The following is a 72,089-nucleotide window of genomic DNA, read 5'->3' as shown; positions in this document are numbered from 1 at the left end:
ATTATAGCGCCACCTAGTGGTCCACATGTGTAATTTTTGGTAGGTGTGGTCCATTACCCAGAGTTTGAACAAATTTGTTCGTGCGTAATATGTGCAATTTTTATCCTATAACAATTCTTTTTATTAACTTTTTATCAGGTCGGTCTGGAGATGCTACGGTCCAAGTTTCATGCAGATCGGTCGCACGGTCTAGGAGGAGATCGAAAAAGTAGGTTTTTGATAAATCGCGATTTTTCACGAAAAAAACCTAGGCGGAAATGGGCGTGGCCTATATCACTTGATTCAGTTGGATCCAGGGAAAATGTGGATGTATGGTTTTTAAATGTGCGGTGTGAGTTATAGGGCCAAACGTGTTTTTTCTGCTATAGCGCCACCTAGTGGTGGAAGTGGGTGAATTTTTGCGCCTGAGGTCCTTGCGGAGTTTGGGACCAGTCCTGGAAACAGCAACCCCCCACCATGTACGGTTTAGGCTGTAGTCGGAGTTTTAGGCGGAGAAGAATAATGGAAAACCAGTAGAAAAACAATAGGGTTCCCCAGCTCCGCTGGAGATGTGAACCGCGTTGCCTTGCATACGCGGTTCCCATGCCCCCTCGGCCTTGGACCCCTAAATAATGAAAAATCAGTAGAAAAACAATAGGGTTCCACAGCCCTGCTGTGCGAACGGCGTTGCTGTGCGAACGGCATAGCTTTGCTACCGCCGTTTCTTCCAGACTCGGGCTTGGACCCCTAATTATAAGCACTTTTATTTGAAGAAGTAGGTCCATCCCTAGTTTTCTGTTAACATGCAGCGGCTTTTGGGGGCTTTTATTTGGAAAAAAATGGTCATTCTGAGCTTGCTGTAAGGATACAGTTACTTTCTAGGGCTTCTAAATTTCTAAATTAAGTGCAGACCTTGTCATGTGTCAAACATCTATGAGGTAATATATTCCTAAATAAATACATAAAGAATGCTACTACTGCATACATATTAATGCTAAAAACACATAGGAGACACCCATACAGGCATCCACATTTAAAAATTGCACATAGCACTATTGACATAGATCAGTGGTGGGAACTATACTTTAGCAGCATTATTCAATGCACTTATGGCTTTTGGATAAAAGCAGTTTGTTCTCGATTTCATGGACCTGTATCTCCTGCCTGACGGCAGTAGTTTGAACAGTGTGTGACCGCGGTGTGATGAGTCCTGTAGGATGGATTTGGCCTTTTTAAGGCAACGGGAGCTGTGAAGTTCTTCCAGGGGCCAGCCACCTTCCGCGGGTTGACTGTACGCCTCACCTCATGCTCCTCTACCATGAGGATGGTGTCGCTGTGGGCTGCTGGATGTGGTGTGGCTGCCTCTGGTGGCTTAACCTCCAAGCGGGCGAAGAAGTGGTTCAGCTCCTCTGCCAGTGAGGCACCCCCCTCCGCAGCCCCGGGGTTGGTCCTGTAATTGGTGATGTGCTGGATTCCCTGCCATATAGTTACTGTTGAGGCTTTAATTGTTTTAAATCCTGGCTCATCCTGGCTTTCCTGTTATGAAGTTACCAGCTTGGATCTTTATTTTGAAAATCATAAATTACACTGTGTGTGTGTCTGTCTGTCTGTCTGTCTCTCTGTCTGTCTGTGTGATGGGAGTGTCTGTTTGACAGGCGTGTCTGTTTGACATGTCTGTCTGACGTCCGACGTAGTCAACATAATCGATTACGTAAATGCGTTGACACAAATAATTTTGACGCGTCACGCGTAGAAATCTAAAAATAACACGGCTGCCTGCAGCAACAGCGCAAGGATGGATTCCTCGCAAGTTCAACAATACGTTGAGAAAAAGGCTCGCACACGGTCTTCCAAAGTGTACTCTTAATGCAGTTACAGGATAACAGCAGCAAAACACCATAAGTTCTGCTCACCTTTTTGTCCCTTTCCCTCCCAAGTAGAGTTTAGATTCTCTGCCCGAGCCCAAACTTGACCCACAGGCCGGGTCGGGCCGATATGTCCCGCCACTATCCTTGGGCCGGGCCGGACCCTTGATCAAGCATTTGTGTTTTTTTTAATCATTACTTTATTAGCCTAATTGGGTGGGGAGAAAGCTATGCCTCTCCAGCTTCTCCCGTAACTCTGGGTATATGTCCTGCACTGACTTGAGTGTGAGGTAAACTGTGCTAAAATCGTATCTCCCCCATCTGTAGCACTGTCTTCGATAATTGCGCAACCGGGCCAGATTGTTTCAGATATCTCACGAGTCATTTATAACGTCAGTTATAACGGGCCACGTATTAAAAAATTATTGGGTTTAAATCGGGTTCAGGCTCATAATTCCAGTTAATGTGTCGGGCCGGGCTTGGACACAACATGCACGGGCTCGGGTAGGGTCGGGCTTGATTTTTTGGGCCCGATCTAAGCTTTACTCCCAAACGTGCGATTATCATCATAGTCACACGGAATGTGTTCCCAGTAGTCGCCCAACGGTACGTTAGTCTTATGACTTAACATTAAGCATCATCAAACGCTGTCAGTCTGCAGTGTTATTTTTTTTGGTTTACCATCATCATGAGTGACCCAGTCGATTACACACTGTTATATTAGACACTCTGCAACTTGCCTTATGTTGGATTTATTTGATACATCTGATTTCATATGTTGCTAAAACTGCACTTTTTTACTGTAACATGAAAGGGAGATGAGCTTGGATGTTAAACAAGAGCTTATTCATTATTTTACCTACTACTGTTAAAAAAAGCAAATACAGGCTACTCTTTTTGCACTTGCTCTGTTTACTTTAAGTTTTTATTTTTGTATTCCTCCTGAATGTGACTTTATTTTGTTATTGGATTGACATCTGGCTTCAGGTTGCACTACAAATTCATTTTACTTTAACAGTGTAGTGTTAAACAATTTTAATAAATAGAGATTTGAACCTAATTGAAATGTGTTTTGTGTAAATTGTTAATGATTGAGCAATGGGAAAATAATTGCTAATTGAAAAATGAATCGTTAGATTAATCGAAAAATGAATCGTTAGATTAATCGCTTAAAAAATAATCGTTTGCGACAGCCCTAGATTAAAACACTACATACGGTACACATGTGACCTCCTGGTCATTGCCCAGGTTACTTTCTTATTTGTTGCAAGAAATAAATATGCAAGACTCTATCAGAATCAAAATCAGATTTATTACCAAGCAAGTTTACAATTTTGGAATTTGCCTTTGTGTTTTAAGTGCATACAGTAAACAATAAACATTAGAAAAGGGAATAAACAATAAATCAAAGTACTGCTACAGTCAACAAAATAAATACAGAATAGGTATATTACAATAAACATATGCTTTAGAAAGGAGGGCTGTATTGTTCTGTTCTGCTTGTGCCGAAAAAAACTTCAAATAAAGGGGGGAAAAGCCTTAATGAAACTTCAGTCTGAATGGATGCCGAGTGCCCCTCTCATTCAGTCTCAGTCTGCTGTATGGGAGCAATACGGATTTAGTGTTACCTGCCAATGACAGTTGAAAGCTGAGGTGGATAAAGTGGGGACTTTGTACTAGCACTGTGCAACACATGTGGCTTATGCTAGTATGCTAGCATACTTCCAATATGATGGAGCATTTACGGAGACATGACAGCACAAGAAGGAAATGTTGGGTGGGGAAGTGCAACTCCTTGCAGCGTTTAAACACCCTCTCCATGTATATTCAGACAGGGTGATCCAATTCAAAACTAAAGCATTGGTAGGGTTTATTGTAAAAGATATGCTGTCGTGGAGGTGTTAAAGATATTTTCTGGCACACAGACAACACAAAGAAAACACAGAGAATGGTTAAAGTGATATATTGCAAGAGTTTTATGTAATTAATGTGTAATTAATTACAGGGGAGTTACAAAGCAAAAGTGTCATTCAGTTTTACTCCGCAGCTCCCAAAGCTCACATAGGAACATAGTGTGAATATATACATGTCACAAGAAGAATAAGTCCAAGCGTATTGGAGAGCAGCCAAATTAATATTTTTACAAACCAACCAAAAGGTTGTTCAACAATTTCCAGTAGCCAATGGCAAGCTTTTAAATGTCTCCGTATATTTAGCTTGTCCTTCAATAGCCATTCAGACATATTGTGTCCTCTTTCAAAGACAAGCTGTCATAACTTCACTCAGTTTAACATACAGGTTTTATAAATAGTCTCAAGCCTCTCTACAGCTCATAAATCAGTGAGACTGTTTTGAACAGATGCATTCAAAGAAATGTTGAAATGATTAACAAAAACTCAAAGGAACATAATTTCTTTAACATTCCACCCTTTTATCATTTTAACATTTCGACCCACCAGTGTAAACATCTTGAACTGTGAAAATTGTCTTAAATTCTTCAAATTTTAACATCTTTTACAGTTTTCCTTCTGAACACAAGACAGACCTCTAGTTTACATTGTTTCTATAATCAATGAGCCAAAATTGTAATCACTATTAAAACTCAATGAATTGCACAGCTACACTCTGTAGTCAGTGTAAGTTGTTTTACCTTCTACCTTCTTACAGTTACAGTAACACCACTCTTGCTTATGCAGAATAGTGAAATTCAAATCAGATTTCTAAACCTCTATGTATGTTACAAAAGATGCTGATCCATCATTGGGCTGTAATTAGCTGATTTCCGTTGGCAAATCTGGGTAGCACTTCAAATTACGGCTCGGTAATAAGATGGTAATAGTGGGGTAACAGTGTGATAATAAAGATGTAATATATAGGTAATAAAATGTAATTACCAAAGTAATAACTGGGGGGACCACAGTAAGGAAGAATTAAACTGGATATTAAACAATAAGGCCCTAGATTAAATCAACCTCTGAGAGACAAAGAGATCTGTGCCTACATGGAAAATTCCAATCCTGATCTACCTCTGAGACAAAAGAAAGCACATGTCTTCTCCGTCAAAAGGGTGAAGCCCCCATTTTACAGCAGGAGACTGCAAGTCGCACCTAGGTGTCACCGCACAAAATGGCCGAAAAACCAGGAGGTCCTGGATTCCCATTGGACCAGTGGACTCCAAACACAGCATGGGGCCTGAGACTATAAAACTTTCTGATACACACAAACCTGCGTCTTTCCACTAGTGATTCGTTACTGAAAGGATGACACGTCGCAGCACTGCCGAAAAGTCAACAGCATCATCTCGCAGGCCGAGGTGAGCTGCGTAGTATCTGGGTGATACTACAAAAGGGGGTCCCGGTGAAGAAGATTGTTTCTTTCACCAAATCTGCAGAGGGTAAAATTATCCTGTTTCTCCAAGTCGACTCAGACAGAGCTCAGAACCCAACTGCCGGAGGGAGCTTTTCTGTTTCGTTCAAACACGGGCGCGTGTTTTAACTCGCTTTCTGTTCATTGCGGAGGATCGCCGAACAAAATAACTACACATCCAAAGTAGAGGCTTCATAGTGTTCTGGGCAGATTAGAACAGGGTGTGTTTTATTAATGAGTAATTTGCTACTGTTGCTATTTGTGTTACCATTAATGTGATCCGATTAATACAGTGCTATCGCTGCACGCGTTGATTATTAATCTGTTTGGCTGTGAATGTATCTTTGATCAGGGTACTTGTTGATGATGTGTTGAATAATGTAGCTTAGGTAAGCTGTAAATGCTACATTGCTAGCTCCTTCCACGGAGTTTAGGTACTGTCCAGCGAGATAATAATCTCCGTCGGTCCGTCTGTTCACAGCCGCGGGGTGGCGTTCTCGTCACCTCGCGGCTGTGAACAGACCGCTGTGTAGACCGGCGGAGCCGTTTTATCTCTGCGGAGAATCAGCTGTTTAGCACACCGGAGTAGTTATAATGAACGTCCCCTCAGTCAGACGAAATTCTCAGAGTCTGCCCTAATTTCACGTTGGTCCAGACCTGAGTGACTGAGAGGACTGATCATTATCGATAACCAATGTTCCCTCTAATTTTTCATGTGTCTGGGCATACACACAAGCTCCCTGAACACAGTGAGGATCACTGTGAGCAACATCAGTTGTGCACGCTGTGGCCACACACCAGTATCACACCTGTTCAACACCTGGGATCATAGCAAGTTACATGGCTTATTAAAAGAATCAAATTACAGCAGCAATTTCCATTAGTTTACTTTTAATATTTTCGAAGGTTTACCACTCAACTGAGCTACCGGCTCTGGCCCACTTAAAATGAAAAAGACAAAAATCTTGTTGTTCATGAGATGTGTAGTATGTTATATGTGAGAGTCCTGCTTTGGCCATGGGAAGAGTCCTGCTTTGTCCTGGGTGAGGGTCCAGTTGTGGCCTGGGTGAGGGTTCAGTTGTGGTTTGGCTGAGGGTCCACTTGTGGCCTGGGTGAGGGTCCAGTTGTGGCCTGGGTGAGGGTCCTGCTCTGGAAGAAATGAGACATGTACACCTTTCAGACATAACATTTTGTTCACATTAAAACATTCACATTTTGCACAATGACGTGTGCTGTAGCTTGTGATACAGTGTAAATTCCTGTAACTCTCTGTAAAATATGTAATTACACTGTTTTTATTAGCATTTCTACTACCCATAAATTATCTAGTAGTAACAGCATTTAATGATTAATATCCATAAATAAAAAATCTTAATAAATGGCACTAGAAAATGCACAAATCTGACTTAAATTTTACCTTATTTTTCACGTCTGTCTTTCTCACTTCTCCAGTGGTTGTACACTTTGTCCAGGTTGATGGCTCCGTCTGCTTCTTGCTTTGACTATGCGCATCAGCTGGTCCAAATGTGCCACGATTTCTGGATGCTGTTTTGATATGATTCATTAAACTAAATCCTCTTTCACAATCTGCACTGGAAGCTTGAAATGTAGCACAAATATTCACAAGCTGCGAGATCATCTTTAGCTCCTCACATCTAAGTGCTGCAGCCACCATATCTGAGAATGTGCTGATTGACCCCTGTTTAAGTTTTTGCTTCATTATGTACTTGAATGGCCTCCATAGACTGTGGGTGGTGGAGAATGGCCTCATACTTTTTTTGCCAGTGTGGCAATGTCTGCTGATCCATAGTCAAAACTGATGTCTGAGCTCAATGCTTCAATGTCAAATGCAGACCACTCCTTTAATCCATCCTCTGGAAAACGAGCATCCATGTGATCACAGAGCTTACTAATAAAAAGAGTAATCTCACCAATATTTCTGCCATCAGCTGATGAGGTCCCCATTGCCTCTTTGACACGGTCACTCCAATGTACATCCTTCTCCTTCAAGTATTGGGAACGCAACTTCTCAATCTTTACTCGAGCAAAGCAGTGCCCTTCCATCACAGTCAGGTTGCGTTTTTGTAAAGAGAGGCAGAGTTGTGCTAGCTCACCCAAAAAAAAGAATAAAGAGAAAAAAGAGAAAAAGTGGAATATACAGTTCTAAGAAGAGTTTCCACATCTCGCATCAAAGGCACATCTTTCCAGGCATCATCAATGCCCAAGTTCTCTTTATGGGCCACACAATGTTGTTCAGTTAGGTGTGGTATTTGGCGCTTTAACAAAGCCGCAACTCCGTTGTGTCTTCCTAGCATTACTGCGGCACCATCGGAGGTCAGCATCACCATTCTCTGCATGTCCAGTCCATGTTTGGAGTAAAACTGAGTTATTGCCTGCACAATATCCTTAGCAGTGCATGCTATCAGCTGGATGATGCCACCAAACACAGTTTTATAGATGACATCATTTTCCTCCCTGTATTTAATATATATGACTAGCATTTTGTGTACTGTTATGTCTGTGCTCTCATCAGCATTTTTAACACTGCTCATTCTGCTCTCATTGATTGAGTTCACAAATTCAAAGGCATAGTTTTTGCTTTGCCAGCTTGCCATGTGATCGTGGATTTGTTGAACTGACAGCATTGATGCATTAATTTTGATGGCCAGTAAAATATTGTCAATGAGAACTTTAACTTGCTCGGGGTCAGATTTTTTTCTGATTGTTCCTTTTCTCCCGGTCTTGCGCTCTCCCGCAATAATGTACCAATCCCCTGTCCCATCTTGAGTCTTCGTACAATTCCAACAGCTTTCAAATGAGTTTTCTGCTGAATGTGACGCTTGAGGTAGTCCAACTTCCATTCAGTCCACATTTTTCCATCCGAAAACTCATTTATTACTTTGGCTTCGCCGCATGTTTTGCAGAGCAGACCTGTCTCACTCGAAAGAAGAAAAAATCTCACCCAGTTTCACCACTTGTTCTCCTGTTTCCACATACTCCGACAGCCATTCCATCTTAAAAGAACCGCATTTCTTTTTTACTTTGGCTTGGTGGGTGGATGTGTCACTGCCCGTTCGTTTCGCCATGATAAGGGGTTTGCATTTGCGTCGCCATCTCTTATCTCTGCCGCACTGTTGTTAGCTAGCTAACCTGCACGGTGCCACGGCGCGTATGGGCAGGGCACATACACAAGCACTGTCAATGCTATGATTGGCTGCGTAGCATAAGTGAACCGTATCGTATCATTGGCTGGACACCTGTCACTCACTGAGTCTATGCGCTGCATAGATTTTCTTGTGCGCTGAGAATGTGCGAGCGGTGCGCGATTGCGCAAGTGCGCAGCTTAGAGGGAACGTTGTCGATAACTAAGATCTAAGTGTGTCTCTTTCTTTCCCCTTTCTTCTTTCACTAACCTCACGCACACAAACACACACACACACACACACACACACACGCACAAAAACATATGCGTGAATAGCTAAACCACTAGCCCATAGCAAAGTAGCTAGTCTGTTCTTTGGTCTGTAAGACGTTAGGCTGAAAGCTAACCGGCTTGCTCCACCCTTTATGTTCCAAACATTTTGCTTTTGTTTCAAGGTAATACTTATACACAAATTATATGTTTAATCTTGTGACTTCTTACCTGGAAACACATCTGGTAGTTTCTGTGTAACAACCATGAATCAGTGGTGCAACATGCAAAACTGCCTGTTTCTATTTTATTACATGTAATTAGGGCTGTCAAAATAACGCGTTCATTTTGAGTAATTAATCTCATATGGTCATAATGACACTTATGATACACATTGTCCTTCGTTTGTCTTAAAGAATAAAAAGGTGCATTTACAAACTTCATTCAAGAATAGTTTACTGATGTTAATGGCAGGCTATTTCCACTGATAGTCACTCACAGTTCTCAGACTTTAGCACTCAATCTGATTGTTTGTATCAACTTTACATCAATCCAATTAAAATTTGTACATGAGATCACTTCCCAATAAATTATCTGGGCAGCACTGAATCATAAAAACATGTTCAAAAGTTGCCTATGTTGTTGGTGCATAAAAATAGAACCATGAAATGTACTTTAAACATGTTAACACACCAACCAAATTAACATTGTTGCCACTAATCTTGGTAGAAGCTGTCACAGGAATTCAATACAACTTTTACAGAATGTATACAGTTAGACAAAATTTAATTTTTCCCATACCAAGTTACTTGATATAGAGACATCTCTTAACCCTTCATATAGGTATGTTCTAGTCCTACTAGATCTCAGTGCAGCGTTCGATACTGTTGATCATTGCACTCTGATAGATAGAAAACAACTGTGGGCATTACTGGATCAGCTCTGGACTGGTTTTCTTCCTATCTTTCAGAGTAGTTTTTCTGTGTCAGACTCTGCTCCTCTGTCTTGTGGTGTGCCCCAAGGTTCTGTGCTTGGCCCCTTGCTATTCAGTCTGTATATGCTTCCTCTTGGTAAGATTATTGGTAGTTTTGAAAATATATCTTACCATTGTTATGCTGATGATATCCAATTATATTTATCTTTTAGCCCTGATAGGCTAGACAAACTGTCCTTGTTGCACAATTGTTTAGCCTCCATTAACAAATGGATGGCTGACAATTTCTTGCAATTAAATTCTGACAAAACTGAGGTGATGATCTTTGCCCCAGACAACATTACCCCTAGGATTAGGCAGGCCATTGGGACTCTATCATTCTCTGACTGTAATGCTGTGCGAAATCTGGGTGTCATTTTTGACAAATCTATGTGTTTTAACAGTCGTGAAGTCTGTGGTTCGTTCCTGTTTTTTCCATCTCAGGAACATTGCTAAGATTAGATCTGTGGTTTCTAAAAAAGAGATGGAGATGCTTTTTCATGCTTTTATTTCTTCACGTTTGGATTATTGCAATGTACTGTACACTTGCTTAAACAAATCTTCCTGGGACAAACTGCAAGTTGTACAGAATGCAGCAGCAAGACTTTTATCTAAGACCAGCAGGAGGTCGCACATTACTCCTGTGCTTAAGGCTCTTCATTGGCTACCGATTGGTTTTAGAGTGCATTTTAAAATTTTAACAATTACCTATAGAGCCTTACATGGCCAAGCTCCCTCGTACATCCAGGAACTACTGCACGCGCACACTCCTGGTCGCTCTCTGAGGTCTTCAAGCCAAGACCTTTTAACTGTTTCCAGAATACGTTTTAAAACAAGAGGTGATCGTGCATTTTCTGTGGTGGCCCCAGGGCTCTGGAACTCTCTCCCTTTAGCCTTGAGAGCTTTGGATTCTGTGGAAACCTTTAGAAAACACCTGAAGACTCATCTTTTTAGACAAGCATTTAATTAGCCATATAGCTTTGTATGTGTTGTTGTTTTGTTTTTTTTGTTTCACTGTAAAGCACTTTGTGACCCCTCTTGTCTGTGAAAGATGCTATATGAATAAAGTTTACTTACTTACTTACTTCACATGGGAGTAACCCTATTTTTATTTTTAAAAGTAAAAAATAGGTATTTCTAGTTAGCTTCTCCTTATAGTGTTTTCAGAATGTGTGTGCTGTTAGGTGCACTACCTTTCTTTCTCACGCGTTGATGGGTCAGAGCAAATCCGCTCTCTCACTCCCCCCTTCCTTCTCTGGTCCGTCTGCTGACCGTTTATCAACTGTCCCTTCAGACAGAGTCTATTGATAGGTGAAGGAGACCTCAGGGTCCTCTGGTTGACCCCTCTGAAGCCTTCACCCCCACCCTGGCTTCTTGCATGGTCACAGCCTCGCTTTGGTATGTGATCAGCACTGAACTGTGGAGATCTCTTTCAGCATCATGCATCTTCTTTTGAGGTCAGGAAAAGTCAGGCTGAACTACTCAAACTTCAGTTCATCTGTGAATGTTTCACCAAAGTACTTTGTGGACATGAGGGACACTACTTCCTTAATGTCAGTCTCTGATCATGCCCCGAAAACCATCTGGGTGTCCATTTCAACCATGAGCAGTTGACAATCTGCAGCCCCTTTCTCTCAGCCTGTTCTGCAGCACCAGGTGTTTGTCCCGTGCGGGTGTGTGATGGAGCCCATGTTGCCCACAGAATGGAATTGAATACTGAGCCCAGGATTCGTAGTTCTGGTTCAACTTGTCACCAGTCCTGCAGCTTGTCGGGCGAGTGAGACAGCTTCTGACACATCGAGGCACTGAATAAACACAAAACACCACTCCTCCCGAGAAGCATTATCCACACTTCAATCATACTCATTTTAGTTACGAGATAGCTACCTCAATAGCATCTGTATTAGCACATGGATTTTTTTTAAATTTTTTTTAGAGAGTAGTTTGAAAATGCATATGCTGTGAACACCCATTTATTATTGCTTAATATTCCACTTTCAACCAGGTCAGTCTGATGTTCCATCAGAATTGGATTAATTCGCTCTGTTTCTTCACAGGAATCAGATTTATTTGTTCTGTTTCCCACCTTCACAATGTCATTCACAATCATCATCATCTTTGGCACAACGACGTGACCACATGTGACGGTGGGGAACCTTAGCAAAATTCAGAACCCTATACAATTATCAATTTTTGAATTATTTTATTCAACGTAAAATCATTTTAGATTCTTCACCACTCAAAACAAGTGGTCCAACTTTTTTAGGATGGCAAAGGTGATGCCCTGAAGCCCAACCATCAGTCCCCTCTTTCTCTAACTTTCAATGGAGGTAGGGGCTGGAAATGTTCTTCCAGGATGATCAGTCTCTGTGTCTGGGCTACAGACACAAATCACTCATGCCAGCTGTTAATCATTCCCATTTTTTTTTCTTCAATTTTTTTTCAAGCATGCAAGCATAGTGAACATTTCCAAATTGAAGGGAAATTTAAATTCTTATGTCATTTCTCTAGGTGTTTTATGTCATTTTTACCAAGTTTTCATACATGATTATTCTCGCCCTTGAGATTTCTCTGGGCTGCTGTCCCTTCCACATGCAGAGAAGCATTTCTAAAAATATCCTCTCACAGACACACTATTCTTAACTGCCTGTGGTACACATACACTCACACGCACACATGGCCGGCCACATCACAAAGGTACAATCTATGCTGACTATTTAGAGTCAGCACCAAATGTTATTTCATTCAAAAATTCACTCTTATCCTGATGCATCAATCACACCTTTAACAGAGAGAAAAAAGAAAAGAGCAGGCCTTTCTAACCCTGTGATCCAATAGATCAGAGCCAATCAAAAAAAAAAAAAAAGCCAAAACTTTCTTCAACAAGGACACAAAGTGCCCAACTCAGCTCATTCAAGAGAAACAACCACGAACAAACAGCGCTCCACTACACTTATGTGAGTCAGATTTTACCATTTTCCTGCTCATTCAGTCAGAGGGGTACCACCCTCTTTTAAAGAACCACCTGTGAGACAGAAGTTTTACTGCTATTCTGCCTAACAAAACAAGGGGATTACCATCCCCTAATAGTCACCAGGTGTATTCAACAGCAGATATGTCACGTCAACCAATCTCAGTGCACCATAAATCGTTTTATTTTTATATTGCCAATTTCAATTAAAAAATGAGTTCAAAAACTTACTGATGTCAGCTCTTCTGAGCGAAGGCCTCCTGGGCATCTCAGAAAAAACCCTTTTGATCAAACGAGGAGTCAGAGGTTTCCCAGAGCCTGGAATTTGCCAGGCTAGTCTCGTCGTACAAAGGTCAACGCATGCGTTTGTGTCTGAACTACCAGCTTACTGAACCAATCAATGTCCAGTGAAGAGCTTCTGGTGTGGTTTAGGTGTGTGTGTGACAGCAGTGACTGTTAGTTTTGAACAACAATGGCGAGCATGTTAGGAAGGTGGTTCGTCCAGTCACTTCCCATGTATTTTTTGAAAGTGCCTGCCCTTTTTTAAACGGTTTCCAATGACAGCATTTCAGATGGTTCTTTAATAAACCATCTAAACAAACGTACCAAACTGAATCAAACAACTTGACCCCCAAACGGTGACATGAATCGAGCCGTGTAGTTTGTGAACCGTTCCAGCCCTAATTTATTTACAATAAATGCTCTCAGATGGAAGGTGGCTCCCATCGTTCACTTAAAGAATATAGAGCTGAGTAGTTCCCGACCGACACATCACTATTTTATAATGCCTGACAGCCCACAGGCAGAGAATAACAAGAGGTTAGGTTGGAACTCATTCAACTCTATTCTTGTTAGCTCACATGCTGTATGTGAAGTGTTTTGCTTCATTCTTAAAGTTTGCAGAAATTAAACTTGAAAATATATTGAAAAGAGTGGTAAGTTGATTATTATTGTTATACAAGGATTTTTTGCCTCCTTTTTCGAGGCGTAGAATGATCTTACTGTATTGCGGCAGCCTTTAAGTTTACGCAAGCCTAGACTTGTGCTGTGTCAGAAATGTTCGGTCAGACGCACATGCTGGAAAGTAATAAAATTAAGTATCATCCTTTTTGCTCTTATGACCTCGGCACTGTGCAAATTGTCTGAGGTCATTAGTCTCCCTTAGTTATTTTCTAGCAAAACGAGCCGTAGAACAGCTATGAGTGAACATTCAAGCTCAGCTAAGCTTAGAGTAGAAACATACCAATTAGATAATGTATGAGGTCTCAGTCCCTGAATCATTTGCTTGTGTGTACTCTCTCTTCTGCTGACGTTTTTCTTCAGAAGTATGCCCTGTTAGGAAAAATCCATATCCTGTCTGTAGTGTAGAAACACAATTGTTCTCCCTACTTCCTGTTTCCTTAGCCCAGTCTTTTTTTGCAACAGAAATGGAATTTTGTAAAGCAGAAGGAGAGACAGATGAAAGAGTTGAACTCACAGTCGTGCATTTACAAGCTGCACTCTGAGCATATATCGTGGTCTAGTTATGTTTTACCCATTTGTGTTTGCTAGCATTTGCTTGTTTATTTCTGCACTGAGGTGAATCAGTCATGGAAACTTTCCATGGGAATTAATGGGAATATATGGGAATTAACGGGAATAAACGGAAATGAATGGGAATAAACTGGATATTTTAAATATTGCTTGTTATAATACTTTTAGTCTATAACAGGGAACTTAAATGTAGTTGGAAAAAAAAACCATCTTGCAGCATAATGTTGGTTAAACCAACCTGATTTAATGCAACTTCAGTTGAATGTCTTCCCTATATTCGTCAATAACATGCATGCGTGCAGTAATCAGCATAGGCTACTACATACTTGCCAACATTTCTTTTCTTTCTTTTCTGAGGGTAATACATAACCCATTGCTGTTAACCTACAGTATGTGTGTTAATTGTATAGCCCACTTGTTCTTGATAGGCTGGAAACAATAGACAGCGCTGATGGTTAGCTTAGCACGCATATAACCATAACCATATAAATCAAAGGCAGCATGCTAGCTACCTTCATATGTTAAGCTAAAGGTCAATGGTTTGGGCTACTACTTTGTCTACTGCAGAGCTATTGAGGCAACACCCACTGCACAGATCAATTCTAGAATCCAACGTTCTACAGCAGATTGAAGCTGATTGAAGACAGATTGAAGACAGTACTGCATTTGAGCCCAAGGACTACATCCAGTCAAGTAAGGTTTGATTATATTACTGAGGTAAATGATCTATGGTTTTAATTGAACTAGCAAATATTAATTCAAAATGCTACCTAAATAATAAATACTACCAAAAAAGCTACCTAGCCAGTACATCAGATATGCTAGCTGAACTGAAGTAACATCAAGTTTTTTTCTTTTTTAAGATCAATTTTTATATATATTTATTTATTTATTTATTTATATATATATATATATATATATATATATATATATATATATATATATATATATATATATATATATATATATATATATATATATAATATTTTGAACATATAGAACAGACAAACACAATTGAACAAGAACAACAACCCTCTCCCACCCCCCTCCCTCTGCGGTCTCGAGGAAAGAAAAACAAACATAAACAAAAACTGGAAACAGGAATCACACCACTGTTTTATACAAAGCGAGTGGGGGGGAGCCAGCGCTGAGCTATCATTTTCTTGGTCGTGTTTAATCCAGCTAGCCAAATTTTCTTCTGTCTCCCAAGCAGTGTTGGAGAAGTTACTTTTAAAAAGTAGTGTTTGCTCGTCACTCGTTACTTCTTAAAAAAGTAATCCGTTATTTTACTTAGTTACTCCCTATGGAAAGTAACTTTTTACTTTGACGTTACTTTTAAAAGCAGGCATCTCTGGCAGAGACTGAAGTTTATTATACAAAAACTATCTTTGACCATAAAGACAATCTCTGGTTTATCAGTGAAGTGTCTGAACTACACTGCAGACTGGATTCTCTACTCACAGAGTGACGGCTGATTCATTATGAACGAGTCCAGCGTGGGTTGAATGAACATCAGCAGGTCATCGGTGTTACACGGTGTTAGTGTGTGTAATGGTCCGTGCATTGTCGTAGACACATGCAGCCTCTTTTCTGGAAATCCTTGTGTGTCCGTGCAACCGACACAAGTCAATAGCAGTCCGCTGCGTGTATGTACCGCATCCATCTGTGAGGTTGTCAGCTTTGTGTCTGCCTGGCTCAGAGCGCCGTCCAGCAAAAAGCCACGAAGCTTAAAACGCTCTCAAAAGTTGGCTTTGGCTGCTTCTCGCTTGCCATGATTACTCTGCTACCAGCCTCTGTCACGTCCCGTGTGGAGCTTGTGAGCGCGTTGCTGAGAAGGCAGTGTCGCTGTCAAATGTCCCTGGTAAAAGTAACGTTGCGCCAAATTGAAAAAGGAACTATGTTTCGTTACCAAATTTTCAGTAGTAGCGCGTTACACTACTTTTTACCTGAAAAAGTAGTTACGTTACACCCAATACTGCTCCCAAGTAGGTGTAATTTAGAGTCATTTAGTAACAAAACAATCAGGTCAGTAGGAATACGACATCCTATCACATCAGATATTATTGATGTTGTTTTATTCCAAAACTCATGTACCTGTTCACACTCCTAGACCATGTGCAAGAAAGTTCCAGTTTGTTCAGTTTGGCAGAACGTGCAATAGGGAGTAGGAATGGCTTTAGAGACGTATCTCTTCTGAGGAGTCCAATATGTCCTATGTCATATGTTGAAGTGGATCGGCTGGTGATTTGGGTTCTTGGAACAGTGGGAAATGTTGTCCCAAACTGTCTCCCAATTAATTACGTTCCCCTCCGGCCTCAGCTCTCGCTCCCATTTCTTTAATGTTGGGAGTTCTCATACAGATACTTGCATCAGTTTAGCATAAATCCTGGACACTAATCCTCTCACCAGAGAATCAACAAGCCATTTAATGATTGGTTGCATCTCAAGACTGCTTCCCCATGGTACTCCATAACATTTTAGGGCTAATCTTAAGCGAAGATAAAGGAAGAAGGATGTCCTAGGGACCTCAAAGCTAGCTATCAGGTCTTCAAAACTTAACATACCTTCATCATTGAATACCTGGTCTAGAGTATAAATACCTCTGTCACGCCACTGGTTATAAACAAAGGGTTTGTTACCAGACATTAAGTGTATGTTGTGCCAAATTGGGGTGTTCAAATGCCACTTATTGGTGTAGCATAGTTGCTCCTCGACCTGTTTAAAGTTGGTCAATGTGTTGGTGATAATAGGGCCATAGGCTAGCATACACTTTTTTGAACACACCTGTAAAGGCAAGGTCTTGCAGTCTTAGACTTCCAGTGAGGTTTTGCTCTATTTCTCTCCATGGGACTGTAGATGAGGGGTCCATCCACACTCTGAGGGCCCGTAGCTGAAAAGCTCTATGGTACACTTTAAGGTTGGGGAGGGCCTCCCGTGTTTGTGGTACATTGCAGGGTAGAGTATTTTAGCCTATATTATTCCAAATATACTGCCGAATTACGGTATCAAGTTTCTTCCAGAAATGTATTGGTGGGGGTAAGGGGATCATTGTACTTAACAAATTCACACGAGGAACTATGTTCATTTTAACAACAGCAATCCTGGACCGTAGCGATGGCGACAGCGCAGACCAATTGGCCAGATCTCTTTGAACACTACTTAGTATAGTTTCATAGTTGTCCTGGACAACTCGCTGTAGCGATGCGTGAATGGTGATGCCCAAATATGTAATTTTGCTTTGGGTTGGTATTGTATCACTAATAGCTGATGTCACCTGTCCGTTGTTCAGCAGAAGAAGATTAGATTTATTCCAGTTGATTTTATAGCCGGAGATTGAGCCAAATTCGTTTAAGATCTTAAGAATGTTTGGGACAGAGTCCTCAAGGTCAGAGATGTACAGCAAAACATCATCTGCAAATAACGACATTGAGTTGCTATTGGATTTAATCTGGACATTACATATTTTATTTTGCCTTATGGCTTGGGCTAACTGTTCAAGAGAGATTGCAAATAGCATGGGAGATAGCGGGCATCCCTGTCGCGAGCCCCATGCGGGCTCCCAAACCAAGCCTCTCCATTACTTGCCATAAGTAGTTCCACTCTAGGCGGTCAAAAGCTTTTTCTGTGTCCAGTGATAAAACTGCTGCCATTGTTGGAAGGTTTTTGGCTTCTTCTATTACATGGAATAATCTGTGTATATGTCTGCAGCGTGACGCTTTGGTATAAACCCTGATTGGTCGGGGTGGACTAGCTTCTCAATAAAGCATTCTAGGCGTAGTGCCAAGATTTTGGAATAGAGCTTAATATCCATCCCAATGAGGCTGATGGGCCTGTAGTTTGAACATTCTGTAGGATCTTTGCCCTTTTTGTGTATGACCGAAATTAGTGCAGTGTTGGTTTGTTGATGAAAGTTTGTAAAATGGTAGGTAGCAGAATATATACAAAATATTGTAGCAGAAGTTCTGATGGAACGCCATCTAACCCCGGTGTTTTCTTTCTTAGCTGTTTTTAACACTCTAATATATATATATATATGTGTATGTGTATATATATATATATGTATATGTATATATATGTATATGTATATATATGTATATGATTTACAACGTTCTTCCAACTCCGCAATCCTTGCCTCTCTCTTTTTCTTCAAATTGACCGCAAAGGAAGATGTGAAATCTCTAATAAATCCTTTAGTGGCTTGGCAAATGTACGCCGGGTCCGAAACTGAGTCAGTATTGATTGATATAAACTCCGCCAGCTTGGTTCTAAACTCTGTATCGAAAGCTGTGTTTTGGAGAAGGGAATTGTTAAATTGCCATCTCCTAGATCTTTCTCCTAACATATCACAACGGAATGTGGTTATCAGCGCATTGTGATCAGACAGAATTGCTGGTTCTATTGCTATCGTGTGGAACATTGCCTTAAGATCACTGGCACAAAATAGAATCAATGCAGGAATGGGTGAGGTGACGTGTGGAAAAGAAGGTGTAATCCTTGCTAGTAGGATTGTGCATCCTCCATATGTCTGTAAGATGGTGGGATTCCACAACTGCTTTAAACATGTCCGATATGCGTTCTTGGGCTTTTGTGTGATTGACCCCTGATCTATCCTGGTTTAAATCTAGTACTGCATTCATGTCTAGTACTGCATTCATGCATCCCCTAGTGAATATTCATTGAGAGAGAGCAATTCATTGGTTAGGCGATGGAAAAAAAACTTTCCTCATATGTAGCCGGTGCATATACCAAGACAAAGGCTATTTTCCTACTCCTTATCGTGGTACATATATAAGATATCCTGCCTGAAGAGTCTTTACTGCTTTTGTCTACGGTAAGTGCGGATTGCCCTTGGTTTTGGTGTCATCACCAGATGAGGCAGCAACCTTAAAGTATTTATTTTGTAGACGATTTACATCTCTTTTACGTAAGTGTGACTCTTGTATAAGTGCCATGTCTATGTTTTTCCTTCTTAAATAATCCAGGAATTTAGCTCGTTTGATCGGCCTGTTTAGCCCCCTGATGTTAACTGAAAGGATTGAAAGCTCAGCCATCTTCAAAATTGAAACGCATACGTGTCTCGAATACCCTACCGGATTTTGCTGACAAATCTGTAGCAAAGGTTGAACTGTTAGCTCTGAGCAAGTTGTGACAAAAACATAAAAAGTAAAATAAATCCCCTAACCCTGAGACTGCAGACCCCCTCCCCTATTTGTAAGATGCGTGACCACATCAAACGCAGTTTGCACAAAACTCCAGCTCAAAACTACACTTCCTGTCTTAAGTCTCAGGTTAATTGAAACAGGTCTAGTGAATTCTTATGTTAAATGTGAACAATATTATAAACACCTTCAAACTATTTCTGGACTAAGCTGTGTGAAAAACAGACCAATCTAGTTGGAGCAATAAGCAGACTATGAGCTGAACAGACCGTATCCCTCATGTTCTTTCCGTGTAGCTTAATTGTTAACAAACATAAACTGTAAACTGACCAGCCAGTATTTATCATGTATTTTCAGTCTGGTTAAGTGTCCCTTTAAAGCTTGGCTTCAAAACTTACATACAGTATCCTTAGGATTACCAGTCAGTATTTGTCATGTATTTTCAGTCTGGTTAAGTGTCCCTTTAAAGCTTAGTTACGAAACTTACATAGCGCATCCTCAGGATTCATCATGTTCCCTTTTTTCAGCCCGATTAAGTGTCTTCAAAAATATAGATTGTAGACTGAGTAGCCAGCATTCATCATTCCTTACAGTCTGGTTAGGTGTCCCTCCAACGGTTGGTTTGAAAACTTACACACAGTGTCCTCCAGTCAAACTCGGTACAGTGGCCCAAATACCGTTAGTCCACAGGTGCTGAGTCCTCCAGTCGCGGCCCCCAACATCGAATCAAAGTCCCACAGTCGTTCTCCGGTTCCTTGCGGCGGGGGATGGTCCGCACGTCCTCTTGCCGCAGTGCCAGCTCGTGTTGTATCCCTTCAGGCAGCTGAAGCCGCTGGATCTTGAGTGTGATGCAGTCAGATTGGTCCGGCTCACATACCATGCTTTCCTGCTTCTCAGGTTCTGCCCCGATGTGTTGCTGTGAGGCATTCATTTTGGCCAACACTTCCTTCACTGCGCTGTATATCACTGATTTAAGCACACTTAGCTGCTTTTCCAAGACCCGGTCAATTAATTCCTTCATATTAGAGAACGTGTTCACATTAGCCACCACTCCATTAGCTGCAGACATGCTAGCGAATTTCTCCAAACGAGTAGACAGCCCAGGCGACGAGACCCGCTCTTTCGTGCTTGCAGGTGTTTCACTGAGTCACCGTGACAACAGATAAAACGATTTGGCGTCGAAGAAAAAGTAATAGACCTGGTTATTTCATGAAATACGGAGGCGAGTGTAGGAGCTCAGTCTCTTGAAAGCATAGCGGCCGCCGGTCACGTACTTCATCCACAACATAGGATTAGAACAGAAATATTTTACAGATCTTGGTTTTGGGACCCATTAAAGATATAGACATGGTTTGAACAAAATCTGATCCGGTCCAGCATTACTGCAGCAACATTATTTGATTTGACATTTAGGCTAATGACACCAGCTAACACAATGTCATTGACAATTTAAGAGGCAAGCTATCATGGTTCTAGGCTAACTCAACTCACATGCTGTTTCTTCTGTCTTGTAATGAAATTGACATATGCAAGTCACTTTGGATTTAAAGTGTCTGCCAAATTAATAAAAGTAAATGTAAGTCCGCCATGGCAAATTTTCTGCCGCCACGGTATCAGAAATAGAGAAGCCGCACAATGTAGTCGCAGTTGCCTTTTAAATGATCCTGCCGACATAATGCACGGTTGGCTGCCACTCACATTGCAATTTAATAACAAGTAGAACCTTTTCAGAGGTTATTGGGCCCCTCCAGTTTAACTCCACATACTGTTGTGTTGATGTAGTCTATTGTCAAAATGTTCGCTTTCTTCCGAGTCGACTATTAAACGAACAGCTCCACCAAAAACGTCACCGCGGGAGATGGCTTTGAAACGCAGACACCAAAATCAAGGTAAGAAATAAATAACTAAGGCTAACATTACAAGAAACATAAACAGGCTAGCTAGCTAACCTGTCTGCTTATTACAAAACAAAATGTTTATATTTACACTACCGGTCAAAAGTTTGGGGTCACTTAGAAATGCCCATTCCACTCCATTCCAGACAGAATACCAGCTGAGAACAGTTGCATTGTTTTTTTAAACAAGGCAGCAGTTTTCAGATTACATTATGTGCTTACATAATTGCAAAAGGGTTCTCGACTGTTGTAGACAGAAGTGGCTGAAGAAACGCTTGAAATCCATGCTTTTTGGTCTAAACGTCATACCCAAATTAAAAGTGGCACAGCTCCCATATACTTTGACACTCTGGAGTGTGTCTGATATCATTGGAAAGGTGATTGATGTGGGTGTGTTTGTGTATTTGAGAAGTGTTGTATTTTGTAGTTTTTGGGCTTTTTTCTTTGCACTTTTCAAATGGAAATAAAAAACACACAGACATATCTGTGTCACCAGATGTGTTTACAGCAGTGTATTCTAATCATTTTACAGATGTATGACTTGGATGGAAATAAAAAACCTCCATTCTAGCCTCTGTAACGCTGTGTCAGTAAGACCCTGACACTTCTAACAAAAACTTGAGTGTTACCTTTCCAATGATATCAGGCACACCCCAGAGTGTCAAAGTATATGGGAGCTGTACCACTTTTAATTTGGGTATGACGTAGAAGACCAAAAAGCATGGATTTCAAGCGTTTCTTCAGCCACTTCTGTCTACAACATTGGAGAACACTTTTGCGATTATGTAAACACATAATGTAATCTGAAAACTGCTGCCCTGATTAAAAAAACAATGCAACTGATCTCAGCTGGTATTCTGTCTGGAATGGAGTGGAATCTTTCTAAGTGACCCCAAACTTTTGACCGTGAGTGTATGTTTGTATAAGATGGAGTTTGTATGAATTACCCAATATTTCCAGTTAATTCTCGTAAATTCCCATTAATTCCCATAATTTCCCATTAATTTCCATTAATTCCCATGAACGTTTCCAAATTGGAATGTTTCCAAAATTCCCCAGCTTAACTTTCCATGGAAAGTTTCCGGAAATTTACCAGAAGATTTCTGCCCCTTTGCAACCCTAGTCACCTCTGGCTGTACAGTTGAATGTCACTTGTAGGGCTGCATCTAACGATTATTTTTATTGTCGATTAATTTGTCCATTATTTTCTCGTAAAAGCGATTAGTTGTTTGGACTATAAAATGTCCGAAAATGTTGAAAAATATCGATCAGTGTTTCCCAAAGCCCAAGATGATGTCCTCAAATGACTTGTTTTGTTCACAACTCAAAGATATTTATTTATTTAATGTCACAGAGGAGTGAAGAAACTAGAATTATTTAATTTAAGAAGCTGTAAAAGGATATTTTTATTCATAAAAAATAATTCAAACTGACCATTACCTTTACCATTTCATTACCTAATTGAAAAGGTGTAGTTCCTTTTTAGCAACAGTTTGCTTTATTTGCAATCGTTTCTCAAAAGCATCATATATCTTACAATTACATTCCAGGATATAGCTAATGTTAGTGTCCCTTCTTTGTCCTTTCTCACAGAGTTATTGGATCAGAATAAAATCAGTTATAGCCTAATGTTACTGCAAGTCCGTTCAGCTTCACAGATATATCACACATAGCTAATGAACAATTTCAGATACATAACACATTTCGCAATGTGCATCTCACGTCATATTTGTACTCACTATGACCACTACTACTGTCATTACTAAACATTTTGTCAAAATATGAACAATAACGAACAATAAAAACACAAACGTAAGCTACCATTACCTCCAAGCAAATAGATAGTAATCTAGGATACGATACCTAAAACAGGTGATTTAACACGTCCGCTCATTTTACACACAGGGAATACAACGTCTCTTGCAGCGGGGAGTCAGAGGGACCATAGGGTTCGCTAAAGTTAACTTAAGCTGGCTGTCATATTTCACGGGACCCGCATCCGGTTTTTATGTTAAGGCTTTGGTTGCTGTTTGTCACTGCCTGAGAAATTGCTATACTCACGCTGTTGTTTATTTTGTTGCCATGACTTCGCGAGTGATGATGTTCTGTCACTGTTCCAGTTGGTCACCCTCAAAGGGAAGAGAAAGCGGATGACTGTAATAGATATATATACTTAGATACCACCTTTGGCTTGTGAGATGCATCTGTGCCTCCGACATTTTGGGACGGACATCTGACCTGTTTGACCATAAAGACTCGGAGAATAAGACAAGACTTTTGTGCGATTTTTGTGCTGCTTTTGATGATCATGCGAAAGAAATGCCAACATGGAATAACATTTTACAGATGATCAAGGTGTTTCACAATATTTTTATTTTACGAACTTGTTCAATTGAAAATCAATGAGGTAATGTTTGTCGTGTGTATGTTGTTGAAGCGGCAGCTCCGGGGCTAAAGTGGCTTGAGTTGCCGCTTGAGTGTCAAAAAAAATCCAAACTTCACAGCAGAATTTAACATGTTTACAGCCTGCTGCAAAAAAAAAACGTTTTAGGGCCCTGACACACCAACCAGACGGGCCGACCGTCGGCAGAAAAGCCAGTCGGACCAATCAGTCGGGTCCCGAGGTACAAAAAATGCCTCAGAACACACTGAGGCGACGCCGACTTGAGCATATGCTCTGCGCGTGCGCGAAACGTAATACGTCTCCATACCAGCAGGCGGCGCTGCTCTGTATTGTTTCCATTAACAGTCTGATTATTTCCCAGAAAATGAGAACCGGCAGCTGATTGGACGAACGCGTCACGTGGTTCTTTTTTCTCTGGAAATTCACAGCCAGACTGTCATGGCGGCTTGTTCAGAATACAATCTCATATTGTACTAAAATAGTTCACCGAAACGTGTTTCTGAAAACATTTTAAGCGAGAAATAGGCCATGCAGTAGCTGAATCTGTCTTCATTTCAGATTGACAAAGGTCAGTTTAAAAGATTTTCGTCAGATTTTGAGCGGCTCATCCGCTCCCCATTTCCAGGTGAGTCCCGACTGCCCTGTCTCCGACTGAACATGTCGGGTCGGCCCAAATGAATGCCGACGGCTCCTCGGACGGCCGACGGCACGGGACACACCGAACAGACTCGAGTCACGGACCTCGCCAGACGGCCCGACGCCCGATTATCGGGCTGGTGTGTCTTCTCTCTTTGTCTCTATAGACAATTACCCCCTTCATGACAATTGTACTGGGGTTGAATTTTTATATAACTCACCTTTTTAAATTATATTGAGGCTTAAAGCTCCATCTACAGAAGATACGGTATTTTGGTATGAAAACCCTAATTTTTAATTCAAACAAGTATCCTGTAAGGGGGTTTTTGTGTAGCTCTGCAGGAAACTACGGCTAAATTACTATTTTCAGAGGTAACTTCTTCAAACAGCAATTTAAACAAAGTCAGTTTTGCTCTGTGTAACTGTTAGACGTGCAGGATGTTGATGAGACCTAGCAAAACACGACAAACAACCATATCTGCGTCGAAGCCTTCTTCAACGAGTCAGACCACATGCGAAACAAAGATGGCGGAAGAAGATGACTGATTTTGAAGGATTTAAACGTGAACTACGCGAAGACCTAGTTGGTGCAATGAAAAAGGAGGTTCGATCTGTACTCGAAAGTGAACTGGGATTCTTCAAATCGGAGGTTCTGTCTCTAAAATCAGGTCTGGAGGAATTAAAAAATACAACGAACTCAGAAATAGCCGAGCTACGCAGTACGCTAGCTGGCGCAGAGCACAGCCTGTCCACATGCAGTGACGATGTAACTACACTACAACGCGATGTGAAGCGCTTGACAGAGCTGGCTGATATCCTTCAAAACAAATGTGAAGATTTAGAAGGGAGATCGCGGAGGAATAATGTCAGGATCGTTGGAATACCAGAATCTCCTGGCAGTTGTTCCACATCAGCGATTCCAGCTTTGCTCAAAGATGCGTTCAACCTGGAGAAAGCGCCCCTGGTCGACAGATCGCACCGATCATCACAGCCAGCTCCACGGGGAGGGGAACCAGCCAGGACGGTCATGGCGCGTCTTCATTACTACAAGAACTGCAACGATATCCTGCGCCTAGCAAGAACTAAACAGAAGATCCAAGTTGACGGCATGACCATCTCTGTTTACCCGGATTTCACTGCGCGAGTGGCCAAAGCGCGAGCGGCATTTAATGGCGTCGGACAGATGCTAACGGACGCCCCAGGAGTCAAGTTTGGAATTATTTTCCCAGCTCGGCTCTGTATTACATTCAACGGGGCCAAATCGTTTTTTACTGATCCTGAAGCTGCCCGTGCTTATGTTTCCCAGAACATTGTTCACCATCAGGAGGACTGACTGCTGTAGTCACAATCTGCATTCTTGAGGACTGTCAAGGTGATATTTTTTCTTTTCCTCACCGTTTTGCATTGTCTGTTCTCAATATAAGATAATTAGCTAACAATGACTGCCAAAGCCACAATAGTCGTTTGTGAGGACTGTCAAGGTGATATGTTTTCTTTATCCACTGTTTTGCAGTATGTTTGTTCTTAATACAAGTTTATTAGATAATAAAGACTGCCAAAACCACAATATTCATCTGTGAGCACTGTCAAGGTGATATTTTTATTTTATTTTATTGTTATTACTCTCCTCACTGGTTTACGTTATGTTTGGACAATATAGATTTAGTTATCTGATGATGGCTATCTGACTAATGGTTGTTTTTTGTTTTTTTTGTTCTTGTTCAATTTTCTCAACTTAATGTGTTATCAGTGTTTGAAATGTACCTCTGTTCATTAGCATTTCCAGTTCCCTGCAGACTGCATACTAGTTTAGCAGTTAGGCTACCTGTAAAGCCATGTGCTATTACCTCTCTTTAGGGGTTGTTTATGCGATCTCCAGTTTAGGGGGGGGTCAGCATAGGGGTATAGGGTACATATTAACCTGTTTTTTTTCTCCGCACAGCGCGTTCTGTGCTTTTTTGAATGTATGTTTTCTGTCTGCTCACCATTGGGACCTTTTACTACTAAATCACCCAAGTGTTCACCTAAAATACTGTATGGCTTCACAAAGTAGCTGTGCACCCTGCGTCACACGTCTCATCAGCTGGAATATAAGGGGGATGAGCCACCCAATTAAACGTACCCGTGTCTTCACACATTTAAAATCCTTAGGCCCAGATATAATTTTCTTACAGGAGACACATCTTTTGGCTACTGAACGTTCTAAATTAGAAAGAGGCTGGGTTGACCATATATTCTGCTCTAACTATGGGGCCAGAGCCAGAGGGGTGGCAATTTTGGTTAAAAGGGGGACAGCTTTTGTCCCGTCTCAAGTTATCTCTGACACAAATGGACGATACATCATAGTCTCAGGGAAATTGTTTGGCATTCCCATTATCCTAGCCAATGTGTATGGTCCAAACTAGAACAATCCACAGTTTTTCTCACGCCTCATAGCCAAGTTACCAGATATCAATTCACATCATCTGGTATTGGGAGGAGATTTCAATTGTGTTCTCGACCCGGTTTTGGATAGGTCCAGGGCCGGGACCAGAATCAATATCTCCAAGTCTGGGGAGGTACTTCTGTCTTTTCTAAATGACTACAGGCTACAGGACCCTTGGAGAAGCTCGAACCCAGCAACCAGGCAATACTCTTTTTACTCTCCAGTACACAAATCTTACTCAAGAATAGATTATTTTCTTGTTGATGACAGGTCTCTCTCCTTTGTTAAACATTCAAAATATCACAATATCATTATATCAGATCACTGCCCTCTACAGTTGGACCTTTATTTGCCTAATAGTAGCACAAAACATAGAACGTGGCGCTTTGATCCACTGCTACTAGCTGCTAAGGATTTTTTATTTTTTTTTTAAGATTATTTTTTGGGGCTTTTCCCTTTATTCGATAGTGACAGTGGATAGACAGGAAAGGGGGAGAGAAAGAGAGGGGATTACACGTAGCAAAGGGTGGGATTCGAACCCGGGCCGCTGCCAAGGACTGAGCCTACATGGGGCGCACGCTCTTATGGGGCGCACGCTCTTATTGGGTGAGCTAGAGATTGCCCCGCTAGCTGCTAAGGATTTTACTAATTTCATTAGCAGTCAAATAGACTACTTCTTTGAGACCAATACAACTCCAGATATGTCATATAGCACCATTTGGGTGGCATTTAAAGCATATATAAGAGGGCAAATCATCTCCCACTCAGCCAACTTGCAGTCAATGCGTAATTTGCAACTTACTGACTTATCTAGACGGATAAAAGACCTAGACTGTAGGGCTGCTTTTGACATTATTATTCAGATATCTACACATCAGAGGCTAATGCTAATATTGGGGAAATCCAATAGTTCCTGGGTAAACTTGACATTCCACAGATAAGCTCAAAGGCACAAACATTTATTGTTGCCCCTATAACATGCCAGGAGATTACACAAGCCACAAAGAGAATGCCAGAAACAATGAATCAAGTCAATGAGTCTTACCAAAGAAGGGCAAAGACCCCCTAGAATGCAGTGGGTACCGCCCAATAAGCCTTCTTTGCTATGACTACAAAGTTCTTACTAAAATTCTAGCACGCCGTCTGGAAACTGTCATCTCTGATCTCATTTCCCCTGATCAAAAGGGTTTCATACCTGGTAGGCAATCCTTTTTCAACATGCGGCGCCTTCTCAGCATACTTCATTCCGATCATTCCTCAGATACACCAGAAGTTCTACTCTCCCTAGATGCCGAAAAGGCTTTTGACCGCATTGAGTGGTCATACCTTTTTGAAGTGCTTAGTAGATTTGGTTTTGGCCCAACATTTCTCACATGGATGAACCTAATTTACAGTACCCCACAGGCAGCTGTGCGCACTAATTTTTAGTGGGAATACTGATTCAGCAGCATTCCCACTATTGTTATTCGGTTCTTTATTTATTATTCTGTACGTTTTTTTTGGCTCTCCGTAACTTCTGCATACGTTCAGCTATTAAAACCATTCAACTTTTAAAATGTTCAGCTCTTTCAGCTAATGATGGGACTTCTTCAACTTTTTTTCTACTATTTATACTTTTTTAAATATTAAGCTTTTTAACACTTTTTTAATCACATTTTTAAGTTTATCAACATACATTTTACATGAATACATTCACAAAGGCCTTGTGGTGGTCACGATTACATCATTCACTGATACCCCTTATCGTTTTAGCAGTCGGAGCCTTTATTTGAGAGCTTGCGCTGTGTCTTTGAATAGCTCCAGTGTGGCACAGCTGACAGTTTCAGCAGGTGGCACGGTCGTTAACCTGATTAAAGATCAAAGAGATCTCATCACAAACTTCAAAGGGTGTTTTCGCTGGTCATACGTTACCATGACAACCATTTCACAGACAGTTGAATTGAATTCTATAGGCAGTAATATGAACATTAGTCTTCATCTTTTGCGTTCCACTTCTGTCTGTCTCTGTCTCTCTCTGTCTGTCTCTGTCTCTCTGTCTCTGTCTGTCTCTGTTTCTCCCTGACTCTGTCTCTCTCTGTCACTCTGTCTGTTTCTCTCTGTCTGTCTGTCTCTGTCTGTTTCTGTTTCTCCCTGTCTCTGTTTCTCTCTGTCTGTCCCTGTCTCTCTGTTTGTTTGTTTCTCTCTGTCTTGGTCTGTCTGTCTCTGTTTGTTTGTCTGTCTCTGTCTGTCTGTCTGTCTGTCTGTCTGTTTCTGTTTCTTGTTTTTATTTCCTCTTCTGTGCTTTTTTTGGCTCTCCGTAACTACTTCTGCATACGTTCAGCTATTGAAACCATTCAACTTTTAAAATGTTCAGCTCTTTCAGCTAATGATAGGACTTCTTCAACTTTTTTCTACTATTTATACTTTTTTAAATATTAAGACATTTTCAGGTAATTCATTTCAACTTTCATCTTTGACAGTATTACAGTTTATCTTCCAGCTTTTCTAACAATGTATTTTAGCTCTTCACTTATTTAGGTAATGCAGTTTAGCTTCCAACTCTGACAATTTTCCAAATGTTTCAGCAGTGCAATGCATTTGGGCTTTAAGATTTTTCATACAATTTGTTTTATATTTCTGCATATGTGAGTCATTATCAGTTAGAAAATATACTCAGACCATGTTCTACACATTTTGTCATTTTTAAACTTTTAAAGCCAACAATTCAGTTTCGCGTCAACTTTTAACTTTTTAATGAAATTCATACTTATTAAAAACGATTTCCACTTTTTCAACTACTCTCACTACTTCAACTTCTTACGGATTTAAGCTATTCATCCAGTTTAGCTTTAGCAATTCAGCTATTCAGCATTCCCACGCATTTTCTGCAGGAAATGCATTTTCTAGTTTTTAATTTTATTCCCTCTTCCGTACGTTTTTTGGCTCTCCGTAACTTCTGCATATGTTCAGCTATTAAAACCGATCAACTTTTAAAATGTTCAGCTCTTTCAGCTAATGATAGGACGTCTTCAACTTTTTTTCTACTATTTATACTTTTTAAAATATTAAGCCTTTTATCACTTTTTTAAACATTGAAGTCAATGAGAGCATGCTTCAAATCCTTAAAATCTTCTTCCGCTCCCAAAATGTTCAGCTCCTTCATACTTTCACCTACAGATGCCAAACAAACTTTAAAATGTTCACAAAATATTCAGCTATTAGACTATGGCTTTTCAGTTTGATATCTTTTACAGTTTTTGTGAAAAAGCTGTTTAAGTTTAGTGATCACCTCTCTCCCTCTAGTGTCATTTGTGATTTGTGATTTCATCCATGTATATATCCCGCTTCTTTTCAGGCAATATTCACCTCTCAGCTCTTTAGGGTCATGCTTTTTTGTTCTATGCAATGGATATGTCTGATAATAATACAAAGTATTTATACTTTTAGCCTTTTTAGTCAATTTATTTGAACTTCCACTTTTGACAGTATTACAGTTTAGCTTCCAGCTTTTCTACAAATGTATTTCAGCTCTTAACTTAATAAGGTAATGCAATTCATCTTCCAACTGACAATTTTACATTTCAACGTCCAAGATTTTCAGCAGTGCAATCCATTTGAGATTTTTCAAACAATTTATTTCATATTTCCGCATTTTCATCCGTTTCTCATAGCATTTGTAAGTATTCCAGACTTAATCATAATTTCAGTTAGAAAATAGATTCTTCTATATATATTAGCGGTGTTATTCAACTTTTTAATGAAATTCATGTTAATTGAAACCATTCATACTTTTTCAACTATTCTCACTACTTCAACTTCTTACTGATTTAAGCTATTCATCCCGTTTAGCTTTAGCAATTCAGCTATCCAGCATTCCCACGCATTTTCTGCAGGAAATGCATTTTTAGTGGGAATGCTGTTCAACAGCATTCCAACTATTGTTGTTCCTGTCGGCCATTTTGTTTATTTTTCTTATTCTTAATTTTCTTATTCCCTCTTCCGTACGTTTTTTGTCTCTCTGTAACTTCTGCATACATTCAGCTATTAAAACCATTCAACTTTTAAAATGTTCAGCTCTTTCAGCTAATGATGGGACTTCTTCAACTTTTTTTTCTACTATTTATACTTTTTAAAATATTAAGCTTTTTATGACTTTTTTTTAACATTGAAGTCAATGAGACCATGCTTCAAATCCTTCAAATCTTCTTCCGCTCCCAAAACTTTCAGCTCCTTCATACTTTCACCTACAGACGCCAAACAAACTTTAAAATGTTCACAAAATATTCAGGTATTAGACTATGGCTTTTCAGTTTGATATCTTTTACAGTTTTTGTGAAAAAGCTGTTTAAGTTTAGTGATCATTTCAGGATTTTTCTGCGTTTCTAGTGAGTGTGTGTGGCGTCTGCCAGAGTGGATGATGTCATCGCTAGAGTGCAGCATCTTAGAAAAAATATCTTTGTCCCCGCTCTATAAATTGCTCTCACGCCCCAATATCTACTTGTCATACACAATTTATACATCAAAATGTAGGTATTTTTGTCTAGTTTCAGTTTCGGTTTTGCGATATGCCTTATACTTTTGGCTCGATGAGCTTCCAAATGACAAGAGTTCCACATCTCCCTCCATTCACTGCCATATTAAACGTCCTCCACATTTCCCACCGAAGCGCAGAGCGAACCACGTTTTTAAATCGCTGATATGCCCACATTTTTAAGTTTATCAACATAAATTTTACATGAGTACGTTCCCAAAGGCCTTGTGGTGGTCCCGATTACATCACTTCACCGATACCCCTTATCGTTTTAGCAGTCTGAGGCTTTATTTGAGAGCTTGTTCTGTGTGTTTGAATAGCTCCAGTGGGGCACAGCTGACAGTTTCAGCAGGTGACACAGTCGTTAACCTGATTAAAGATCAAAGAGATCTCATCACCGACTTCAAACGATGTTTATCAACATGGTCACAGGTCATTAGTAGCCATGACAACCCTTTCACAGACAGTCAACTTGAATACTACAGGCAGTAATATGAACATTAGTCTATATCTATTGCGTTCCACTTCTGTCTGTCTCTGTCTGTTTCTGTTTGTCCCTGTCTCTGTCTCTCTCTCTGTATGTCTGTTTGTTTCTCTCTCTCTCTCTCTCTCTCTCTCTCTCTCTCTCTCTCTCTCTCTCTCTCTCTCTATTCTCTCTCTCTCTCTCTCTCTCTCTCTGTCTCTCTCTCTCTCTCTCTCTCTCCTCTCTATGAAGAATTCTAAGTATAATAAGTGACAGAAGGTCTGAAAAATACCAAAGTATGATAAGGTCACAAGCCACACTGAGTGGGCGCACAAAAGGACAAAGGAATTATATTAAATGTCTCTCTCTTTCTCTCTCTCTCTCTCTCTCTCTCTCTCACTCTCTCACTCACCACACACACACACACACACACACAACACATACACGTCTATGTTACCAACAGGGACTATCAGGCTACACCGACCAAGTGTGGACTTCTATTTCTCTTCATTTAAAAAATACAAAAATAGAAAGGACATTTACTTTTAAGATCTTTTTTTATAATATTACTGAAATAGGCTTTTTTATGTTTTTTTAAAAAAATTGCCAAGAGGGGACTTGTGGGTTAAGCGATGTCTATATATTAAAAAGGGACCTCCATTTACTGAAGTGAAACTGTCTGTACCTATTCTTTCAATGATTGTTTGTTTACAGCAACTACTTTGTTTATTTCAAAGATTAATGATTCACTTTATTCAAACATTTCTCTGTTATACAAATATTAAGAATAATAAGGCCACTTACATAGAGAATAAACATTGTTTTACCTGCAAATCAGAAGTGCCTTGACTGCATGCACTTATATCAAGGACTGAATTACTAGCAACAACATTGATTTTATCAGGTTCCTTTATATATAATATACTTTTAAAGTTACATTTTAAAGATTAGCATACAATTCAAGTTCATTTTTACTTTTTCTTTAGTTATTGAGAAATATATCAGTGTGCCTTCTGCTTCATGCAAATTCTCAGTTCCAGTGTTGCAATCCTGAATCATTAGACAAATGTCATTTCATCTTGTCTGTTCACCAATAAAAATAAACGTTATGTGACACATGACACCCATGACACAATTTATATGTGCTTTTCTTAGCATTCATTCTTGCGAAAAATAGAGGATTGTCTCAACTCACGACTCTCTGGCGAAGTATTGATCTTCCTCTGCATCTTATCTATCAAACTTGTCATATTACTCCTGACACTTGATACTGTCTTTTACTGAACTAATGTACAGTATGGACTCATGCAGGAGTGTTAGTGTCTCAGCACACTAGTCAACAGGGGACTTCTGTCATTTAATAGAGTCCAAGTGGGGACAATCTGTTTTAGAGCACAAACTTAAAACACCATTGCAACATAAAGTTTTCTTTTTTCAACTGTCCGACATACTTACACATTAGTATGTAATTCCTAATCAAAGTTATTAATGTTTCATTTGTTCTTTAATACGCTTATCTATAATGTGTTAATATTATAATGTTCATACTTCATGAATGATGGATTCCCCATTTCTAAAGTATTATATCAATTACAAACCAGGGATTTAGAAGCTGTCAAGGGTTACAAGAATTATTATGACTTAGACATGTACTTACGGTTAGTGAGTGTGTTAATATAGGTTTTAAGTGTAGGATAGTTGGAAAAAGAAAATGTTATCTAAACATTTACAAATGAGAAAAACCTTATGAAACTTAACTAAATCTTATCTATCAAACTTGTCATATTACTCCTGACACTGATACTGTCTTTTACTGAACTAATGTACAGTATGGACTCATGCAGGAGTGTTAGTGTCTCAGCACACTAGTCAACAGGGGACTTCTTTCATTTAATAGAGTACAAGTGGGGACTAACCCTAACCATAACCCTTTTTTCAACTGTCCGACATACTTACACATTAGTATGTAATTCCCAATCAAAGTTATTAATGTTTCATTTGTTCTTTAATACGCTTATCTATAATATGTTAATATTATAATGTTCATACTTCATGAATGATGGATTCCCCATTTCTAAAGTATTATATCAATTACAAAGCAGGGATTTAGAAGCTGTCAAGGGTTACAAGAATTATTATCATTATTTGGTTGAGATTATCTTTTTTATCAGTATTATGAATTGTGCTTATTTCTTTTTCATACATGTTACTTCTGTTCCATACAGTAGTGTAGCTTGTGTAAACAATTACATTGAAAAGGTCTAGTCCTTTCTGATCTCAAATCAGCTTGGGTGATTGATTAAAACAAAAAAAGAAATGATCTTACTGATGACCATTTCCATTGACGCATGCATTTAAACATATAATGACTTAGACATGTACTTACGGTTAGTGAGTGTGTTAATATAGGTTTTAAGTGTAGGATAGTTGGAAAAAGAAAATGTTATCTAAACATTTACAAATGAGAAAAACCTTATGAAACTTAACTAAATCTTATCTATCAAACTTGTCATATTACTCCTGACACTAATACTGTCTTTTACTGAACTAATGTACAGTATGGACTCATGCAGGAGTGTTAGTGTCTCAGCACACTAGTCAACAGGGGACTTCTGTCATTTAATAGAGTACAAGTGGGGACAATCTGTTTTAGAGCACAAACTTAAAACACCATTGCAACATAAAGTTTTCTTTTTTCAACTGTCCGACATACTTACACATTAGTATGTAATTCCTAATCAAAGTTATTCATGTTTAATTTGTTCTTTAATACGCTTATCTATAATGTGTTAATATTATAATGTACATACTGAGATTATCTTTTTTATCAGTATTATGAATTGTGCTTATTTCTTTTTCATACATGTTACTTCATTTATAAATGAGATTGAAAGGCCTTATCTGTGTGGGGAAGGGTTACCAGTATCAGATGATGGTCGTTAAGCCTTTACACCTTGAGCTTTAGGGTTGCTAATGTGAAATAGCCAGATTGTCATACAACATTTAGACTAACATTCCCCTGTCCTGAAATGATGAAATTCAAGGACTTTATGAAGACGGTACATTGAGATTGTCAGAAATATAACTATAAGAAATGTGCACAAAAGAAATGTCCATTGATGCATGCATTTAAACATATAATGAATTATTACAGGAATTAGACATGTACTTAGGGTTAGTGAGTGTGTTAATATAGGTTTTAAGTGTAGGATAGTTGAAAAAAGAAAACGTTATCTTGCAATGGTGTTTTAACTTTGTTCTTGCAATGGTGTTTTAAGTTTGTGCTCTAAAACAGAACCTGCATGGGTCAATTATTTTTCATAAATGCTACTTCTGTTCCATACAGTAGTGTAGATTGTGTAAACAATTACATTGAAAAGGTCTAGTCCTTACTGATCTTAAATCAGCTTGGGTGATTAAAAAAAAATTATTTTCATGATGACCATTTCAATTCTAATTTTGTCGTGGTTATTTTTCTATTTTTCTTCCTTTTTTAGATTCTAAAATACTACTCTCTTGCCTTCTCTGTAGCATTTGATTTTATTAAAATGAGAAACTTGAAACTTCTAAACATCCACTAAAGTTGTGCCTTTATGTTTTGTTACAAAAACATTATGTTTCTAGAAACTAGTTTATTTTTTTAAGTAGCCTGTTTAGAGATCCTCTACAGTCTGACAGGCTGTCTGGCGCTTTTACTGAACTAATGTACAGTATGGACTCATGCAGGAGTGTTAGTGTCTCAGCACACTAGTCAACAGGGGACTTCTTTCATTTAATAGAGTCCAAGTGGGGACTAACCCTAACCATAACCCTTTTTTCAACTGTCCGACATACTTACACATTAGTATGTAATTCCTAATCAAAGTTATTAATATTTCATTTGTTCTTTAATACGCTTATCTATAATGTGTTAATATTATAATGTTCATACTTCATGAATGATGGATTCCCCATTTCTAAAGTATTATATCAATTACAAACCAGGGATTTAGAAGCTGTCAAGGGTTGCAAGAATTATTATCATTATTTGGTTGAGATTATCTTTTTTATCAGTATTATGAATTGTGCTTATTTCCTTTTCTTACATGTTACTTCTGTTCCGTACAGTAGTGTAGCTTGTGTAAACAATTACATTGAAAAGGTCTAGTCCTTTCTGATCTCAAATCAGCTTGGGTGATTGATTAAAACAAAAAAAGAAATGATCTTACTGATGACCATTTCCATTGACGCATGCATTTAAACATATAATGACTTAGACATGTACTTACGGTTAGTGAGTGTGTTAATATAGGTTTTAAGTGTAGGATAGTTGGAAAAAGAAAATGTTATCTAAACATTTACAAATGAGAAAAACCTTATGAAACTTAACTAAATCTTATCTATCAAACTTGTCATATTACTCCTGACACTAATACTGTCTTTTACTGAACTAATGTACAGTATGGACTCATGCAGGAGTGTTAGTGTCTCAGCACACTAGTCAACAGGGGACTTCTTTCATTTAATAGAGTCCAAGTGGGGACTAACCCTAACCATAACCCTTTTTTCAACTGTCCGACATACTTACACATTAGTATGTAATTCCCAATCAAAGTTATTAATGTTTCATTTGTTCTTTAATACGCTTATCTATAATATGTTAATATTATAATGTTCATACTTCATGAATGGATTCCCCATTTCTAAAGTATTATATCTATTACAAAGCAGGGATTTAGAAGCTGTCAAGGGTTACAAGATATTATTATCATTATTTGGTTGAGATTATCTTTTTTATCAGTATTATAAATTGTGCTTATTTCTTTTTCATACATGTTACTTCTGTTCCGTACAGTAGTGTAGCTTGTGTAAACAATTACATTGAAAAGGTCTAGTCCTTTCTGATCTCAAATCAGCTTGGGTGATTGATTAAAACAATAAAAGAAATGATCTTACTGATGACCATTTCCATTGACGCGTGCATTTAAACATATAATGACTTAGACATGTACTTACGGTTAGTGAGTGTGTTAATATAGGTTTTAAGTGTAGGATAGTTGGAAAAAGAAAATGTTATCTAAACATTTACAAAAGAGAAAAACCTTATGAAACTTAACTAAATCTTATCTATCAAACTTGTCATATTACTCCTGACACTGATACTGTCTTTTACTGAACTAATGTACAGTATGGACTCATGCAGGAGTGTTAGTGTCTCAGCACACTAGTCAACAGGGGACTTCTGTCATTTAATAGAGTCCAAGTGGGGACAACCTGTTTTAGCGCACAAACTTCAAACACCATTGCAAGATAAAGTTTTCTTTTTTCAACTGTCCGACATACTTACACATTAGAATGTAATTCCTAATCAAAGTCATTAATGTTTCATTTGTTCTTTAATACGCTTATCTATAATGTGTTAATAGTATAATGTTCATACTTCATGAATGATGGATTCCCCATTTCTAAAGTATTATATCAATTACAAACCAGGGATTTAGAAGCTGTCAAGGGTTACAAGAATTATTATCATTATTTGGTTGAGATTATCTTTTAGGATAGTTGAAAAAAGAAAACGTTATCTAAACATTTACAAACGAGAAAAACCTTATGAAACTTAACTAAATCTTATCTATCAAACTTGTCATATTACTCCTTGTGCTCATTTCTTTTTCATACATGCTACTTCATTTACAAATGAGATTGAAAGGCCTTATCCATGTGGGGGAGGGTTACCAGTATCAGACGATGGTCGTTAGGCCTTTACACGTTGACTTTTAGGGTTGCTAATGTGAAATAGCCAGATTGTCATACAACATTTAGACTAACATTCCCCTGTCCTGAAATGATGAAATTCAAGGACTTTATGAAGACGGTACATTGTGATTGTCAGACATATAACTATAAGAAATGTACAGAAAAAAAATAATCTGCAGTGATGTAACAGGCAAATTCTTCTTATAATTATAATCTCTGTTATACATTAACTGGTGAATAGATAAGGCATCTTTGAGGGCTGTCAAATAGTACAGCATTGTAAAATGGAGTTTGAATTAAGTAAAAGGCACACAACCAACAATTCAATTCAATTCAATTTTATTTATAGTATCAAATCATAACAAGATTTATCTCGAGACACTTTACAGATAGAGTAGGTCTAGTTATAATTTCCAAAGCCCCAACAATTACAGTAATTCCTTTAAGAGCAAGCATTAGCAGTGGCTATTGCGACAGTGGCGAGGAAAAACTCCCTTTTAGGAAGAAACCTCGGCAGACCCAGACTCTAGATAGGCGGTGTCTGATGGGGCCGGTTGGGGGTGTGATGAACAGTGGCAGTCATAATAAAGATAATGGAACAGTGACTACAAGGTAGTCGTTGTAGTTCATGTCATAGCAGGGCACAGGAGGGTGTTGCGGGATGTAACTTGGCACAGCAGAGCATGGGTGGATGCAGTGGACGCAGCAGGATGTAGCAGGACGCGACCGGACATTGCAGCATAGCTCTGCGAAAAAAAACATAAGGACTCCGGGGAGTTTACTCCCCGGAACTAGGTTAGTAACATGTATTTCTGGGACAAGGATGCACACAAAAGGAAACAGATGAAAACAGAGATGAGAGAGCAGCTCAGTGTGTCATAGGAAGGAAGGAACTTCCCCGGCAGTCTAGAATTATAATAGCATAACTTTGGCTCCAGGAAAGCAGTGTGTGACAGCATTATGAAACGTTAAATCTCTGGTGATGGAGTCACCAATAATTACTGTGGTTGGGGGGAAGAGCGTACAAGGGGTGGGGGGGTGTGGATGGCCGGTGACAGGAGCAAAACAGTCAGTGTCGGTTACAGATGGACATGGAAAAGAAGAGCAAGATTGCTTACCGGTCGGTTGCGGAGATTGTTTTTGAGGAACGTTGTCATTAGGGCCGATCCAGGCAGTGTAGGCCACCGGATCGTCTGGCTACCGCTTCTCTTACAAGCTTTAGCCGTGAGGCAGCGGTCCTCTTCTGTGACGATGGCTGGTCAGTCGGCTTTGAAGCGGGATGAGCCCAGCGAACCACATCGGCCGCTACTAGTTCCGATTCTGACAGGGCACTGAAACGGTTGGAGAGGCTGAGGGCAGGAGGCGATGGAGCCCTACTCGAGTCTTGATAAATTAGCGTGAGGCTAAATGCTTACTACATGTAAAAATGTATCTTTGGTTTTTTAAAAACACTATATTAATACAATAGAAACTAGGCTATAGAGCCGATGGGTAGGAGAGTGAAGGCAGCTGCCGACTTCCTCTTTCCCACCGACTGCTGTCGCTTGTGGATGACTTCGACGTTGTGATGCGTTGAGGTGTGTTTTCCTACTGAATAGTGCAGTCTCCAATACAGGATCCTGACTATCCAGTACAACAACATTTTTTCCAACAGTTTTTTTGGTCTTAACGCCCTTGTCACACATTCTTTTTAATATATACTATTTTGTTGTGCACAAAGTATTTTATGGTTTTCCAGTCTCTTCCATTGTCCCTTAGAGTCTGATTTTCATTTAAGCATCTTTGACAGTCTACTTTTCCAGGGAGCTTCATTTCCTTCAGGAAGTCCTTGAAATGGTGTTCCACGATTTTTCTCTCAGACTGTGACCAGGGCCTTCTTGGTTTCTCTATACATAAAACAAAAGAGAGCAAGTGAATAAATTGATGAATAGAAATGACTAACCATTTTAGTCAACAAATGTCAAGAGTTCTCCATGTATACAATATTGTTTAGATTCATTGGAAAAACTCACCCTTTTGACTTGAGTTTTTTATGACCCCAGTTTTCTTCTTTGAGGTAGCAGCCCTGTGATCTGAATGTTCACCCTCTGAGTTTCCTGAAACCACATTGATGCAATTCAATGTTTACACATTCAGTAGGTGATTGAATAATTGAAAGTCAGGCTGCATTTAGTGGACATATTTTTTTCTTGCCATTAAAACACTACATGCAGAAGAAAATCTTACCTTCTTGACTTGGTGTTGCAGTCTGCTCAGATTGGACTTCCTCTGCATCTGAGTCGCTCAGGTCCTGCTCAGCTGCAACACAATGTTTAAAATGAATACTTAAAAGCGAAAAGGTATTTTTTTCTCCATTATGAGTTAAAGTATTTAAAAACAAGTAGAGGGATTCTTTAAATCATTTACTTACAGTTGATGTTGGGTGTTATTTCTTCCAGAGATTTTCCTTTGAATTTGCCTATTCCATCTTGCAGGGCAAATAGAAGTTTGCTCACTTTTGCCATTTGGAGGGTTTCTTCAGGGAGTCTGTAAAACTCCCTGTGGACCTCGATATTATGTCCCATGAAACTTGCCAGCTGGTCTAGTTCATTCGTTTGCAGGTTAAGGAGCTGTGAAACTGTGGCAACATGTTTTCTTAATTTTGTGGATGTGATGTTTTCTGGTTCTTTGGCTCCACAGGCTTTTGCATAATGCTTTAAACTGTCACATCCTCGAATGTTCTCCTGTGATCCATAACACGGACGGGCAAAAATGTAGGGATTGTTTGGGGGAATCCCAACCTCTTCCCTGGTTTTAATCAGGAGTTCCACAGACTCTTTTACATTTGTTGGGAACAGCACTGGTACTTTACGGCCCCTTTTGCCCCGTACCTCTACCCTGGTGAGTTTCTGACATAACTTTTTTTCAACAGGTGACAGACTCTCCAGAATGTCATCCTGCATACTCTGTTTGTTTCTCTGCAGATATGTGTTGACTTCCATTCTAGAAACTTCTCCTTCACGGCGACGATTGAATAAAATCAGCTGTGTCAGTGTGACTTTAGACAGCTCACTCCATGAGTTTTTTTCAGGTTTGTCAAAGAGAGCTTTTTTGTTGACTTTTTCAAGGTGTTTTAAATGATCCTGGAGCTTCTTGATGTCCTCTGATAGAGGCAGGATTTGGGGGCTGTTCCATTTTTTTTGATACAGTGTTTTCAGTGCATTGGATGACACATGTGTTGTCCATTCCAGTTCGATTAATTTAAGGAATTGCTCTGCTCTTCCCTTTAAGACAATGTCCTCTTGACGTAGAGCTTCTCCTTGCAAAATATATGACACCTTCACAAGGGAATGGCGCAATTTGAGTGCAGTTGAGGGAACTAAGAATCGGTTTGTTGAGTGATCAAACCCAGTCATCTGTTTTACAGCCTCAAGTACTGTGTTGAACTTCCCTGGGTTGATCAAATCCTTCAAAAAGACAATGTCTTTGTCGATTTTCCTTGCCACAATAAGAAGCCTTGCCAGTTCTCTCATCTTATTCCTGATGTCTGCCTGATGTCGTCCAACCTCTCCATTTTTGAGGAACATTCTCTCTCCCAGTGAAGTGATAAGCATGTCAGACTTCACTACTTGAGCTACAGTGTCGTATGTCATGTCTTCAAGAACTTTCTTAAGTCCACTGGAAAATGTATTGTCCGTGGGCAGCATCAAGGAACATCTTGCCTGAACCCTTCTTTTTACTGGTCCATCCTTGTTGACTTGTTGTTTGCAACGCTTTTGATGCCTCCAGAGGTCTGTTTTGACATACATAGCAAAGCAAAACCTGCAAGGCAGATAGTCTGTTGCTGTTGATGGAAAGGTTGCTTGTCTTTTTGGTATGATTTGTCCTTTCCCAGAGGACAGGACAGAACAGTTATGGTGGTAGTTTCCCATGTTTCTTATTTGGCTGAAAGCAAGATTTTGCTTGTGTGTTCCTTTTTTCATTGAAATTGCCTTAGCCACTTCAATTTTGGCAGAATGCTTCTGCTTCAGATGTCTTGTGATTTTAGCATAAGGCTTCTCACAGTAAAGGCAGTAGTTCTTCTTGTCATAGATTCTCTGATGTTCTGAGTTTGAGGACATTTTCACTTTGATATTGTCTGTCATTGCTGTTTTTGAAGGTGGTTTTCCTTGGATTATTTCCTTTTCTGCTGCTACTTCTGCCTGTTTTTCTTCTTTTTCATCATCTGACATGTCCAGGGAAAGGGAATGTTGATGCTCAGTGGTCTGAAATAAAGAAACACAACCTAATTATTAATTTGCAAATAAAAGTGAAATACATTTCTACCTTAGTAGAGTAGTACTTTTGCTTACAGTTATCGTATGCATTTTTCACCACCTGCGGTTATGTAATAAAACCCTAATTACCATTTCACACAAAGATGATTCCTCTTCAGTGGGAGATGATTCAGCTTCTGCTTGTTGTTCATCTTCTTCTTCTTCTTCATCATCATCTGACATGTCCAGGTAAAGGGAATGTTCTTGCTTAGTGGTCTGAAATAAAGAAACATAACCTGGTTATTAATTTGCAAATAAAAGTGAAATATATTTCTACCTTAAGTACTTTTTGCTTACAGTTATCGTATGCATTTTTCACCACCTCTGGTTATGTAATAAAACCCTAATTACCATTTCACACAAAGATGATTCCTCTTCAGTGGGAGATGATTCTTCTTCTGCTTGTTCTTCTTCATCTTCTTCCTCATCATCCATTTCATCTGGTGTTTGGGGACAGCAATTTGCTGTAGGGGTTCTGTCCTGTAACAAAAAAAGAAGAAAAACAGTGCAGCAATTAACACACCAAGTGCTTGATTTGAGTCATTTTTTGACATGTGTTCATGTTTATGTTGCTGCAATGCCTCATTCTATTTATCACCATTTTAATGTATTTTCAATTCTTTGAGTATTCCAGATATCCTTTAAAAGTAGGTCAAAACAAGCAGGTGTCAAATATTATACAATGGAAAATAGGGGTGGGCAATATGGATATAATCTTGTAATATACAACTATTTCTGGAAATTCCATAATGGTAAACCTTTATTCATCCACAATGGCATACAAGATATTCTATTTGAATTAGATATAGGGTATAGATTTCCTCTGTGCATTGTTAATTTTTTTTGATGTTATGTTAGTGCACAATATTGAGAATACTTACTTTATTTCTATTCTCATTGCCAGATATGTTTGCGGGTCCAGTATGATCAGGCTGATGTGTGAAACCTGTAAATATATTAGAATAACATGCATCATTTCCATAGAAGTGATTTGAGTATAACACTTTTCCAATCCATAAAACTTTATATTAACTTGAAATAAATATGTAACCTAAGAGTGTTATTCTTGGCACTTACATGTGAGAGCCGCAAGGCATTCTCCAATGTTGGGACGTTCTTCAAAAGATCTACTCAGCATTCTGGTAATAATATCAGTTTGAGTCGTCCATCTTTCTTCACATTGAAGAGTGAAGTTGCCTGTTCTGATATTTTGAGATAGCCCAACTGGATCATTGGAGTATGGCGTCATAGTTTGATAGGGATGTTGCCCATCGGTCAGGATGTAATGCACCAAGCACCCAGCTACCTAAAATGTAATGGATCATTTAAAATAATGTTCACTCACAGTCACTAAAAATCTAATTGTGGGAACCCACTGTTCATTACCTAACTAGCAAAACTGTACAGAATCAAAAATATTTGAGAAATTTAAACTCATAGTAGTAATGTACTAAAATACAATAATAATGTACATTTAAATAAACACTTTCAAGCTCAACTTACTTGGATATCGGATTCCTTTCTGTACTTGTATGTTAGGCCTCCAACATCCTCATAACTGGACCAAGAAAAAGATCCAGCCATTTGAGAAAACAAAGTGGTTTGTGCAAAATCCAATTTTCTGCTTGCTCCAAAGTCGGCGATGTACAGTTTATTGTTCATATCTGTAGAATAAGTCAAAAATGCTTCTTAATCATACATATCAATTACAACAACATCCACACAATTACATGAACACTATTAAAATGCATATTACAGGCTGTTTCATGCATAGTTTCTTACCAAACAAAATGTTTTCAGGCTTCAGGTCTCTATGCAAAATCCCATGTGAGTGAAGTTCCTTAAGTCCCAGCAATAACTCATGGCATATACCCAGCCTTCGGTGCTCAGTCAAGCTTTGTCTCTCAGGAAAATCCTTGTTTTCAATCAGTTCGCTCAGACTGTATTCACAGAGAGGGGTGACGAAATAGGCAAAGTAGGTGTCTTCCAACACGGCAAGTGGTTGCAAAAGATGCTCTGCTTGTAAAGTTGAACTGTCTGAACACAAGTAATGAGCCATTTCCAACTCTTTTTGGGAAATATGCTTGGCAACTCGTTTCACTGCCACGAGGCAGTTGTGAAAAAGTCCTGGGAAAATCTCTGCGGCATTGCATCCATTTGCGATCTTCATGTTTATGTTGAAAACAAGGTCATCAATCTTCATAATGCCCAGTTTGCAGTCAAGATTTTCAAATGACTTCTTCCATCGGGATTCCTTAAATGCAAACAATCTATTAGATTATATACGTAAATACAAAATGAAACATACAAAACATGAGGAAGTATAAAAAACTGGGAAAAACACTATAGTGATACAGATAAAAGAAGAAAACCCCATATATATTTACCTTTTTTTCCATGTTGTTGTCGCAAGAGGAACCAGTGGTATTCTAAAACAAATGACATTTACAACATGAAATTAATTAATTCAAACTTGTACCATAGACTGTATTTAAAATAAAGGTTCCATTGAATATATTAATTCAACAGTGTAAACCTTGACTGATGGTTAGATTAGTAATCCCATAACCCTTTGAGTGTACAGGCAGGCATGCCTAACATCCTTTCTCTCTGTTTCTATTGTTTATTGTATTTTATGATATTTATTGCCAACGTTAGGGGTAAACACTTTTTCTTCAAGGGTGGACTTTACATTCTTACATTCTCTCTACCTACTTTCATCCCCACCCTTATTTTATGCACCACCATATCAGTGCCACTCTACATTTTGAGTTTTAACAATACCTTTAAAAGATAGCTGTTTGCAAAGCATATTTACAATATTGGTTGATGAAAGAAGTCCTTACTACTTGATGAAATCCCTGAGATTAGTTTCATGTAACAAAATGTGAAAATATAAATATACATACATGTCGCCATGGACAGTTAGGGTCTCCGTAGTCGTACAAAATTTCTTCGCCTGCGTTTATTTTTGTGATTGCAAATGCACACAGATGTGGGCTTTTCTGTTCATCCAGTATCTGTTGGTCACATAAGCACAGGCACAAAAATCAGAATTATAATCAGTTATTCTATTTCACATTAGTAATGTAAAATACAACAGTAGTTTCAGCAATATATGTATGTTGTGATTAAAACAAATAATGAAAAAAATGCTGGCAGAGTGACTTTTGACTGTTACTTACTATTTTAATTTTGCTATTCGGCTTTATATGGTCATCATTTATGAATCGTCCAAGTCTTGCTGTAGTCTTACTGCCATCAACACTGCATACAAAAAATAAGGAAATACATTTTACAGTTTAGAAATATTATTAAACACAGTTAAATTATAGTAAGAACATTCATTCAACGGTTCTTACCAGAAAGTCTGTTCCTGAAAGGAGTAGAAATAAAGAAATGCGGCATCTTTCTCTGAGTACTCTTTGAACAGGGCCTCTCCTTCCAAGCCAGTGATATGTCTTCCAACATACTCAAGCAAGAAATCTCCCTGCTCAATGTTTATGGCGGCGATTACTCCATGACCTGAAAAATAGATCATGAAACTGAATAAGTCAATTATATTTATTTATTAATTACATTAAACATAACAACTGCAACTGTCACCACAATGAACAACAAAAACTATCTCAACAATTATAGCACTGATGATGATGATATGCATTGTCACTTTAAGGGTTTACAGAAAGTGAAAATGCTTAATATATAATTGCACATAACTCAATCTGTCCTGCTTAAAATGACTTTCCTGCTGTTAGTTCAAATGAGAAGATTAGTACCAAATACCAAAAACCTTGTGCCTGCATGTAGTATTGAAAAGAGAATTGTATATTGTAATGTATTAACATACCTTTCTCCTCATTGATGAGTTTTTTCTGAAATATGTCTTTATCTTTCCCAGAAGCAATGAAGTGCAAGGCGTCCTTTTCAGGGCAAACCCTTTTTGGTCTCATTTTTCTGTGAAATATTTAAGGGGAAAAACACGATTAACTATATGACCTATAACAAGACAATGTAAAGTGATAGTTTATACAGTAAGTGATGAAAGGCATGATAACTTGAATGACTTTATAAAAGGATATTCAGCTATCAGTATTTTTACAACATAGTTTTACCAACAGACTGACTTGATTTATCCATGCAAGAAGAATTTGTAAAAATTTGGAACTTACCTCTCACTTTATCTGCACAGTTTTTTTTAAAGGAAGAGGTGAAATGCGCCTGAATCCGTAGGTACAAAATAGGTGGAAGATTGTTGTAGATGAAGTGGAAAAGAGCAATGAAACAAGTAGAACAATCTCAAGGTGTTGTCCTCCAAACCCTTGCAAAGTGGTCAACGAAAGCCAAAGGTAGAAAAGAACCTTGAACAGGCTAGAATATATATACAATCCTGGCCGAGATGTTTCTTTTCATTGGTTGGCAAATGCATGACCCGCCATACTTTGCCTCTGATTGGCTTACCATGGTACCCCACCAGCTAACTGGACAGTGATTTTACTAAGTGCTTACAGCTATTGTTGTGGAAAAAGGGTGAGCCCAGGTACATCTGGCTTAACATATGTTAATCACAGTTCAATAACATGAATGGTGATTCAATGCAGGTGGACCAGACAGATATCCTTCTTCATTTCACTAAGGTTTACAAGCAGTGGAATTCTCACTTAGGAAAAATGAAGAAAGAAAATAGGTGTTTAAGTTTAAGATGTCTGACATGTACAACAACCCTTTCGTTCCTACTAATGTCCAAATGTTTAACCTGAAACCCTTTGGTCACTGTGTTCGATCAAATAAAATGAGGAATTATATTCATAGCTCTAATTTAGTTCTAGCTGAGGTAGTAATTCAAAAGGGCTGGCTTTGAACAAAGGTTGTGGTAGAAACAGAAAGGTACCAGTCGAAATTTACACTTTAACTCAAGACATGCAGTTACAACTCATGCATTAACATAGACACAATGATTTATTTTTGTAAGTATTATGCTTGTGAGTAGTCAAATAATATGGTCAAACATTATGGAATAACCAGTGTACGCTCTTTTGAAATAGAATATTTGCATTTTTAAATACATTCTCCATCTAAATAGTGACATTTTGTTTGCAATTACTTTCTTATTACTTTTTTGTTGCAGCTGGGTATGTGTCTGGCCAATCAGATAAAGATAGATGAACAACCAATTAATAAGGAAAGTGGGCAGTTGGGTAAGATTAGATCTGGAGTCGACTTCTTTCACTCTGTTCCATTCTGTCCATTTCCTACTGCAGGTAGGGTCAATTAGTCAGACATACAGAGCCACTGAGAGCAAAAAGCTCTACTGCTTTAAAGACCATGTCACACACAATCAACTTAAAGAAGTCAAAGGTCAAAGTGAACTTATTATCCCGCAAGGGGAAATTCATGTGGTTTTAAAATAATTCAATGATATTTTAAAAGGCGTTTAACACAAACAATTTTTATGTGGTGTACTAAATGACACACACATGCAATTATTTTGCCATATCTGAGTGTCAGTCTTCTTTGACTAGAACATCTTGGCTATGAGATGTGTAGAAAGTGAAAAGCCCTAACTACCTCCCTCAGCTACAGAAAACCCCTCACAGACATTTCATGACCAGATCTAGTGGCGCATATTCACACCCCCCCTCCAAGTCACTCACATCTTAGCAGCACTTTTTGCTGCCACTGTGCACAACAGAGAAGAAGAAGAGTGAGAGTCTATGTTGACCAGTGGTGAAATGCATTTTATTTTTGGAATACAAAAGTCCTGAATTCAAAATGTTACTGACTGGTACAGAAGTTTTATCATCACAATGCACTTTAAGTATCAAAAGTTTGAGTTGTCTACTGATTATGCAGAATGGCTCCTTTTAAAGGGTTATATTTTAAAAAATATAAGAGAATGTGTTTTTTTATCACAATGCACCAATGAGCATTGTAATGCTATGTTCATTAATGTGGAGCCAGTTTTATAAAATCTGTATGCTACTGAGTAGGTTAATAGTAAAGCCCTGGGGCCTGTTTCACAAAACCAAGATAAGGGATTATGCTGCTGCTCACTCTGTGTAAAGTATGAACAATGCGTATATCTCCATTTTAGCATCAATAAATCTGTGGTGGTAAAAGCTAAAATTGAGTTATAACCACTTAATAATGTTATTTAGTACACAACAAAAAAAGCTGGTGTATGCATAGGTAATATTTCCAGTGAGTATTCCACTGCTTGTAAACCTTAGTGAAATGAAGAAGCATATCTGTCTGGTCCACCTGCATTGAATCACCATTCATGTTATTCAACTGTGATTAACATATGTAAAGCCAGATATACCTGGGCTCCCAGCCTTTTTCCACAACAATAGCTGTAAGCACTTTGAGATGGTCTGATGATCTTTTCACATAGTTATGAGGGGACTGCACATTTGTGTTTCAATAGTCCCATCTTTATTTGAACAACAATACACACACCTCTAAAAACAGAACAAATTGTCCCCACTTGGACTGTAATGAATGACGTAAGTCCCCTGTTGACTAGTGTGCAGAGACACTCACACTCCTGCATGTCATTAGTTCAGTAACAGACTGTCTGGTAAAGTACTGATCTTCCTCTGCAGAGACAGAGCAAGAAACATTTACAAACAAGAAAAACCTTATGAAACCTTAACTAAATCTTATCTATCAAACTTGTCATATTACTCCTGACACTGATACTATCTTTTACTGAACTAATGTACAGTATGGACTCATGCAGGAGTGTTAGTGTCTCAGCACACTAGTCAACAGGGGACTTCTTTCATTTAATAGAGTCCAAGTGGGGACTAACCCTAACCATAACCCTTTTTTCAACTGTCCGACATACTTACACATTAGTATGTAATTCCCAATCAAAGTTATTAATGTTTCATTTGTTCTTTAATACGCTTATCTATAATATGTTAATATTATAATGTTCATACTTCATGAATGATGGATTCCCCATTTCTAAAGTATTATATCAATTACAAAGCAGGGATTTAGAAGCTGTCAAGGGTTACAAGAATTATTATCATTATTTGGTTGAGATTATCTTTTTTATCAGTATTATGAATTGTGCTTATTTCTTTTTCATACATGTTACTTCTGTTCCATACAGTAGTGTAGCTTGTGTAAACAATTACATTGAAAAGGTCTAGTCCTTTCTGATCTCAAATCAGCTTGGGTGATTGATTAAAACAAAAAAGAAATGATCTTACTGATGACCATTTCCATTGACGCATGCATTTAAACATATAATGACTTAGACATGTACTTACGGTTAGTGAGTGTGTTAAAATAGGTTTTAAGTGTAGGATAGTTGGAAAAAGAAAATGTTATCTAAACATTTACAAATGAGAAAAACCTTATGAAACTTAACTAAATCTTATCTATCAAACTTGTCATATTACTCCTGACACTAATACTGTCTTTTACTGAACTAATGTACAGTATGGACTCATGCAGGAGTGTTAGTGTCTCAGCACACTAGTCAACAGGGGACTTCTTTCATTTAATAGAGTACAAGTGGGGACTAACCCTAACCATAACCCTTTTTTCAACTGTCCGACATACTTACACATTAGTATGTAATTCCCAATCAAAGTTATTAATGTTTCATTTGTTCTTTAATACGCTTATCTATAATATGTTAATATTATAATGTTCATACTTCATGAATGATGGATTCCCCATTTCTAAAGTATTATATCAATTACAAAGCAGGGATTTAGAAGCTGTCAAGGGTTACAAGAATTATCATCATTATTTGGTTGAGATTATCTTTTTTATCAGTATTATGAATTGTGCTTATTTCTTTTTCATACATGTTACTTCTGTTCCATACAGTAGTGTAGCTTGTGTAAACAATTACATTGAAAAGGTCTAGTCCTTTCTGATCTCAAATCAGCTTGGGTGATTGATTAAAACAAAAAAAGAAATGATCTTACTGATGACCATTTCCATTGACGCATGCATTTAAACATATAATGACTTAGACATGTACTTACGGTTAGTGAGTGTGTTAATATAGGTTTTAAGTGTAGGATAGTTGGAAAAAGAAAATGTTATCTAAACATTTACAAATGAGAAAAACCTTATGAAACTTAACTAAATCTTATCTATCAAACTTGTCATATTACTCCTGACACTAATACTGTCTTTTACTGAACTAATGTACAGTATGGACTCATGCAGGAGTGTTAGTGTCTCAGCACACTAGTCAACAGGGGACTTCTGTCATTTAATAGAGTACAAGTGGGGACAATCTGTTTTAGAGCACAAACTTAAAACACCATTGCAACATAAAGTTTTCTTTTTTCAACTGTCCGACATACTTACACATTAGTATGTAATTCCTAATCAAAGTTATTCATGTTTAATTTGTTCTTTAATACGCTTATCTATAATGTGTTAATATTATAATGTACATACTGAGATTATCTTTTTTATCAGTATTATGAATTGTGCTTATTTCTTTTTCATACATGTTACTTCATTTATAAATGAGATTGAAAGGCCTTATCTGTGTGGGGAAGGGTTACCAGTATCAGATGATGGTCGTTAAGCCTTTACACCTTGAGCTTTAGGGTTGCTAATGTGAAATAGCCAGATTGTCATACAACATTTAGACTAACATTCCCCTGTCCTGAAATGATGAAATTCAAGGACTTTATGAAGACGGTACATTGAGATTGTCAGAAATATAACTATAAGAAATGTGCACAAAAGAAATGTCCATTGATGCATGCATTTAAACATATAATGAATTATTACAGGAATTAGACATGTACTTAGGGTTAGTGAGTGTGTTAATATAGGTTTTAAGTGTAGGATAGTTGAAAAAAGAAAACGTTATCTTGCAATGGTGTTTTAACTTTGTTCTTGCAATGGTGTTTTAAGTTTGTGCTCTAAAACAGAACCTGCATGGGTCAATTATTTTTCATAAATGCTACTTCTGTTCCATACAGTAGTGTAGATTGTGTAAACAATTACATTGAAAAGGTCTAGTCCTTACTGATCTTAAATCAGCTTGGGTGATTAAAAAAAAATTATTTTCATGATGACCATTTCAATTCTAATTTTGTCGTGGTTATTTTTCTTCCTTTTTTTAGATTCTAAAATACTACTCTCTTGCCTTCTCTGTAGCATTTGATTTTATTAAAATGAGAAACTTGAAACTTCTAAACATCCACTAAAGTTGTGCCTTTATGTTTTGTTACAAAAACATTATGTTTCTAGAAACTAGTTTATTTTTAGTAGCCTGTTTAGAGACCCTCTACAGTCTGACAGGCTGTCTGGGGCTGCAAGCCATTCACACCTTGGAGGAGTGTTGAAAACGGCGTGTGTGAATAAGTGGTAAAAATCCCTGCTCCAACCAGCAGGGGCAGTGCCGAGTATAGCTTTAACACTCACAAACATAAATGTCCCCACTTGGCTAAAATTTAAAAAAAATCACCAGATGGTTTTAGACATCATTTTATCATGATTTAAAGCATTTCCAACAGGGGACTTGAAAAATGTCCCCTGTTGGCGAGACGTCCCCTGTTGGTGGATGTGTAACGATGCCGAAGTCCACAGTTGGATAGGTTGGTAAGAGCACACACACACACACACACACACACACACACACACACACACACACACACACACACACACACACACTTCCCCTCTTTTATTACAAGTTCTCATATAGAGACAGAGTGCATTTAAGTCCCGCCCCCACCGGAGGGCAAAACAACTCTCCGCTCTAAATTGACTTTGTATTGTGTGAAGGTTTCCTCCTTGTTAATTCCGTCTGCTAGCAAGCACCAGAAAAATGTCTAAAAGCTGCTGTATGGAACCTACAACCTATAACTTAAGTTTTTATAAGCTTCCGAACTAATAAACTGAGCTTTTAGAAAGACAAAAGTAAATACAGATGTGAGTAATCAGCAGGAAGAATGGGAAGTCACTAAGCTAACGTTATGTTCAATGCTATGTTTACAGCAAGCATTTTGTTACCAAGTCAAATATCCAAATATCAGTTTTAGGCTAACTATATTTCTGTAAGTTAAGCTAAAGCATTTTGACAGGATGCAACTTGTGTTATAGTTGAATGTGGATAAATCAGAAAGCAGTATTATGTTTGCAAGTGCCTTAGCTTGCTAACACAAAGCTAACATCAGCTAACACACAGCTAACTAGTCCTCTCTGGTAGCTATAGGTTGCTAAAACAATCCTTTGACGTGCTTTAATGGGATGTTTTTAGCTAGCTACAGGTACTGTGGCGGCGATTGTTTTCCCCTCCAGTGGGTGTGGCGTTCAGAGTATGATGCGATGCGCTCTGTCTCTATAGGCTTATTTACATATCTTACAGAGGCATATTCTCAATGTGACTGCTGCTGGAGTCTTTCCCGCCCTCTCCAGAGGGTCTTTTCAGCCGCGGGGCTGCTGCAATGATGGGATTAGGGGAGGCCTGGAGCGTGTCCATGTCTGGAGCCGGGTAGGACCGTGCTCCGGCGACCCACCAACCTCAATGCCATTGTCCTGCTTCCCAGCGACCCACTCCAGGTGCCAGGCAATAGAGAAGATGCTCCAAACTTTCCCAGGAATAAGGTTTGACTGACTAAAATAGTTCATTTAGCACCACCACCACCACCACTTCCACCACCAACGCACTGGGAATCTGAAAAGGAGACTATGATCAAAATAAAGAAAGAGGGGATGTCTTTCTTGCTCTTTCTCGCTCTTCTTTTGCGCCCTCGCTCACTCTTTTAAATCTAAATTCCCCTTTTTTTTGGATGGGTGTGGGGGCCAGTGGGAGGACAGTTGTTTTGTCTCCCTCCATTGGCTGATTTACATCTCCACAGCTTCTCTATCAAAGTGGCCATTGTCAGTTCTGACCTATGAAAATTACAGAGGACACTGGGGGCCTTTCTCCTTTTGACAGGCTAGCTAGCACACACACACACACACACACACACACACACTTAAAAAAACACACAGTATAAACACACACCCACAAGATACACCCTCCGCTATTTTATTTATTCAGATTTTACACAGATGCTCAACCAATGGCCCTCTTCTCCACTGTGCTCTCTTTCTAAACATCCAGAGACGACAGAAAGAAAGGAGGGATGGAGGGAGAGGATGGAGGGAGGGATAGAGGGAGGGGATGGAGGGAGAGGATGGAGGGAGGGAGGGGATAGAGGGAGGGAGGGGTGGGTCATCTAGGAATAAGGGAGAGGCATCCATTTGCACACCAATTGTTTTTCCTTCTCTCTGAGCCAGGGAGAAGAGAAAGACCACTTCTCTCCCTCTGAGACCACCGTCCCTCCTCCTCCTCTTCCCCCCCCCCCCCCCCCTTCCCTCCCTCCTCTGTGAAAACAGCGTGAATGGAGAGCCACATTCAGTGGGGATGAATGGGATGGGGTTGAAATGGGTAGGGGGTCATTCTGACCACCGTACTCCTCCAATGCCAGAGCCACATGTGCAGCATATTAACATATGAAGCCCTCTCACTGCTGTGTCCACCCTCCCAACTCACCTCATTCACAAACACACATGCACAAACACACACACACACGCACACAAGCACACACACACACACACACACACGCACATACACATACACAGCCTTTGGGTCAGGTGCAACCAAAAAATCTCTGAGCGACTACGGTTACAGCTACACTACTACATTGTGGTTAAAAAACGAATATCTTTTTGCTACGTTTACGCCTCCTCGTTTCTGAGACATTTGGAAACACTGCTGCCCCCATTTTGGGTTAAAAACTCCGGGGTTGCTTTGTAGTCTGGACAGACGCAAACGGAGACCTTTGGAAACGACGACGCACGTCAGTCAGTCTTATCAGCCTTATCCCTGCTCCTACTTTTCACCGTTGTTGTTCTTTCTCCAAAGTAGTTTCTGTGTTTTTAACTTCTACATCCATGGTTTTCAATCAGAGTAACGTCAGACAATCTGCTTCCTGTTTACACCGTCACGGACATGCCCAGTGTGTGTGAACGGTCATGTGATATGTGTTGTCAGACGTGTTAATATGGACGCAGATTAGTTCTCTTACTTGGAGCTAAAACTCTAGTTCTAGAGACAGTTATTGTCTCAAAAAGCCGCTTAAAAAAAAGAAGTTGTAGTGTGGATGTAGCCTTACAGGGATTGTGCACCAACAGCGGGATGAGATTTTGGGCACAACAAGGACACAAGAGTGGCAGAGGGTGAGTGGGGCCAGCGGCAGGAGAGTGGGACTCATGCCAAAGACATAGATTTATAAAAAAAAACAGAATGAGCCCCTCAATAGCAATAGGCAAAGCTTCCACCACCGGAATTAAAAGAGGAACCGTGCAGCTATCTGCAAATCCCAAAACCATTGAACTGTAGTTAAGTTAAATTGGAAAAACAAGTGCAAAAAATGTGAGGAGAGGGCCAAAGAAAACGTACCTTGGGCCCTCGCTGCACAGGGACCTTTTTTAGACTGCCTTTCCTGTTAGACTTTCCCTCATCGAGACGGTGCGTCACACGCAGGGAGTCTGCAAGCCCAACAGATGTTAACCCTTTGCAAGCTAAACAGCAGCTTTCCTGAGCAGCAGAGCTCCACAGGGCCTGTTCGCACACCGTCTGCTGGCTCCGGTTTCTTTGGACTGAGCCTCTTACTACTCTGCCGTTCTCCACTCTGCAGGCTCTAATCTGTTTTGCAGCACAGAGGCTTTAATGATCACATTACAGCTTCTACCTCTCAGGAGTGCTTGTCTACTGTTTAAAACAAAAAAAAAACAGGTTTGGTTTGGGGCTAACTGGCCCATGTTGAGTCTTTGCTGCATTTAACAGTTGCATGGTAATATCATAATATGAAAAAAGTAGAACCCCTCACCTCTGCCTGCATGTTGTGTGTGTGTGTGTGTGTGTGTGAGTGTGTGTGTGTGTGGGCTTGTTTAACTATATTCGTGGGGTCCAAAAACCGGGAGTCCAGCATACTTGTGGGGTCCCGACAGCTTTGTGGGGCCAAAATGCTGGACCCCACAAGGTTAAAGGGCTGTTTGAGGGTTAATATTTGGTTGTAGGATTAGGGTTAGAATTAGGTTATGGTTAGGGTGAGGGTAAGGGTTAAGGTTAGGCATTTAGTTGTGATGGTTAAGGTTAGGGTAAGAGGCTAGGGAATGCATTATGTCAATGACAGGTCCCCACAAAGATAGTGCCACAAACCTGTGTGTGTGTGTGTGTGTGTGTGTGTGTGTGTGTGTGTGTGTGTGTGTGTGTGTGTGTGTGTGGTGGCAGGGGGCTGATTATTAATCACTGCCTGAGAGCTGACATCAGGCAGCCAGTAAACGTTAATTAGGACCACCCAATGGCCAGGCTAGTGTCATTAGCTAATTGAGTTTGTTTATGTGTTTGTGTTTGTGGGGACCGAATGAAAAAGAAGAGAGGAATGTAAAAGAAGAGAGGAATGTAAAAGGAGAGAGTGCGTGGAGAGGAAGTTGGGAGGCAGCAGGGGAGAGATGTGGGCCTGTCTCATCCAGCGCCCTGTTGCGGTGACATGTCCTTCAGCTCAATCCGTAGGGAGAAAGAGATACAGAGAGGGAGAGAGGGTAGAAATACCACTCTGTCTCAGGAACCTGAGGCCTCTGCCACGGCCGGAAACTTTCTCCACAGGCAAGCCATGGAAAGAAAGACATGTTTTCTCCTCCGCTTTCTCCAATTTTTTTCAGATACATTGTGTTTTTACTCAGCCGTATTGATGCTCGGACACTTTTTTTGGACACACTAAAGTTCTACCCAACTATCTATTTAAATACAAATATAAATGATCTTGTAATTATTTCAGTTAACTGAATGTTTTCAAATTAAAGTGTAACTTCTCACCTTTCTAACCTATATCATTTAAACCATTTACTTTATCTTTGTCTTCGGTCAAAAGTCGGCAAAAGGAAGCTAACACCGCTGAATTAGCCATGTGCTACCCTTGGCCATACTCAGGGGGTCAACCATATGTTCCCACAGCCCTATGTTCCCACAGCCCTATGTTCCCACATTTCTAAGAATTTTTTTTTCACTGAACATTAGGCCCTATGTTCCCACAGCCCTATGTTCCCACATTTCTAGGACATTTTCAAAATTAGGTCTTGTGTTCCTACATTTTCCTTCAATTTAAGCCCTTTCCCACAGCACTTTATAGTAAATTAGGGTTAGGGTTAGGTTGGGTGTAATTGGCTACCAAATTTGGAGAAAGTCACTAAAATCTGTTACAAAATCATGAAAAAGGAAATGTGGGAACATAGGGCCTAATTTTGGAAAACAAATCTTAGAAATGTGGGAACTGTGGGAACATAGGGCCTAATTTTGAAAATAAATCTTAGAAATGTTGGAACAGGGTTGTGGGAACATAGGCACGCTCCCATACTCGGACACCCCTATCTCTCGCTGTAAACACTCACTGGGCACTGCTGGTTTTTGGGGGGTATTACCGTATTAACAATTCGCCCAAATGAACATCAATGCTGTCAACACATCCGGGACCATACTTCTGTTCTTCACAATAAATGACATGCTTCAACAACTCCAAATGATGCCGTAGAAGCTGCTTAATTTCCACTTTGAATGTAATTGTAATTGTATGTATTTAAACAGGGACAGTGTACAATTAAACATTAACCTTGTATAAGAACAAGGAGGGATGCATTGCACCAGGTTGTATGTGCTATTTTCCGCCCGTAGTTCCTCGGCAGGTAGGTAAAATGATTAATATTCGACGCAAGTGAAGTACAAAACATCAGAATATACAATTTTAACACATTCACACCATATATGTGCAAAGTTGCATCAATAAAATGATCATGGGCTCAGGCATTCCCACATCCTAAAACCAGTCCCTCCACCCCTTCCCATTCACAAATAATGAGCGTCGCCCAAGCGTTCTTAATGCTTTCTCTCATCAAAGTTAACTAACTAGACATGTAAATGTCCACATACATATGTCAAATATCCACACGTGGATTCTTAGATGTGTGTAAATGAATTCCATTTGTGCTTCGGTGGCGATTGCCCAGGAAAAGCACCGTGAAAAGACCGGAAACTGCGTCAGGCCGGATGTGTCCGCATATGGACGATAGCCGTGAACGGAGCTTGTACACAGTTGCGTTATCCCTTCACAACTGTGAATACAGCTTTTTGGTAATACATTCACACAGGCACACATGCATACAGTTACTGCGCACACATTAACATGCACATATGTGAGCTCGTGCTCCCTCCAGTCTCTCCCTGGTGTGTGTTTCACACGCCACCTCTGCAGCCTCCCCGGGGTGTTCAGAACGATGCTGTGTGTAGAGAGCAGCCATGCCTCAGCGCTGCATGCTCTCAGATGGCCTGGTGTGGCTGGCTGCGGTTACGCCTGTTGAGTCCGCCTGACCACCACATGATGAATCACATCCCACGCTCCATCCAAAACAACACACACACACACACACACACACACACACACACACACACAGGCTGACCCACCAGTTCTCTGCACAGCTCAGAGCAGCCCCTGCAAGAGAAACAACTGTCCTCTTCCCTCGCCGTGCAGGGAGATTAATTTTAACAAGCCAGTAGAGCTCTGAAAGGCAGCACGGAGAGCAGGAAAAGCAGAAAAAAATCCACCAAGTAGCAAAGGGGAAGAAGGAAAAGACTGAGCCGCATGCAGCCCTCTGCTGTCAGGGTCTCTCTTCTCCTCTCTCTGTGATTTGTGCCCTTGGCCAGGTCCGATTCATGTCCCACAGATAGCTCAGATCATGCCCCAGTAGGCTTGTTAGAGCAGTTGAATGAACGCCTACATGTTAGGATTTCGCCCAAAAGCTAGGACAAAAAAAACAACAACAAGAAAAGCAAATCCAGGCGGACAGACGACAGAGTGAGACATCGCCCAGTTTGTTTTGTAACTTTGTGCTGCTGCTTTTTATAGACAGCACAGCGGTCACTGAGATCATTGCTGTCTGCTGGTTAAACACTTCCAATTTCAATTACAGTGCGTGATACAAAAGAGACTCCATTCGAAGGAAAGCATCAAATGTACTCGTCCCAGTTTTCCTCTCTGCTCTGAGGGCCATAGCCTCTCTGTGTTAGCTAACATCAGACAGAAAACAACGTGACTCCCTGAAAGTAACACAACTGCTAAATGTCCATGTGTTTTACAACAAATCTAAAGTGAAAAATCTGGGCCAAATATTGTTTTTCATCTACCTAAATTAGGCCCTCCAGTGCAAACTGACATCGACTTAATGTGACCCCTTTCAAAACTTCACACATGGATATAAACCCGTTTTTGTGAACCAATATCACCCCATAAAGCAGTTAGGTGTAAAGACTCATTTCTTGGGCTCCATCTACACTTGTACGTTTTGGTTTTTAAGCGGCGTTTTGAGACAAAAATGATCTCCATCTACACAAGAGTTTTAGCTCCAGTAGCAGAGCTAATCTCCGTCCATATTAACACATCTGACATCACATATCACATGAGCATTCACGTATGCTGGGCATGTGTGTGCCAGTGTAAACAGGAAGCAGAACGTATACTCCGCCAGGTTGGTGGTAGTTGCTTAGGAAAGATTAGAAAAGACTACAGGGGGAAGAGCAGCAATGGCGAAAAATAAGACGAGAGATTTCTTTGTTCGGACCATAGGCGCTGATTTATATTTTCCTCCGTGGGTGCTCATGGGCGCGCGCCCTTTAAAAACAAATAGTCAAAAAATGTTTGCATTTCAGAACCTTAGGAAATGGACAGCGGCCAACACAAACACACACTCTAATTAACTCGATAATATAGCCGTAAAGCAGGCTTTCAACTCAGGACAGCTCCACTTCTCACAAATACAGATATGATTGGAGATGAAAAGTTTAACTGACACGTAACCGTGATCAGCTTTGTGGGAAATTAAGAATCAATGCCACCTGTCTAGTACCCTAGGCCTAAACATGAATTAGTAGGCCTGGCTATCGATGTTACATGAAGATACCACACATGTCCACACAGTAAAAACAGGCAATTGACCACCTAGGCCAACAAAGCTACCAAATGTTGAGGCGTTTTCATCCGAGAGACGCTGTGATTGGTGGATAGGATATGGAGCAGGGGACTGACAGTGACATAACCAATTACACTATGACAGACGCTCCACTTAGCACCAACTGCAATGTTTAATTTTAAATGAATGTAGGTTTTCCATGGGTGCTCGAGCTCCAGAGAACCCACGGTATCGGTGCCTATGGTTCAGACCGACGACGAGGTGGAACTGTTACTGAAAGTAACACATGACTACAAGGCCATAAAGGCGGTGGAAAACACAGATTGGGAGTCTGTGCAAATAACCACTGATAGTCAGGCCAGGATGTTTTTTTTCCTGGGACGGGTCACGTGATAGGAGCGTGTCTACGTCGTCCTTTCCAAAGGTCTCCGTTTGTGTCCGTCCAGACTACAAAGCAACCCCGGAGGTTTCAAACCATAACAGGGGCAGCGGTGTTTCCAAATGTCTCCGTTTTTAGAGGCACGCTTGAGCGTAAACGTAGCAAAAGATAGTCATTTTGAAACTAAAAAGCAGTAGTGTAGATGTATCCTTGTTCAGTCTAAAGCAATCAAGGATTTTATTTTGAAAGGTCAGTTTTATTCATTGACAATTGATGGTTACCAATCTAACGATCAGCACGGTGGCTCAGTGGTTAGCACTTCTGCCTCACAGCAAGAAGGTGCTGGGTTCGAATCCAGGACGTTCTGGGCCTTTCTGTGTGGAGTTTGCATGTTCTCCCCGTTTCTGCGTGGGTTTCCCACCATAAAGATGTGCTAGGTAATTAGGACTACAGTTGAAAATTAGCCAACTGGCTAACACTGGCGCATTTACAGAAATGTTGATTAATGTGCATTGTCCTAATCAAACAAACTTAATCTCAGAGCATGTTAATCATTCCCCAGAATTACACACATACTGGGTAAAATGACATCACAGCACCTTACCCAGTAAAACTCTCCCAGTTAGGGGGCGGCCTCTAGCTCACCCAGTAAGAGCGTGCGCCCCATGTAGGCTGAGTCCTTCGCAGCCTACCAAGAATTCAAATCCGTCCTGCGGCCCTTTGCTCCGTGTCATCCCCTCTCTTTCTCTCACCACTTTCCTGGTTCCACTTGTCACTATTAAATAAAAGGGAAAAGCCCTACAAAAATAATCTTTAAAAAAACTCTCCCAGTTAGGACACATTTAATTTACATTACATTACATACATTACATTTAATGCGTGTAAATTGGGTGTGCTTGCGCATCTGCGTGTGTCCCATTTTCAGTTTCAGTCTGACAGCCTCTTAACTGTGTTCACCACACTATTTGGTTGTATTCTCTAACTGCTAATAGACCACCAGGGACTGTGCTTAGCCAATCACCTGCAAGCTTGCACTCCTGAGTGGAGAACGGCACTCTTCCAGTGAATACGGTGAACGCTAGAGAGGGGAGGGGCAAAAAACAAAAAACAATGGGAAAAGAATGAGAAAATCACCCATCAGAAAGGTAGATTCCTGTTACCATGGCACCTTGGTATGGTTAAAGAGCATCCGGCTCTGAGCTAACCTGCCCCCCCCCCACACCCACAGCACACCTTTTCCATGCCCTGGAGGAGCGTCGGAGGGCTCGGTGGAGCACATCCACGAGAGATGCTCCACAGCTAGACAGGGGTGGAGAGACACATCCAGCTGGATGCCGGGATCCAGGGGAAGAAGGAGCTCTAAAATTAGCCCCAGCATGGGGTGCAGGAAACAGGAGAGCGGGGGGCAGGGTCGAGGGAGGGAGCGGGGAAGACGAGTAGAAGAGCAACGAGGGCGGGAGAGTTGTGGAGGAGAAGGAATGCTGGAAGACAGAGAGGTGGGGGCGGAGAGGGTGGTGACAGCACACATCTACTGAGACGCCTCTCTGCACATTCACCAGGCTGTGGCAAATTAAAGTCTGAACTAGCACTTCATAAATATACAGGCATGCACACACCTCTCCACACACAACTATGCGTTTAGTTTACTTTATTTTGCCCAAGCGAAGGTATAAAGTACATGCAATAAATTTTTTTTAAAAAGCATGTTCAGTGCAGGAGAGGAAGTTAGTCTACAAGGATTATTCAGTCCTCCCCTAATACTAAAACTAAATGTTGTAAAATTGATGTACGACAAATAGGCAAACGGAAATCGGAAAATGTCTGCCTAGTTGAATGTGAGGGAATATCTAAAGAAAAAAAAGGTAAAATAACACCGGCTCTCACACATGCGCACATCACTCCCACTCACAGAAGCTACACACATACAGTACTGACACACACACACAGACACACACACACACACACACACACACACACGCACACACACACACGCACACGCACACGCACAAGCGAGCAAAGCACACAAATACTATCCTTAAATGATTTGCTCATTGTGAGATCACTGGGCGGCTATGCTTGGGCTTAAGCTCCGTGAATGCTGCAGTGTCAATGGGCATCTGTGTCCCCGTGTCCCACTTAGTCCCCTGCCGAGGAGCCCAACCTGCTGCTCAGTGTGGGAGAGCGGAGGGCAGATGGGTAGAGTCCGATTATAGAGTTGTCTGACCTCTCTCACAGGCTGCTCGCTGTGCTTTACGCCCAGGGCCGGCACAGAAAGAGTGTTTGTTGTTGGTATTAGGAGCTAAACGGCTTAACGGTTCGCAGACGTGCTTCTAGAGGGGTCGAGCACGTCGTTTTGACTTGCTGCCAGGCTCTGAGAACCCAGGCAATTCAGGAGCGCTTCACCGGGCTAAAAGGGGAAAGGAAAAAAGAAACTGAAGCTACATCTACACTACTGCGTTTTGGTTTAAAAACGAATATCTTTTGCTACGCCAGGCCCGTAGACAGGGGGGGTTCGGGTGGTTCTAATGGTTCTAGTCTAATGTTTTTTTTTGTGAACTAGTTTTTTTGAGTTTTTTGTCTTTTTAAATAACGACGGCCAACAATTCGAATCCCCCTCAAATAAAAATGATCTAAACCAAACCGAAGCCCTAATCTTGTTAAAAGCACCACTGTGTCTAGACTGAAAAAGGTGGTAAATGATCTTGGTATGCAATTTGACAAATTTGTAGTGAATATTTTTACTGTGCACAAAAAGCGAGCTCATTAAGATACCAGCAGACAAGCTAATCCAGCACAAATTGGTGCATAAAAAGTCACCAAAATGAAGTATTGATCCTCATAATTAAATACAAAATGAGGGAAAACCTGCAAAAAGGTCCACTGTCCAACATTTCTGTAAATGTGCCAGTGTGAGCCAGCCGGCTAATTTTCAACTGTAGTCCTTTGGCGACGTGTTTTGAGACCATGCACCAGGAAGCAGCAAGACATACAGCACAACAATGCGTAACCTGTATCCACATTCAGTACATGTAGCCGTGCAAGCTAGCAAGAAACAAAACACAGCCAAGCATCACTGATTAAAGCCATTTTCTTGATGCATGCAAACATGCAAAGCAACAATAAGCAATGAGACAAAAAAACAACAACAATCATGACTAACCATGAAGATCTGTATAGAATTTGATTAATAGTTACAAGTGAATATTTCATACATACCCAGGCCGTGCAGAGCTGACTATAACATTGAGATCAAGTGTCCAAAAAAACAACCTTTTATCACCTGTGTGTCACTGCAGCAACACATACAACGTTCTTTAAACACGGCTGTGAAATTGTACACTAAGTGACTACTTTATTTGCTGGGCCAAGGCACCTCTCTTTTGCCAATGTGTTACACAATCTATTGACTTCCTGTTGGGGATCTCTCTCCACTTCCTGTCTGGGTTTGCACACTGCTCATCAGAGACAGCCTCTGATGTTGACAGCAAATACATGTCAACATTTCCTTCAGCTGAGCTACTCCATCACATGTGTGCTGCACGTGGCTGTGCGTGTTTATTAATCTAAGTCACGTGTGTCAAACTCAAGGCCCGCAGGCCAAACCAGGCCCGTCGCAGATTAAGATAGGTCCACAATCAATTTTGGCCTGCCTAGTTGTGTGCCAAACCCAAAAAGACAGGAAGCTGTTTGCAGACCACAGGTACGCAACATTTAAAGCAGAATTTGGCAGATTGGCTGACTTTGAGACTTTGACAAATTCCTCCAGAACCAAAGAGTTTTCATATTCAGGCTGTGAAACAAGGTTGCAGTTAGTCGGCTGTGTGGTAGCCTGCTTTTAAAAAAGGTAATCTTTTAGCTTTGCTTGATTTGCTAAATTCTATCATGGCTAAGGAACTTTTGTGCTGACTTTTGTAGGGCTTAATGAAAACAAAGTGCACCAAAAGTCGGAAAAGGCAACAAAAACGTAGATAGAAAGCTACAAAAAAGTCGAAAAAAGCAACAACGTCAGTGAAAAAAGCTAAACTCACGAAAATGCAACAAATGTCAAAAACAGCCACACGCAGTAAAACAATCAAATGTATTTGACTTTTTCGATGAAATAAGCATGTAAATAAACTATGAATGTCTGGCCCTTAATGTAATTGTGTCTGACACCCCTGATAAGTGGATAGCAGAAGCAAAGGAAACTGATGGCTCCTGGCACTTCTGTGGATTTTGCTACAATTAAGTCCATGTACAAACCACAGCTAACATGAGTACACAAACTAAAAAGTAAACTGCACTCAGATTAAGTTGAAGTAGTGCTAACAGACTGTGTCAACTGTGAGCGCGGGACGGAGATGAAAAGGGGCTGCAGTAATCCCCTCCAGCCTGTCCATTTCCCTAATCTCCTCCTTTTGTTGTTGCTGGAGCCCAGAGGAGGGTGTGACAGGGTCAGGGGTGAAAGTTAAGAGCCTAGATGGATAGAGGAGGAGGTGGGGACAGATGAGGTTTCATGGCCTGAGGAGACTCCAGGCCTTTGGCTGAAACCACCACTTCCCCTGCAGCCCTCCCTCCCCCCCGCCAGGGAAGAGATAAGAGCAAAAGAGGAGGGATCTTATGGAAACACAAACAGAAGGGTCAATGGGAGAACCCTCCGATCCCCATTGTGCATATCATCACACAGAGTCTCACACACACATGCACATACATGTCCTCTGACTGAAGTGGGCTTTTGTCATTTCTTGCCCTTTTGTTGAAGTTCTGGTCTACGGAGAGCAGAACATCTAACATTCCTCTTGTTAGATGATTTAGGACGCTTTCACACCGGTCGACTTGTTGCGATTCGGGAGTGAAGTTGCAACATTGTGGCATTTTTCATTCGGTTCGGTTTGCGTTCACACTGCAATTTGTCAAGCACCGTACATTGGAAGCAAATGTCCCACGGTGGAAACTTTTTATATTGGACAGAATATCTGGCTGACACTTCTGCTCTCAGACATAACGGCGCAACACCGAATAACGTCTTGGGTTTTCTGGTTTTGCTTTAGTGTTTCTAATATTTTAGAAGAAGGCGAACAATGTGAGCAGCTGACAGACAGCGAGTGAAGGAGAGGGCAAGCAATGTATGCTCACAATAGGTTATGGATCTGAAAGTTATCATCCCTTGAATCAGATACAATATAAGTCTGTAAATTGTGTGCAAGGTTGAAATTGCAGGCTTTTAAATGCACTTGTTTGTGGTTCACTACCTGTATTTGGGTCGGATCGCGCTATGACCTGAAGTAAAATGAACTCTAGAGCACTTGGAAGCGAAAGGAGAGCCCCGTTCTCAAGCGGACCAGAGGTTGAATGAACTTTCACACCACTCCAAACAAATGGGCGTATTCGCCGAAATGCCCATTTGATGCAATGTCCTAGAACAACTGTGAGTGTGTTAATGCCTGATAGAAACATCTCCTGAATGTGGACCAACAGGAAAAGTTTAGACAAAAGACAACTCAAGGTTAAAGACAAAGAGAATGACGTCTTCGCTTAAACAGCCGCAAGAATGCCCCCGCACTTATTGCCCTCCACCATTTCGACGGAGGTGTGAAGGTCCCTCCCTACAGCCAAATACCTTTGGGATTATTAGCGTGCAGCCTGAAACACGCCTGGCCAAAAGACCTACCCACAATCTGGGTAAAAACAACATCCGAGCCGGGGCGCTGGAGAAATCCCCAGCCTTTATGTGAGAGGTGACTGGAGCAGATGAGGTTGCACTAGCATGTCTTCTCCTCTGTGACCCCAGGGGGTTGATAGGTTGAGAACAGTGGCTTTCATTGTTTGCCTGTACTACTACCCCCCTCACCCCCCTTCTCTTCACCCTGTACCCCACCCAGCTGAAGATCGAGTTAACTCTTGCCTGCGGTCACTCCACCTCGCAGGAACTCAATCCTACGCCGTTCTGTGTTTCTCTCTTGGGCCGGCCGGCGAGAGGTTAAAACTTCAGCTCCTATTTCTCATATGATTCATTACCAGCAGAGCCGGGCTGAGGATGAACACAGGCCGATAAAGAGAGAGCTGCTGCAACACATCGATCATATTGTGAGCCAGAGTCGGCCCTAACCAATTTGCTACCCTACATGTAGGCAAGATCTCCGCAGTTTTTGTGGCTTATTCTGACGTTTTTTTCAGCGGGTTTTTTTCCGACTTTTTTTAATGCATTTTTTTGTGGAAAAAAATCCCCACGTTGTTGACGTTTACGTTGTTTTTGTCGACATTTGTAAACTTTTTTGTAGTTTTTTCCACGATCTGCCATTTTTTGGGGGGCTTTTTTAGGCCTTTATTTCCACAGGACAGCTGAAGACATGAAAGGGGAGAGAGAGGGGGGGAATGACATGCAGCAAAGTCAGGAGGAGTCGAGGAGTAAACCTCTATATATGTGCGCCTGCTCTACCAACTGAGCTAACCCGGCCACCACACTCTGCCATTTTTGCCGTTTTTTATGACGTTTCTGACGTTTTTTGCTCATTATCTTTATCTTTTCTTTACTCATTTAGACTGCCGGCGGCCCTAGCATTTGCCTATACTGCCGATGCAACGGGCCGGCCCTGTTGTGAGCTTTTGTACTCCTTAGAGAGTGAATGTGCAGATGTAATTCCTTTGGGCTTGTATAATTATCACTTGGTGTGTCAATGCTTCAGAGTTTGTGACAATGCACACGTACTGTTACAGTATATATGTACAGAGGGAAGAGGTTTCCTTTGTCTTGTTCCCAATGCTAAGGGGCAGAGCAGGGCTGGGCCAGCAACTCATAAATCACACCAGAGGATAGAGAGTAACAGCTCAAATTAAGATAAAACCCCCTTAATTATCAGCTAAACAGCCTGGTGTCCCCTCTCTCCCTCGGCTATCTGTCACCCAGCAAGCAGGCCCAGTCACCAGGGGACAGGCTTTAGTGCTCCTCACACACACACACACACACACACACAGGTTTGTGGCACTATCTTTGTGGGGACCCGTCATTGACATAATGCATTCCCTAGCCCCTTACCCTAACCTTAACCATCACAACTAACTGCCTAACCTTAACCCTTACCCTCACCCTAACCATAACCTAATTCTAACCCTAATCCTACAACCAAGTCTTAACCCTCACACAGCCCTTTAAAGTTGTGGGGTCCAGCATTTTGGCCCCACAAAGCTGTCGGGACCCCACAAGTATACTGGACTCCCGGTTTTTGGACCCCACAAAACAAGTACACACACACACACACACACACACCATCTCTCTTCCTCTCTTTCGATTGCATACAATCTTTGTCTATTTCACATGAAAACAAGCATCCAAAACTTTACGGGTGCATCTAAGTTTCACACACACACACACACACACACACACACACACACACACACACACACACACACACACACACACACACACACACACACACACAGATCACCATCTGACATGTGGCTGTCAATCAAATTAACTTGTAAAGTATCACCTCTTTGCATCTGTTAACCCCCCACCCCACACACACACACACACATGCACATACTCTCCTCCCCCTTTTCTCTCTTTGCTTATTCACCGCGCCAATTATCATTACCCTAATGACTTCTCAATGGCCCTCAGTCTCAGTCCTCTCTCTCTTCAAAGGCTATCTCTACCATGTCCGCCTCCATTCTTTCAATTTGCCGCCCAATGAGATGTCCTGATTCATTCATTCATTCTTGTGTGCTTGCAGTGACACACACACACACACACACACACACACACACACACACACACACACACACACACACACACAGGAGCAGCTCCTCTTGCATTGTGAGGCAGTAGGTGGGGAAGTTTGGAGGTCTGGGTCTACTCAAAGCTGGAGAGCGTGGTTGAAGCACTCTGAGGCTTCAGTGTGTGTGTGTGTGTGTGTGTGTGTGCGTGTGTGCGTGCGTGCGTGCGTGCGTGCGTGCGTGCGTGCGTGCGTGCATGTGTGTGTCAGTGCACATATTTGCATCAGAGGAAAAGACAGAGCGAGAGAGAGAAAGAAAAGAAGAGAGAGAGGGTGAAGAAAAAAAAGAGAGACCGAAGAACTCTGTTTTGGCATTAGTGGTGTTTGAGTGTATTTCCCCCCCCCCCTTTCAGTTCTCTAGGAGGTAGTGTATTGATTTTATATTAGGCCTGAGCTACCATCTGGCTGCTTTTCATTCCTCTGTTTTTATATAAAGCAAAGGAAACAGAGAGAGAGGGAGATCGAAAGAGACCGGGCTCAAAATTCATTATGCGTTAAATAAAGACAGTGAGAGAAAGGGGAGCATACAGAGTAGTGTGTGTGCGAGACTGAGATATATAGAGTGTGTGTTTTTGTGTGTGCTTTAGCACATATGTTCATGTTTGTGAGCATTATCTGTGTTACGTGTTGCTGCATTCATGTATGTGCATGGGTAAAGAAGGAATGGTGGGCCGCCGAGCTAACCAAACCGAGTACAAAGAGTTCATTTTGACAGCGGTTCCCTTCATTTTCACAGAGAGATCTCTTAATGCACACCCCCACACCCCCACATCCTCTCATCCTTTCCCTCATGGTTGTCCCCTATCTACAAAAAAAAGAAAAAACAAAGAAAACAAGAGAAAAATCTCATCCCCTGCGAGTTACAAATCTCCGCCTCCCTCCATCTTTCCTTCTCTTTTCCCTCCCCATCCCTTAGGAGCTAGGTAAGGGAGCACACCGCCCTCCCTCATTCCCTCCTATCATCCATTGATTTGTTTCATCACCGATGACAAATATTTAACGTCCTGCCACAGTATTGATCTGAATACTCTGGGTGAAGAGGGATTTGAGGCCGGGTGTGCTTTTCTCTCACGAGGTCAGGCCCGTGTTTGCCCTCTGTCTGGGGCACATTCTGCAAAATGCATGCGTTGTTTTCTACGTCTTCACTGTAAAGCAGGGGTGTCAAACTCAATTTCATTAAAGCGTAACTCTCGCCAAAATGCAACCTAGGGTCTTTTTGTGAATGTACCTGAGTCAAACTTTCGTTTAAAAGCATATTTAGGACGGAAGCGTCACTTTTAAGATTTACCGTATTCTCATTTTTGGGTCAAAAGGCCTTTTGAATGGGAGTCCTAGGGGCACTTTTATGCTAGCCTCAAAATAACTATTTTTAAACCACTAAGAAGGCGCTACACAACATGAGACTTTGCTCCAAGTATCACCAGGAGCTCTACACCTTAACTCAGCATTGACAACATTGTCTGTGTTCACAGAGTTTACTAAAAAGAAAGGTTTTGAGCAACTCACGTTAGCTGTTGTTGTTTACGCTATCCGCCATTTTCCCAGTCCAAAATAGGCGATCTCCGAAATGTCATTCTTATATGAGGCTCCTTTTTCAACTACAAGGTCAATATTGTGTTTCACTAACGACAAAACAACAAATTATCCGTTCATTTATATAGAACTAAGCTTTAGGATCTTTCCATCTTTACTCTCCTCCCTCGACTATTTTTGACTGGCTCGATAGACGGTGATCGGAAGAACAACAGCTAACGTGAGTTGCTCAAAACCTTTCTTTTTAGTAAACTCTGGGTACACAAACAATTTGTTGCAGTGATGGAAGAGAGGGGAGGGACTCAAAGATATTCAGAAATTCAGTCTTTCTTTTAAACTCGGCGCTGACAAATTTGATGCTTGAGCACTTCTTGGGCGGAGACGGGTGGAATTTGTGGCCAAGAAGACAGAAGTTGCGTCATTGCGCCGGAAAAGGGCCGACAACTAGCTTATCCACCCGGGTGTCCTGTTTCCATGACTGCTGATGGATGCTGGAGCTGATAAATACCTGTGCCTATACTGCAGAGTCATTTGTCCCGGGAGTGATTGTAACATTTCCCACTGCAGACAAAAGCCAGATGTTAGTGGGTGTAGGTGCTTGTTTTTTTTGGCCAGTGGGAAAGAGGTATAATATGGTTGTGTTGAACTTGACATGGCCGCCAACATGCGGATGCTGATGCTGAGCAAATTGTCAGTGAGTGCGGCTGTGGCGGTGCTCCCAGCCTGCGCTGAAATCCAGGACTGTTCTGTGATTAATGGTAGGGGACGCGCCCCACTAATTGTGGTTCCTGACACAGGCACACGTCCCCCAGACAAAGCAGGACAGGGCTGGAGCAGGGTGCCACGCTCAATCACCTTCCGGCAGAATGCCTGAGTGCTACTCTGGGGAGGGTTCGGAGGAAAGGAGAGGTCACGGGATATCTGTTGATGACAGTAGAGGAGAGCTCAGAAGAAGAAGAGACATGAGTATCTAACCAACTGTGGGAAGTGTGGGGAACGTTTGCGGTTTGGCCATACTGCTGGGACGGGGATTTACCCGAGACAAACAGAGTAACAGAAACTGGAGAGGTGTAGACCGTCCTGACATGGAAGGGACAGCTTTACAAGGTCTTACTTTATCCTCACTGGATTATCCTCATTGGATTTGAGTTTAAGTCTGCTTCTGCTCCGTGTAACTACATGCACCTGTTGCAGCAATACTGAATCATATAACAACCGTATTATTTAATTGATGCGTTTTAAAGTTGTGTAAAAGTATATATATGGAATTTATCACAACACAAATAAAAAAAAACATGTTATTCCACTCTGCTGTAGCACTAAACTCCCAGGAGTCCGTGTTTTTAATATACTTGAACTCTACATTTTTACAACACGGGTAAACATTTTACTCGACTGACCCATTGACTCTGTAAAGGCAGAATAAATGGCCCCGTAATGCAAATGCTTTGTGCTTCTCTTCCACCTGCCAGCATCTTTTGAGAGGACAGATGGAAGTCATGAATTGGCTGCGGCGAGGGAGCCCAGACTCTCAGACTCTCCGCTCTATGAAGAAGTCCCTTTATAGGGGGGAGGGAGGCAGACTGTTTTCATATTATGTCTATCAGCAAAGACGGGACTACAATGGGATCGTCCTCGGACAAGTCCACAGTTCTGTTGTGGTCTCTGTTAACATTTACTTCACTCACTTTAGATTGGTGACAGGAATTAGGGCCCAATGCTTTTAAACACTTTCACATTTGTGCAGTCAACTTCATTTTTCAACTTTATTTTGAAAGACCAACATAGACATAGACATAGAAGACCGACATTAGTCACCAGTGTCTGACATTTTCATCCAATTTCCAGTTTCCACATTTTCCCACATTTTCCAGTGTACGAAGCACAGCATCAATAACATCTAAAAAATCATAACACATCATTCCATGTCTATACTATATACATTGATATTCATATGTCTGCGTTTTTGTTTAGACGCATGTTTATGTGTGCATGCATGTATGAACATTTCTTAATTGTATCTTCACGGCCTTTATCATCCTGGGTCCGAGTCATTCAGGCAGAGCCCCCTTTGGTCCCTCTTTGGCCCCCCCCAGGCCCCCGTGAGCTTCCCACAAAAAGTCCACAATGCTATTCAAACAATAGGCCAAGGGACAAAGAGCACATTTACACAAGTGGAGCCTTCTTTGAAAGCAAAAAGGCACTGTTTGGAAGATTTCCAAACCTCTCTCACCCACCCACCCCCCCGCCCCCCCAAAAAAACAGAGCCCCTTTTGCCCCTCCACACCCCACCTCTCAATTCCCTCGCTTAAAAAAAAAAAAAAAAAAGTTCTCCATTCCTGTGATGGAGACGTGGGAGCCAAATATACTACACCAAGCCCAATCCCACCCGCCAATCCACAAGCACCCCCAATTTAGCCAAACCCCCTCTTTACAGGACAAAAGCCCTTTAGAGGCCGAGTGTATGTGAGGGCTCTGGTGGATACCATAGTGGCTTAAAGACCGTGGAGGCCTCTAAGAGACACTTCTTTTACTCCCAGTCTCCCTTCATTTCTCTTTCCTTCTCTCTCGCTCTTTCTCTTTCTCTCTCTCAGGCAGTGAAAGGTTCAGCGAGGGGTAGAAAGAGTTTGGAGAGGGGAGGGGGCAGTAAAGGAGGAGCAGGGGGTGTAGAGGGTGCTCTTATGTCAACATTGTGGTATTTTCCCAAAGATGCATATCGCCTCTATACAAATAGGAGATGTATTTATAGGAGTACATAGAAAGCTGCATGAGAGGAGAGTGTTTGGCCAAGCTTTCTGGCCACGGCCCCCACGGCTCCATGGATGGTCTTCATGGCTAGTGAAATTGTTATTCTTTAGATGCACGTTGGCTGGGAAACACACAAGTTCTCAGGCGACCACACAGTCCTCTCCCTCCCAATATGGCTGCCACGCAGAGGAGCCCATTGAAGGAAAAAGGTCCAGCTCCATACATCTTGACCGGAGCCAATATCGCAAGGCCTCTTTGTCAATGTGGCACATGGCCGTGGCTAAGCAGCCGGCATGTTCGGGGAAAACGGGGAAACTTTTGCACTTATGAAGCTTAGCGTAAGTTCATTCAGGAAGACTTTGGTCTGGCATTGCCAGCACTATCTCTGCAGCGCTGTGGAGTAAAGTCTGCCTACACCACAGATGCATTCTGGGATAGTTTGTATTTCTTTAAACCAATCGTAATGGTCTTGGGCGGCGCTAAGCTCTGGACGCAGCGACGGTGGCTCTGCTAAATAGTCTCAGGAAGGAACTTGTTTTGGTGGAACATTTGAATTTGAATGTGAATGGAACAAAAGAAAACGCCACATACAATATTAGATGAAGCTAACTGTTGAAAACTGTTGTAACGTGAGCTATTTAAATTAGCTGATACATGGTTAAACCTCATTGGCTCTTAACAGTGTATCTCCGTGTGTATTTCGTCCACAACAATCCCACCAATCAGTCCCAAAACGTCCCAGTAAGAGAGGAGATGCCCTAAACATATTCTTTGTAAATCTTTACAGTCATTCACCAAAAGAACCAAGCAGGTCTGACTCGTTGCACCATCCAAATCTTCTTCAAAACTCACCATTTTCAGCGTGTAGCTCGCTAGCTCGAAGTGTGTTGTTGTTTTCCATAGTGAAGAGAACAGAGTTTGAGAATGGCAACACACAGAGAGCAGAAGGCAAGGGACATGACGTCAGGCAGTTATTCCGTTGATCTAAACTAGGAAGACTTCTCTGCTTCACATTTCTCTGTCTCTCCCAACCTAATCAGCTGCATTGTCAT

General features: G+C 40.6%; 1 protein-coding gene and 1 long non-coding RNA gene across 2 annotated transcripts; both read right to left on the bottom strand.

Moving 5' to 3' along the window:
• Nucleotides 1–6,254: 6,254 nt before the first annotated feature.
• On the bottom strand, nt 6,255–6,764 carry LOC116050694. The gene is made up of 2 exons (XR_004105143.2): nt 6,628–6,764; nt 6,255–6,359 (listed from the first exon to the last, which is right to left on the bottom strand). It is a non-coding gene; the product is annotated as an uncharacterized LOC116050694 (long non-coding RNA).
• A 32,766-nt stretch (nt 6,765–39,530) lies between these two features.
• On the bottom strand, nt 39,531–52,096 carry LOC118496502. The gene is made up of 8 exons (XM_036008402.1): nt 51,981–52,096; nt 45,473–45,579; nt 44,985–45,147; nt 43,126–43,180; nt 41,974–42,102; nt 41,713–41,838; nt 39,738–41,571; nt 39,531–39,625 (listed from the first exon to the last, which is right to left on the bottom strand). Exons 1-8 carry the CDS (start codon nt 52,094–52,096, stop codon nt 39,531–39,533), a joined length of 2,625 nt encoding a protein of 874 aa, XP_035864295.1.
• Between the last annotated feature and the right edge of the window lie 19,993 nt (nt 52,097–72,089).

This window comes from Sander lucioperca, chromosome 2 (assembly GCF_008315115.2).
Source record: "Sander lucioperca isolate FBNREF2018 chromosome 2, SLUC_FBN_1.2, whole genome shotgun sequence".
In the NCBI taxonomy this organism is placed as follows: Eukaryota; Metazoa; Chordata; class Actinopteri; order Perciformes; family Percidae; genus Sander; species Sander lucioperca.
The sequence above is the reverse complement of the archived record's forward strand: the minus strand, read 5'-3'. Positions and strand labels throughout refer to the sequence as shown.

What these genes read in the sequence shown, in the direction of transcription:
- LOC118496502 (XM_036008402.1), bottom strand. Translation starts at nt 52,096, where the DNA reads ATGGACACGCTCCAGGCCTCCCCTAATCCCATCATTGCAGCAGCCCCG. An exon ending in CACATTGAGAATATGCCTCT is followed by an intron (nt 45,580 to 51,980) that starts GTAAGATATGTA and finishes AATATTTCACAG; the next exon opens with AAAAATGAGACCAAAAAGGG. An exon ending in AATCATCTTTGTGTGAAATG is followed by an intron (nt 41,839 to 41,973) that starts GTAATTAGGGTT and finishes TCTTTATTTCAG; the next exon opens with ACCACTAAGCAAGAACATTC.